The 67,882-nt window shown below is 39.8% G+C and overlaps 1 protein-coding gene across 7 annotated transcripts; it reads left to right on the forward strand.

The window, feature by feature from the left end:
- Window positions 1-5,073: 5,073 nt before the first annotated feature.
- HYCC1 (hyccin PI4KA lipid kinase complex subunit 1) lies at window positions 5,074-57,382 on the forward strand. 7 transcript variants are annotated; one of them, XM_040063211.2, is made up of 12 exons: window positions 13,581-13,666; window positions 33,830-33,909; window positions 34,735-34,836; window positions 38,505-38,684; window positions 41,434-41,514; window positions 41,920-42,035; window positions 42,351-42,446; window positions 44,166-44,282; window positions 45,056-45,143; window positions 45,639-45,798; window positions 51,991-52,205; window positions 53,146-57,382. In XM_040063211.2, the coding sequence occupies exons 2-12, from the start codon at window positions 33,859-33,861 to the stop codon at window positions 53,158-53,160; spliced, it is 1,221 nt and encodes a 406-aa protein (XP_039919145.1). In that variant the 5' UTR covers window positions 13,581-13,666; window positions 33,830-33,858; the 3' UTR covers window positions 53,161-57,382. The 7 variants fall into 7 exon arrangements, with proteins under 7 accessions (XP_039919120.1, XP_039919145.1, XP_039919136.1 ...); XM_040063202.2 differs by having other exon boundaries at window positions 51,991-52,285; window positions 53,146-53,284; XM_040063186.2 differs by lacking the exons at window positions 13,581-13,666; window positions 51,991-52,205 and adding an exon at window positions 5,074-5,119.
- Window positions 57,383-67,882: the final 10,500 nt, after the last annotated feature.

A 67,882-nucleotide genomic window follows, 5' to 3' on the forward strand; every position in this document is an offset into this window, starting at 1 on the left:
CTGACGTCAGCAGAGCTGTATCCACTTAGTAAAACAGAGAGTCCAGCTCATGGTGGTTCTTTGGATGAATTTCAGTGGAAAAATTGCATCTATCTATCTAAAATTCTCCTCAGTTTTTCTTTAGATGGATATGTTTTTTCCTGTCCTGTGCAGTGCAGGAGTGTGCTGTCAAGGAGCTGCTTATGTGAGTGATTCTTGCAGCTCTCTATGAAGCAGATTAGAGTCTGGCTGGATGAACATCATGGACAAGCATGAGATTGTAAGAGGAGAAATAAAACTTCTGATCTCAAGGGCCCAATAAACCTAATATCCCAACGCAGGGTCTATGGAGCATAGCAGAGAAATGCAGGTGTTACATGGCCAGCAAGAAGCATGATGTTCTCAAGGCTGCTCAAAACAGTCTTGATTTTACAAGTAGCAGTCACTATGGCTTGATCTTGCCAAGTATCTAAAAACATTAGTCCCATTGAGCTACACAAATCCAGAGTGAAACAGGGAACCAGCACTGCAGAAGTTGGAGCTTCAAAGCAGTCACTGCTGATTGCAAGGACTATTTTTTTTTTTTTTGTTTGTTTTCTTGAGAAGGAAAACTCCACATGGGAATGGAGAAAGTGCTGGAAGGGCATAATGATCTCTACAGGCTTCAGCACCAACTTCCAGACCAACACTGCTGTGTCAGAATCACAGTGGAGCAAGTGGTTTGACCTTTGGTACAAGAAATTACTTCTGATAGGCTGTGTCTACACTAGATTAGATTGTGCTGGTCCCGTTCCCTAATCAGGGCAGCTGCATGGGAGTTGCACTTCAGTTCTTCCCGCTGAAGCTGCATCTTCCTCAGGAGTTTGTATTCTCAGTGTTGAAATGACAGATGAGCAAACAAGACTTTTCAAAGGAAAGGAAAATATGGCTGCTTTTAATTTAGTCCAAATGAGTTTCTGTATACATCAGTATAAGAAACTCTGGCAGTGCAAGAATGCTCACAGTTCCAACCTTCATTTGAGTTACACAGTGAAGAGTTTACAGATTACTGAGGCAGGCTCTCAGCAGCTGACACGTGCATAATGCAACATCAGCAACGAGGGTCTATTGACGATGGTCTTTGTGCAGAGTCACATTTAGCCTGACCTTTGATCTAAACGGTGGCAGCAGTTTAGGATGCTTACAATGGGTTACTGAAAAAAATGAGGGTATGTAATAAAATTATAAGCGCTGAGATGCAACATGTGGTGAAAGATCCAGATCTGAATGACTGAGGGAAAACACTTCATGTACAGGACGGATTCTGAGTGTCCCTTCTTCATCTTACTTAGCCTGAGGCTGTGGGAAGAGCAAACAAAGAACGTGCAATTGTTCCCACACAAGAACAGACAAGCCTACACTGAAAAGATAATGAATGAAACTAGCAGGATTCAGGGACATGGCACGCAATCTCCAAGGAGAAACAAACTTTAGTCTGAGACCTTGAATATCAAAAGGAGCTGAAAGACTTATAAACCCTTTGAGAAGACACAGGAGGGGAAGATAACCTTTCAAGAGTTCCCTGTGGAGACAAACTGAAGGAGAGAGATTGCAAAGAGAATTTAAATATGTCCAGCTGTTGAGAGATGTTAGTTGTTTAGATTAAATAAGTAAGTTTTAAATAGAATGAGTCAATTTGAGTTATAATTTGAATGATTTAGTATGCTATTTGCTTAGTTTTACTTTCTTAGCATGAGTAACTGGATTTGCTCAAGCCTTAGGCCCCAGGCTGTGAACTTTCACTGACATCTATGCTTTTGGTTGGAATAAATTAATTTTCTTACTAATTTTCCTAGTAGTTTGTACAGTGTTGTGTTTTGGATTCAGTACGAGAATAATATTGAAAACACACTGATGATTTCGTTGTTGCTTATTAATTTTTTTCCTAGGCCTAGGACTTTTTAAGTTTCCCATGCTCTCTTGGTGAGCAGGTGCACAAGAAGCACAAACCAGAAGAGAAAGAGGGTACAATTGGCAGCAGAAGATGAAACTGGAGGAAATAAGAATGGTTAATGCCTGTGTGGAGATGAAGAAAGACTCTTATATAGTGTTAGAACACCCCAGACCACAAATCCCCATTGAACTAAAAAGTCCTGTGCAGAGCCCATGAGGCATGGGTGCATAAATCATAAGGGCGTAACTGCCCAGGGATGTCTTTGTTTGCAGACCCTCTCTGGAGACACCCAGCTCGAGCTGACTCTGCTGCTGTATCAATCTATTAAATTATTTATTCTTAAAAAATCCAAAGCCTGAGACTCCGCTGCAGGAGACCTAGGGCTGAGACCGAAGGAGAAGGAAACACATCCGAGAATGAATGTGTGTGTGAACAAGGAGTCAAAATGGATCATCTATTGGCTCACTGGAGCTGCCCTCCGTAAAGGACTCCAGTGCACAGTTAGTGTGTGCAACTCCTTGAATGGTGTGAGAATGCTCAAGCATTCTTCCTTAACACAGCCTCCCTGGCCCAGGAGAATGGCAAGCCTGCCAGCTGTACAAGGGCACAGTTTCACAGTTTTAGAGATATTTTTATCTGTCATATGTGACTAATAGTCCTGGATTTAAGCTGCCCGTTCATTACCTCTGCCATTGACACTGGAGAACACAGAAGCACAGCCATAGGATAGTTGTAACTAATGGTCTGGAAATGCAGACAGGACCCTAGCAGGATCCTAGCATCACTGTGATATCTCATTGATATTTCATCACACACACAAAAAAAAGTGATAACTAAAGGCTTGGGACGTGGGAAGAAACCTGCTCAGACTGGGGTCAGAGGTATTTCAGGTACAGCAATGCTAATAAACAACATTTCCCCAATTAAAAAAAAAAAAAAAAAAAAAAAAAGGACTGTATTCTTCCCTTCATGTCTTTTTCCTGCTTCATATCTGTGATTTTACCTTTTGCTGTCTTCTCCTTTTTGATGCATATAATCCTCCTAAGGGTAGCATTTATGAATGAGCCTGTTAGATAGCTGCATGTACTAGTAGTTCTTGTAACTAGTCCTCCAGTTATGTGGGTGATATCCTTCAAAGAAAATGCACTAGCGTTTCCTAGAAGTATGATTCAACATCATTGGTCGTTAAGTGGAGTAGCTTGAAAAAGTCTTTTGTAAAATCCTTTCGAAGTACCTTCTTGTCCTTTTGACAGTGATATTGTATTTACTGGGTTTTTTTCAGCTTGTGACTGGTTCCTAAGCTGCCAGGCACTGACAGCAGATTCCCAGCCTGCCAACCCCAATACCTTTGGCAGTAGTTGGCTGCTTTTGGCAGCAGTCATCTGCTGCCAAATTACTTTGCCAATGTGCCTCTGATTTCTAGGCAAGTGGAAGCCCAGGACAGGCGTGCTCAGGAAGTCTGATAAAGGGCACATCAGGATTCCTTACCCATTTGCAGACCAAGCAACTGCTCAGCACATGTCCTACATGGTGCTCTCCCCTGCTGGCCTGCTGGCTGCAGACACTGCTTCATCCCAGTTTATCCTGCATTATCTCACACTGCTGTCAGTACCAAGATCTAATTTTGCCATTCGAAGCCTTCAGTGTCTCTTTAACTATTGCCAAATTTAAGATCCAGGGCCTTGCTGTCAAAGACCGTTGTGATACTCACTCTAGCCTCATTTTTCCTCTTCTTCCTTCCACAAAAATGATGCCTTCATGTTATTCTTTTGTCCTCACCTCTCACCTTTATTACAGGGAATTTTCTTCAGGTGAAAAAAATTTCATATTTCTGAAGAATTCAGACTACCCCTTCATCTGCAGGCACCTGTTACTGTTTCTCTTCTTGCAAAAGAAAGCAACAGGAGCTCCAGGAAGCAAGCTCTTTTGTTAATTAAAGCCCTCTTTTACAGTGAACCTGTGTTTGTGCAGACGTATTTGCAAGTTTACTTAATCAGGAGGATTTGGGTTATTTATTTGCAAATTTATTTGATCAGGAATATAGATATAATTTTTTTTTTTCTTTGGTTTCATAGCAAAATCTGGCCTGTTGTGTGCACTTCATTCCTGGGAAATTCCTCCACAGACTTACTCAGAAGCGAGAGCCAGAATCCACACACCCTCTCCATGCCAGACACCGATGGAGCCTGCAGACACCATGTGCTGTCACACAGCATTTGCCCCACATCATTATTCTCTGCTCCTGTCCATCGAAAAGGAACAGAACAGAGTGCACAAAAGGACAATAGAATGACTTGGCACAGGCCACCCCTCATGCAGTTGGTGGACCTCTGGAGGCCGGGAGGAGGCAGACACAGAATGGGCTTAAAGGAAAATAAGCGTGCTTCACTGCAAAATCTTATTTTGAGAAAACATCTACAATGGGTAGTGACTTCCGTTTCATTTAAACAAATTGCAGAAATTCATTTTCAACGAAAGAAGTTAGATCTGATGCTTCAGAAAACATATTAATTCTCAATTCTCCTTTTGCAGTTACTGTGAAGATCCATTTGCATCTGCAAATATGAGGGGGAAATGTAGCAAGAATATACACTATTTTTTCAAGCCCACATCTGGTATTTTTATTGTGGAGAAAATGAAAAACCTCACGTGTAAAGCATTGCATATATTTTCTTTTTAATTTGTACTGTTTTGCATAACTGATTTCTAATATCTCTTTTGTTTCAACAGACCTGTGCTTCAGGTTAGCATATCTTTGGAGTGCTGCAATAATACATATTTTTGTACAGTCAATGCATATTTGAATCTTTCAAGAGATATTTAGCAAGTTTCCTTTCATATAATAATTTAAAATTACCTGGATGAGCCAGTTTTATTTACACAGATGAGGTTTGAATTGTTTCTTCTAATCCTTTTTTCTCATGTGTCTCTTGAGGGAGTTGCAATTTAAAATATCTAGAACACTAACGTTGTCATGTTGCTGTTCACACGTTTCAATACTGTAGCAGTTCTCAGTGGGTGACATTACACCAGCCCTGCTGATGCTAGAAGCCTTCACACTTGGACAGCAAAATCCCTGTTCAACCCTATCCCCTCCAGCAGATGTCATCGTGGCAATGGAGAATACTGCTGGGGATAGTGGGAACGAAATCTCCTTTGCCGAAGCAGGAAGAAAGCTTTGCAGTAATAGACTTCTGTCAAAACAAGGTAATTCTCTCAACGCTTTTCATTTATGGAGTGCTTTTCTGTTCTATAAGGTTTTAAAAAACATGTTGACTAGAAAAACACCAGACTGGTCCATGGCAGTGGTGTCTATATGCTCTGAAGATAGTTGTAGGTATAGATATATATGGGAAGAAATGCACGTGCAATACTCAGTTTGTGGCTTCTTTGATTTTTGGGTTTTTTTCCGCAATTTATACAGTTTCTTGTATGTGACACCCCTTGCTCAAAGCCATCATACCCTTTCTGTTCTACTTCCCCCCTCCCTGCCCTAGTCCCCTTTAGAAATAGTTTCTCCAACAGGAAACCCCAATGGTCCCATTTCATTTTTACCACGAGTGAATCTCTCCACACCTGTCAGCACCTGAGCTGCTGGGTGTCCAGTCCCTTCTAAGGTTCGTAGCTGCCTGAGTGGGTCGCTGGGCAGTGAGTAAATCCACAACCCTGTATTATTACTAGGTGTAATTTTAATCTCTCAAACAGAGAACAAATCCCCAGAAAAGCCAAGAGACAAGCCAGTCACTGGCAGTTTTACCTCCACAAGGGCTGCAAGGCTGCAACATACACATCCATGTAATTTGAAAAACATATTGAAAACATATTGAATTATTGAAAGTATGTTTAGCTATTGTTCAATAGCTGATCTCAGTTTCTCACAGACCATGAAGTTCAGGATTAGAAAAAATATCAGATTAAAAAAAAAATCAAAAATTTCTCTACCTTGGAAGTCCCAAAAGGTTTGTTTGAACCTGTGATATGTATTTAGTGAGTGTTGTCCTTTTTAAATTTTAGCCAGTGCTGCATCTGTGTTCTTCACGAGAGACTGACAATATGTAAAATCATCAGATAAAACAGAGCACAAGCTGAGCTGAGTGAAGCAAGCTGCTGAGCTGAAATGTGACTTTCTAAAAATCAACAGGGTGCAGCTATATCAAATAATAAGTACATAATTTGAATGTTCTCTTTTGTCTAGATAGTAGCACTATGAATAATGTTTTTACTTTTTAAAGTGGCAGGCTTTGGGGAAGCAGATAGCAAGAAAGCAGAGCACTAATGGCCTGATTAACTTAAGAGTCTGCTTGTCCTCCTTAGTCCAGTCTTCGAGACTGAAGCAAGTTGCTGTGACTAACATAAATTCTAGGGGAAATGGCCAGATACCTGGAACAAATTTGTGATCTCTCAACACTAAGAGGAAAGCAGTTCTTATTGGCAAGATTTTTGTCATTGTTCACATTCTTAAAAAAATCTTGGCTGGAATTTTGTCCTTGACCAAGTGGAAAGGCTCTCTGCTGGCAGAAGAACAATGTATTTAATAAAAACAAAGCAACTGATGCTTTTGACAGAACAAGAACAGACATCTGTCTGGCTATTCTGAGTAAGCAAAAATAGCAGAAGACCCCCATAAATTTCTATTAAATAAATGGGATAAGGAAAGGGTTGCAAATAATGTACTTGTTTATAATGCACTACCACCTCATCTGGGCACTGTCAAAAAACATGGGGAAAAAAAATACGTCTTTTATCCTCAGGAAATGTAGGATGTTACGTTGTCAAAGTTAACAATGAAAACAAACTGTAAAAAAAATCCCTATAGTAATATTTTAAGAATTGTGAAGATGCAGCTATTAACTATAAAAGCAGGGGACAAAATAGCTATAATCTATCAGAAAAGGTAACAAAGATAACTACCTAGCTCATGTTCACTTTTGATTTTGCTTCAAATATTTGAGATTTTTGTTAGATATATTGTCCTATTTAAAAATCCTTAATGTTCCCATTAACAGTGTTCCCATACTTTTTCTAAAAGCATTTTGTAGCACTGTAATTTAATTTCACTTAAGTTTTGAAATATTCCGTCTGTAACTCATTGCTTTGAGAGGAGAGAATAAGCATCACAGATAAAAGGCCAGAAGCTCAGAAAGGTAGTCATAAGGAGACATCACTCAGTTCTCTGTATCTGTCTTACAGCAGGGTCAAATATGGCCAAACTCCTCTTGAAAACCTGAGCTGATGGTAATTCCATATTTTTCTCCAGGGCCCTGCAGCTGCAGCGCTATCAGTACAGTTAGAGCAGGCATATAGGAAAGATGGAGACAAACTTTACTAAGCTCTGGAGCGACAGGGCAAAGCATAAAGGTTTACAGTAAAAGAGTGTGATTAAGACTAGATACAAGGAAGAAATTTCTTATAATGAGAGTGATTAAGCACTAGAACTGATTGCCCAGAGAGGTGGTGGACATCCCATCCCTGGAAACATTCAGGGTCAGGTGGGACGGGACCCTGAGCAACCCGATGTAGTTGCAGATGACCCTGCTCATTGCAAGGGTGTTGGACAAGATAACCTTTAAAGGCCCCTTCCAATCCAAACTCTTCTATGATTCTATGATTTCCTAATGCCAACCTTCTGTCTCCCTTGCAGCTTAGCTTGCAATTTGTCATCCTATCCGCTTTAAAATAAACATTAATCTCTCTCAGGATTATGAAACTTAGTAATGTAATTGAAACCTCTACTTTTCCTGGGGGAATTGCTTGAAATGCGAGTCTCTAAGCCGGCGCTGGTTCTTGTACCCTGGAAGAGCTACAGCTGAGAGTAGGATGCAGCCGTGGCAGTGGAGTCGGGTTACACCAAGAAGATGCTTCTGTGCAGACACACCGATGCTCTTTTTCAGAGCCGCTTCCACAGTTCTGTGTGGAGCCAACCACTGAGGACTTCCTAACACTGGCTGGGTGTCAGCGTGTCCAGGCTGTTTCTCTGGATTAGCAGAGGACACATGAACTTCGTAGGCTTTAGCACCCTGACTTCGGGGCTAGTGGGTTTACATCAGAAGGGAGAACTTCCTGTATGAAAAAGCGTGCGTGTGTTTCCAGCTCTTGGGATTCAAAGGCAAAGCCGCCAAGCGTGACCCAAGAGCAGGCGGCGAGGCGCCGGCCGGTAGCTCCGAGCCCCACCGCGGCCGCTCCGCGACCCGAGCGCACGCCCGGGGCTGAGGGGCCGAGCACGGCCCGGGCAGCATCGCCCCCGAGGGGGACGCGGCCGGGCTTGCTCACGGGGAAACGTCCCACGGCTCTAAGGTTCTCATGTGCAGCTCCTGGGCTGGCCAGGGTGTCTGACGGCCCTCCTAAACCCAGCTGCTGATTTTCTGTAGTCCGGCAGCGAGACAATAAATAGGCGCGTTCAGAACACACTGCCAACGTGCCCGGGCACACAGGGGTGGGAGGGGAATTTTCTGTAGGAGAAACAATCAGCAAGCATCTGAAGAACCATGAGAACTTAAAAATCCTTGAATTGCTTTGCAACATTTTTCCTCTTGTCTCCCACAGCAGCCTCGCCAGCTCTCCCTGTTCCTCCTTGTGTATACAGCGGGGAGCAGCCCCCAGCCAGGCACTACGAACAGTTGTGCTTAGGGAGAGCAAACCCAGCTCAGCCGTGATAATTAAGATAGTTGTGATACTTTAATTGAGCTGCTAATACCAAGGGAGAGGTGTCGCGTAGAAGGCCCGTGGGTAGCAGCTTTTCTTTCAGTCCTTTGCTGAGCAGGAAGGGCTGTAGTGCTGAGTGCGTGAGGAGAGTGCCACAGGACTCACAGGAGATGCCCTGCTGTGGTGGACCCTTGTCTCTTCCTTCTGACTGCCCCCTCCCAAATGCAGCCTCTCCTGCTGTCAGTTCTGTCATAATGCTGCATGCTTGGCTGTACTTCTTGTAACAGCAATCTCCACGTTGTTCCTCTCTTCTCCCTCCTTAGCTTGAGGGCTCACTTCTAAGATTTTGGACTACGCAGGCTTTGATGCAATGCTTGTGTCTTTCCACTCAAACAATTAGTCTTATGAACTGCTGTGCTTACAAACCTACATACATGCTTTTAACCTCTGCTTTTTAAGTGGGAGGAAGAAAATGGAATGGATATCCTAGCTCTTGTGCAATGAGGATAGTTTATATATTATTTATGTTTATGATGGTTCGGTTGCTGCTTTTAAATATTGCCTTATGTTAGTGGTATAGTAAGAAAAAGGCTTTTTCTGTTAACAAATCCTTATAGCATTTTCCCCTAAAAGTTTAATAAGAATCAGAATCTATTATCTTGGATTTTCAGGTATTGTAAGCATCATCCCTTAGTGCAAAATATTGATGTGGAACATACTGTTTGGATAACTGGCCTTCAACAGCAAGGCAGATACGGTTTTAAATTTGAGTTACATGAATTTAAACTTCTGGAAAGCCTTTGCATAGTACAATAAATTAACTCTTTTGTTTTTAATTCTACTGTCGTGGTTTTGTAATAAATATTTCTTTGCAATATTAGCAAATCAACCCATAGTAGTATTGTGCCTGTGTGTTAAGCTTTGTCATGAAAAGCAAAGTAAGGAGAACTCCAAGTTGTCAGGAGAACTCCCAGCTAGTAAGAAGTGTAAGATAAAAGCCGTCTTTATTTAGAATATATAAAACTTACCTTGAATTGTAAGTAAAGGATACTTCTTTATAGTTCTATCCTAATATATGATTTTTATTTTTAATTTGAAGTTCCAGTAAAAGGACTTTATTAAAAAAATTGACCATCAAAATGTTTATAGAATCTTTCCTTCTTAAACAGTTTCCTTTAAAATATTTTGTGATAATGTGAGAAATCTGAGACTGTGAGAAATACAGTATTTCAGAGTCAAACAGATGTTAGCTAGTGATTTTTCACTTTCACGAAAGATCTGGTAAAGAGCTTTCTGCTAGAGCAATTTTCTGTCAAAACATGGATTTAATGAAATGTAACATTTTGCAGGAAGATATTGATTTATGTTTTCAAAAGAAAGCTATGGAAATATTTTATTTATGGTTGAAATAAGAATATAAAGAAGAAAACCATAAGTCAAAACCGAACATCTGACACTGTCAAAATATCGTAGTCAGTTGTTTCAGAGGTCCTAAAATAAAAATTGCAGAATTTGTGTTTTTTCTACAGAAAGTGCTGTTGTCTTATTTCTATTAGAAAGGAAATTTCGGAATATCTGGTTTTTCTTCCTAGGTCAGCATGATTTTTGTCCTTTCTTTTTCTCCCTGTTTTTTTACATGCTTTGGTTACTGAAACTGTTTTCATGAAGAATCCCAGACCAGGAGTCTCCAGAGCCTTCTGCATTTGATACAAAGCTCTTGGACCTCTGCTGATTAGAAGAATGACTCAATGCCTCCTCGTAGACCAAATTAGAGGAGTTAATCAAAGGCTCTGTAGGAGAGCAATGTGAATTCTGGGCATCTTTGAAAATCCTAGCTGAATTTCTAATCAAGAGTACTGACTGCTCTTAATTCTGCAGCTAGTGTTGCTCCATCCTAATCAAAACAGAAGGGCTGCTCCACAATGGTGCTCCCATCCTTGGAGCAGCACATGCTGTTACTGTGGCCACAGCCAGCCTGGCCTAGGCTCGCAGTGGGACAAAGGACCAAGAAATTGTCCCTTCTGGAATTCTGTCTCTCTGCCTAAACATGCCCTTCTTGGTATCTCATAGGCTACAGATTTGGTCTCAGATCAGATGACTGGAAAAAACTGCTATTTTTTTCCCACAATCCAGATGCATTATCTTTTAAAAATGGTCTCTGTTGAATTGAGCTTTAAGAACGTGGTCATATGACAGAGATTAAGGTTGTTAAGTATTTATTTATCAAGGATTTCTATTTTTAAAGAAGCTTACAACTCCATTATATATCTAAATATAAGAACTTGTAATGAATAGGCAGAGATTGAAAATTATGAAGCAGGCAGAAGCTCCAAATTATATTTCTGAGAAATGAGAATGTTTTACAAAATATGAAAAGATCTTCTTCCTGGAAATACTGTTTGTGAAACAGCAGTGAGCAGTCCTGACTGCTGTGAAAGTGGAACAAAACTTCTGATTCTTCATGGCCCTCCTCTGAGAGGGCAGTTTGAAATGGATTGCTAATGGCAAAAATCCTCTGCCCTAAACATAAGACTAAACTGCAGTAAGTGATGTGTACATCCCTGCACAAAAATCTAAACACATTAAAACCAAAATTTATTTCATACCTTTTTGTGCATCTACAATATTAAAGGCTAATGTGCTAAGAATGCCTGAAACACTAAAATAATTTTGGAGTTAAAAAACCCATAAAATCTGTGGGAATAATATAAGCTGAACTATTTTCTTTTGCTAATGTGACCTGACATTGAAGGACAGTTATCTGCTGCATGAGAATAATTTGCCTGCCTTTTGCTTGCAGATGATTCATTACTTCAACAATCATTAGTTAAAACGTATTAATAACAGTAAAATTAATAACTAATGGTAGCATGATCTCAGTATCTCTGCTTGCAATTGTCAGGGTCACTTAGTGTGTCACAAACCACATCAGTAGGCAGTGTCCCTCCTGATGCTGGGTCTGACCATGCAGGCTAATAAACCCCTCCTGCACTGCTGTATCTTTGCTTCCATTGCTTGTTCTTTGCTCCTCTCAGAACTGCTGCTCTCAGAACTGCAGAACTGAGCAGTAAACCAGCTCAGGGGAGAGAATCGTGTTTAAAAATTCTGGGGCTTTTCCACTTGGTTCTCTTCAGACAGAATTGATTTGGCCTCTTTTGTAGCTGTTGGGTCACAAAGACCAGGGGGGTCTCAGGAATAGCCACAGGCAGCAGGTGGGAAAGACACTGTGATGGAAGCTGTGTATGCCTGCAGAGCTGCTGGCAGAAATAGTGATAAAATTGCAGAAAAAGTCAGTCAGGTAAAGAGCTTTAAAAAACCAAAATCCTCAAACTGTTAGTATTCTGGCTGTGATACAGATGTATATTCTTTCAAAGGTAAAAGTTGATTATCTGCCTTTAAAAGTTCCATTTGGTTGTTCCTACGATTATGGCATTTAACAGTCTCTCTTCATTTTAGTGAAACAATAAAGCTTTTATAAACCTTTCTTGGAATTAATATCTATCATTTCAGGAAAACAGACCTATTTTATCCAGTGTCATAGAAACTGATGACAGAATGAATTTAGACCATAACACAGTGGGAGTATTCTAAAGAAAAATGGCTTAGTAAGACATTTATATTCAAAAAGCAATTTTTATGTATTATGGTTTATATTATAAAAGGGCCTTGAAAATTTTATTTGAAATATTATTACAAATATTTTATTGTCAACAAATTAGTATACTATATACCTATGGAAACGAATGGTACAATAGCACAAGTCTAGAAACGGACAGAATGATACTGATGTCCATACGCAGGGTGGCCAAGAAAAAAGAAGTGCATTGAACCTGGTATTTCCAGAGAAGTAAAAAAACTTGTGTGTGAACACATTAGCTACCTGTACAGAGTAATTGCGGAAATGAATTTGTGCAAGGCATAGAAGACCATGGCTTTTAAATGGGACAGCACTTTGTAACAGTGTTGGTGGTGTTAATTCAGGCTCTGTCATATAATGACATTTGACAGAGACCAAATCACAGCCTCCTTGCCTTGATTTCACCACAGCAATTAGATTACTGATTAACTTAATCTTTGTTAATCCAGAGGATTACCAGAAGTGCATGCTTCTGAGGAATAAAACCTACATCCTGAAAGCATACTTACAAGAGAAACTCTGGTGGTAACAACAACAACAGAAAAGTAAGCATATAAAGTAGCTATTTGTGGGACACGCGTTTTTATTTCAAATCGTTCTTCAGAGCAGTCCAAGGACGTCACTAGGAAAAAAAAAAAAAAAAAAAAAAAAAGTACTTGTTTTTGAAAAGACCTTCAAGTGCTGTGGAATGAGACTTGCCCCAATTGCTTCACTTGGGGAAGCTTGATAAGAATCCAGTATCTAAACAATGATTAAGACACGCCTGATGAAAATTAGGAGGCATTCAATTCCGTGTCATTCCCATTAGGGTGCCTGTAAGCATCTCCCGCGGAGCTTTCAGGCTTTGTTGGGCTGGGGCACTGTCAGACCTGGGCGCCTCCCCCTGCTCCTGCCTCCAGCTCTGTTTTTATTTCCAAGTGACAGGCCGGGGGGAATGTGTGACTTGGGACAGCGGTAGAACACGCGCGGCTCTGGCGTTGCTCTCCCGAACCCATCCCAAGCGCTGCCGCCCGTTTTGATCCGAGTGCCCGCTGCCATCCGCGCTCGCAGGGCAGTTTCGGAAGCGGGCGCTGCCCCGGAGGGCTAATCTCCCCGCGGGGCACGACCCTGCCCCGCGCTCCGCACTGCCCTGAGCTCGTCCCAGGACCGCGCTCCCGGCACAGCCGCGGCGGGGAGCCCATGACCGGTCCGGCTCCCGCGCCCGCCCCCGGCGCGCCCTCACGGCGCTCCCGCCGCTCCCGCCCGGCCCCTCCGCCGCCCGCCCTCGGAGCGGGCCGGCCCCGCCCACCGGGGAGAGGGCCGCGCGCACGGCCCGCTCTGCCGCGCTATTGGCTGGCGTGACCGCGCTGCGCGCTGCGGTTGGCTGCGGCCGCCGCCAGGCAGCGGCGGGGCCCGGCGGTGTCCGCCCGCCGCTGCCGCTCCCGGCGGGAGGGCGAGTTTGAGTCGCGGCCGCGGCGGAGCCGCCGGGCGGGAGGGTGAGTTCGATTCCCGGCCGCTCCCGCGGGGACAACTTTTTTCCGGCGCGGGGCTGGCGCATCCCGACGGGGCGGCCGCGGCCGTCGGGCAGCTCGCGGCCGAGTGAGCGACCCCCCCCCCGGACCGCGGGTCCCGTGCCCCGCCCTGGGGCAGCCGGCGGCGCGCGGCTGGAGCGGCCGTGACTCGCCGGGGCGGCGGTGGGTGAAGGGCGCGGGGAGGAAGGCCGGGAGGGGGCGGCGGAGTTGCCGGGGGCAGGGCCGGTGCCCGGGGGCGATGGAGGGGCAGGGCGGCTCCCTGCCCCCGGTGCGGCGCTGCGGGGCGGCGCTCCGGGCACCGGCTGCTGTTTCTCCCCTTCACGCGAGTCCTCCCGGGGCCCCGCCGGCATCCCGGCCGCGTCCGGCCGCCCGCTGGCCGCGCACCGCCCGCGCCCGGTCCTGCCGCGGCAGGGCACAGCGGACAAGCGGCGGCGGGGCCGGGGCGCCTGGGGGCCGGCGGGGCAGCGGCGCCTTGTGCCGCCGGGAGGAGGCGGCCGGGGCTGCGGGAGAAACAAAGGAGCTGCTCCCGCCGTGTCCCCGAAGCGGGGCAGGCAGCGCGATGCGTGGCAGCGGTCTTCCCGGCGCCACCGCAAACCTTCCTGGGGCGGCGTGGGGCACGGTCCGGTGTGCTGTGAGACGCCTTCATCCTAAGCTGTCCCGTGGGCATGTTGGTGGTGTCGCTGCCGCGGTGAGTTGGGTGCCCGCCGCGGGGATGCGGGAGGTGGCAGCAACAGTTAGGATGGATCGCGGAGTTGGCGGCTCCGAGCGGGCAGCGCCGCCGGCTGCAGGGCTTGTGCCTCCGCCAGCTTCGTGCTTTAACTTGGCGCACGTTAAATTGAAGTGGCTTTCCGTGTGCTTTGTGTATCAGACCTAACGATGAAAGCAGAGGTAGTGCCCGTGGACTTGTCTTGTCCCGTGTAATCCCGACAGCCATCACGTTTGTTTCCTCTCCGACTGAATTCTAGCTCTCTGCCGAAAAAGCTCCACAGCCTGAGGTTCGCAGGGAGATTTGTGTACTTGAAGATTATGAAGTCCTGCTAGTATCGATGTTTCAGAAGTTTTAACGTACACTGCCAGTGTGCGAGGAGAAGAGCAAAATATGAAAGTTTCTATTACATGGTTGGTGTTAGGGTCGTTAGCTGCAAATTCAGATTTAGTGACTTTTTTTTTTTTTTTAAGGCAAGCAGTGTAAATTGCACTGCAAAAAGCAGTGTTATATGAAGCAAAGCATGGAGTGACGTTGATGACTGCATTTCATCATAATCTAAAAGGCTTTCCTGCAGTTTTTCTCTCCAATAATGGGTTTACATGCTACAGTGGTTTTTCAGAAGTTTGTGCTTTCCACAATATTATAGAAAGGTTAGGGTTAGAAGGGACCTTAAAGGTCATGTAGTTTTATGCCCCAATGGTATCTTGCTTTTGTGCTCTCCACCTTTCAACAAGTTCTTTTATGTTACAAAAAGTAAGTACTGTTGTATAATACGGTGAAAATAATTTGCAAGCTATTGTAGTTCCATCAATGAAATAGTTTTGGTAAAAGTTATGTACTTGGAAGTAGAATTTTAGATCATTCTGGCAGTGTTTTTGAATGTATTTTTTCCTCCAGAGTAGGAAAAAATATAAAAACGCTGATTTTGGATTACGAAATCCGTCTGCTTCTCTTCTGTGACAATCTCCTTGTGAGGCAAGTCACTTCTAATAGGCCTTTTATCAGAGGGATGATAATTCTGAGGAAGTTTGGTTCTAGTTGGCATAATTTATTAACTGTAACAATTCACTTCCTTGCAGTGGTGAGCTGTTTTAAAGGGACGTGTTGCATTTAATCAGAAAGCTTCTTCCAAGGAAAAAGGCTGTCAGGGGCAGAGTCACGTTGAAATTCTGCTGCAGTATCCTAGATGGGTGGGTTTGCTTTCACTTGAGAGAGTCCATGGGAGACATGTTCCCAGGCATAGCTAGGTAGTTAAGTCACTTGGATTCTAATTTTACGAGGACTTGTATCACAAGCATGTGCGTGAGATATTGTAAGGCTGGGCACTACGAGTGGTGTGTGTCATCGGTGTTTTACTTAGCACAGTGGGGCCGGCTCTAAGCTGGGAGATGAGCCCATTTGCTGATGCATGTGACTGGGTCAAACCTAGTAGTAAGTCACTGAGTTGATGTCTCATTCACCGTATACATTCCTCTAAAACCCAGTGTGGAACCTTTCCCATGCTCATGTCAGGAAGTTGATTTTCATTAAAGCCTGCCTTAAGGTACATATTAGGTTGCCTTCTTTACTTGTCACTGACTTCAATGCATGCAATGTGAAAATCACCTTGTTCATTCTAGAGGTTTAAATTATTAGTTATGATATGTTGGCTAATACCTGGTTATTTTAATTAGAAAATAAATGGTCTGACGTGACGCTGTGTTTTTCAGGTTGTATGGAGAATGCATAGTTTGCAAAATGATTTCTTAGAGAAAAATCACAGTTCCCAGGCTTCCCTTTGAGACTAAGAGCTTGTGGAGTATTTGAGGCTTTCAGATGGAACCTTCAAGAGGCACAGATGTTTGTGTTGATGAGAATATTAAAATGTAGTAGCTCTTAGGCTTTTAAAAAAGATCACCTTTGCACTCAGCAAACATACAAAGCCTCAGTCGGCAAGAGCTTAGACTTAAATCCGTTAGGTGAATTGCCAGGTCAGGTTTCATCCCCGGCCCTTCCCTTTGACAAATGCGCTCTCTGCATAACCTGGCATGCTTCCTCTCTCCCAAGTGGGACATTGGGTTCAAAGTTTATCTTTAGGTCTCCCACAGGACTGTGTGGGTAGTTTTTTTAGCAGAATTGGAAGCTACACCTGTGAATCACTGCGCTCGCGTGCGTTTTGTCCAGTGTTACCAAGCAGTCAGTCTTCCAAGAGCAATGTGCATGAAATTTAAGCAGGGGATCTGATCTTGCTGTATGGGAAATCAGAAGCCTGACAGTGTGACCTTCCCTGCCTGCATACTCTCTTTTCTTTGGAGGGAAACTAGAGTCCGAATCTCGTACACTTCAGAAAAAATGAAGACTGCCCATCTGTAATTATTTTCTGAGGTTAAATAGTTTGACTGGAGTGACTCTGTCTAATCTCCGAGACTTCCATGGGATTATGGAAATACAGCATGCTTAAAACCTGCAGTTTATATGCAGCGTCTTTCAGTGTGTTGGTTTGTAACTTGGTAGGATGTACTTGTAAGAGTTTGTTGATTTACTGGACTCTTATCGTTTCCCTGCTTGGGAGAATTACACCTTTTGTTTTGTTAATGCTGTCCTGTGTAATTACACAAGCATATATAAAAAAAAGACCACTTAAATTAGAATTTTAAGCATGAAATCTTTTCTTTAAATCTAAGTTTTCTTTCTGTCCCAGGAAGAATAGCTCTTTTGGCATTTGCTATCCTCAGGTGATAGAATTGAAACAGTGATATATGAAATGCACATTTGGAAGTGGAGGATGTGTTGGAATTAAAGCATTTTTTATTAGCATCAGTTATTTAGAAACTTAAATTGTATTAGTTTATTCGAAATGCTTCATGAGATAATCTTGGAAGGCAACAAGGTGTCAGGATAAGGACAGAAATCTGTCCTTAGTGTTGTTGAAGACAAGGAGTACTAAAGTATGAAAATGTGTTTAATGTGCAGCAACTGCATATTGCTACTAGGCTGTGTTTAAAGCTGCTGCTCAATCTCTGCGTGCCATTAAAATGTTTATTCTTGAAATGGCCAGACTCTTTCCTCTGATCGGTAATGTATAAGTGTATGCACACACTTTCTAGATGAAGCACTTCTGCATGAACTTGAGATTTTCTCTATAAACAACTGATACTTGAAATATTTAACGTTATTTGAAAAATTTAAAATTTAAAAAGTTGTGCACAAGGCTGACAGGTGAAATGCTCCTGCATTTGTTTTTTTCTGTAAATCAGGTTTCTGTCAGAATTTGTGTTGGAACTTTGCTAGCATGAAAACTGAAATACTTTTGGATTAGATTAAAAAAAAAAAAACCAAAACAAACAAACAACACCAAAACCAACATCTGAAAGATCTAACAACTGTTATAGTTTTCAGTTTATAGCTTTTCTAAATTAGTGCTGGATATGAAGTGTTTTGTTGTACTTGTGGTGAAACTGTTTTGAAGCCTTTGCCCTAATCAGGACCACGTTCAAGAGGAGCAGAATAAAAATAGCATCTTGGCTGAGTCTGTCAGGGCAGCTGTTATTTATGGCAATTTCTTTAGTCACATCCTGACATGAACTTACATGCTTTGCTAACAACTGGAAAGACAGTAAATGAAAGCAGTATAACTTACAGCCAAGTGAGTCCTGAAATTGTCTGAATGTGACCCTGTTTTGTTTTGTAGAACCAGAAAGAGGAGGATGTTGGTGTAGTTCGTGTGATGAATTAAGGGCTCTGTTTATAAGGCTTCAGTGTAACTTCTAAATGGTGTACGAATGTAAAACAGATGAGTTCAATAAAATTGGTAGCATTATATATTAGAACTGGAATCAATAAAGGACATGGAGTTTGGACAGATATTTAATGATCATCACTCTTGTATATGGACAATGCCATGGAAAGTGAGGGTGTGCATGAAACATTTCTTACTTTATAAATGACCAGCAATGCTGAAGAGTCATCTGATTGTTGAGACGAAGACTTGGAAATGGATTATGTCTTCAAAACAGATGTATGTTTTTGTTTTTCCATCTCTAACCTCTGATGATATGAAATGCTGCGTTAGCAACTAAAACATAGTGAAGAAATTTAGGTGAAAGTAATACTAGTAAAACATGCTTATTGCTGATGCAAAAGCTCCTAAGTATCTGTATTCTGTCCATTCCATGATTGGCACAAGAGCTCTCATTCTAAACTTTGTGACAAAAAAGTATATTTGGGGCACTTTGGATAGGTATTAAAGACACCTTTCTTAGGCTATCTTACCTCTTTCCTTTACCTTGTTACTTTCCTCTATTTGGAAGTTAACCTTTACTTAAAAATAGCATAGCATGCTCTGAAGCTGCACCGGGTACTAATTAACACACTTTGATGCTTAAAGCCATGATGTCTCCTAAGGTTTCCTGCTGTTTGCACTGGATAAATATTTATGCTTCACCAAGGCATTAATTTCAACTGATGAACAGTGCATACAACTTTAATATTTTGATATTTTGCTAATACTAAACACCATGATTCACTACTTTTGCTACATTTTATTGCAGGGTGGTTTTTTTTTTTTTTTTCCCCACAAAGAGGGGAGAATTCCCATTACACGTTAAGTATATGGTGGGGAATTATATCTAATACTCAACCATTAAGCTGTCTAGTAGTCTGAGTATTGTACAGGAGCGAGTGCTGGACAATATAAGGTCTCGCTGAGTGTCTGGTTAATGGACAAGGCTGTACTATGTCATTGTGATTTGTTTTCAAGCATTTGAATCCTGTTCTCATCAGTAAAAACAGTCATTTTCTATTCTTAATTCTTTTCAATCCTTTAATACTGTTTGCTGTATTATAGGAGATAACTGGAATATGTGTAAAAACATTAGGTTGACCTAATAAAACATTAGGTTGACCTAATAAATTTTTAAAAAATTGCATTTGGCAGGTTTTTAACACCAGCCACCTTCTCTGTCAGTTAGGATACTGTGAATATTTTTTCAGTGTACTGTGTAAAACATGTCAGATATGCTACAGTCACATCTCTACCTGAGGAAGTAGACTAAAGCATATTCAAGTATAAAATATATAGTCCTTTGCAGTATTTGCTGCCTGAAGGAAATTTTGTTTCTTCCAGATTTGAAGTAGGTAGACTGCAGCATCATATATTTGGTGTTAGGCTGGTGAAGGGGAGAAAAGAGTGATCAAAGTGGGGGAAGGAGCAGTATTGGGGAGTTCCTTTGCTCTTAGTACTTTGTGCTAAAGCAACAATTTTATGTTCCTTACAGTCAATTTAGACTCGATTTGCTAGTGAAATGCTGAGTATTATCCTATGGTTTGTGGTTAATAGCACATCTGATTAAACCAATTACTATATACTCAGTTAAAAGAATATATTTCATATTGAATTCCTTTAGGCTGTGCCAAAATACCTGCCTGCTTCACATTGCAGACGTGCTACTGTCTTTACTCAGTTACAGCTTTTAGGCTGAATAAGCTGCAGTCTTTCTGCTCACATCTCTTACGTTCCTAATTATATTGACTTCGTTTGTCAGGTGTAGAAAGACTAATAGGCTCCTGCATTTTTTTTTCCCTGCTTTGAGCTAAATTCCCAGTGCAGCAGCCAGAGGAGCAGGTGAGAGGCTTTTGACAGTAATTCTGCGCATCTGCTTACACGCGCATCTGTAGCTTTGTGAGTGCTGGTATAATACTTACAAAATTCTGCCTGTCTTAAGAGAATGTGGTTTATATTTAATTGTAAAGCTGAGGAAAAAAAATTGAGTTTCTTTCCCCCTGCCCCCTGTTTCCTCAGCAGCATTGTGTCAGTACTGTCAATGAGAGGTATTTTCGCAAGAGTTGTGTTGTGATGAGACACTTCAGACAATCAAATTTGTTCTGTTACTCTGTGAAACACAGCAAAGGAAACATCTGTTTTGCTTAGTTTGTAGTGATACAGCTTGAAATAACGGGATTCTGTTGTCTTAGCTGGAATTGTTTGAAGTTTTGTTGAATTTTCAGTAATGTGTGCAAATACAGCGGAACTACTCTTCCTGCAGTTCTGCATCATGCTGGGCATTGGCTGAGTAAATTTGCAGTCTCTGCTACTTTTAATTCTTTTGCTGCCTTACTTTAGTTTGGTGTATGTATTTTCGATACAATTCTCTCTGTTCTTATGCTAAAATTTCAGAATATCTGAAGCATATGCATTTGCATTAGTTACCAAGGGTTTTCACTAGAATGGAGTGGTTATTTGTTCAGTGATATTTTATCCCAGACTGTTACTGGCAAACTGTAGCTGCACAGGGAAAAATTATAATGATTTTCCACCCAAAACAACATAATCAGAGGAGATCTCTAAACCGTGCCGTTCCCTTGCATACATAATACACACATTCATTCGTTCCTTAAGGAAGTAATGGAAATCTTTGGTTCATTCCTGTTTTAGTGGTATTCAAAAGTGGCGTAGAGGTTTTGTCCTGTTTGAGTAAAGAAGTGGATGCTAGTTCGCCTGTGCTCACAAAGCCGCTCCAGTCTGTGAAACAGTGGCAGGGACTGCCTTAAGCATTTACAGCTGCTTCTTGGTGTGGTAGAATAAAAGTCCTGTATAAATTCAGTAGGTGGAGTAGGATGTGGATACATTTGATGCCAAGGGAAGAAGGAGCACCTAGGTGAAGGTCCTGCTTGTACGGTAAATAGAGGAACTGACAAAAGTGAGAATAGGAAGTTAACTGAGTGATGAAACAGGAACCAAGTGATGCCATACTTACCCTTGAAGAAGTTCCTTAAATGTGTCTACTGATGTTAAATGATTGATGTATGATCCTTTTGTTTTGTGCAATTAACCCCTACCCCTCAAATGTCATATTGTTTGAAAAGTGGCCATTCACTTCGATTATATTTGGTTTTTTCTTCCAATGTGATGGAGGTTGCTTTGCTCTTGGTTCATTGCAACACTTCTTTCATATGCTTATGACAGTTTTTACGGGCAGAACATGTTGTGTCCAAGGGTTGTTAGGCTGTATCGATGTCCCTGGCTCTGGTTCATCCAGTCCACTGCCCCCAAATACATGTGCAATCAATGAGCAATTTCCATGTATTGTCACAACTGTGTCTGCCATTCAAGTGATTTCTCAGTTGCTGTTTTGTAAGCACAGTGCACCAAATCAAGTTCCCAAGTTCACAGACTTGAGATTATTATAGAAATAAATTTAACCACTTTGTAGTTTAGGCTACAGAAATATTTGCCTAGCTCTAAATCATCAAATCTGTGCTGTAAGCCAGGCCTCTGAATTGATGACTGATTATAGAAGCACCGCTTTTTTCTTCTAGAACTACTAGGTATGTAGGATATGTAAGAATGCTCTTAAAAAACAGGCTTGTCTTGAGCAGAAGACTTTGTGTGATTTAGTGAGAATGCAAAAAAAACAGAAAAAGAAAATTAATGTACACTCTGTTATTTTTAATCTTAAACTGTTTTCTGCAGTGATAACTCTAGTGATAACAATATAAATTCCTTAGAAACTTTCTGTTGTTGTGACTTTGGAATAATGGCAGATTACTTGGTAATACCATTACCCTGGAAATCTGAACTCAAATAAAGAGTCCTTCCAGAACCTGTATAATTTGAGTTTTATTAGCTTTCTATTTCATGGAGTAATTAATATTCTGACCCATAGATGCTTTCATGAAATGGGAACTTTTAATATAAAAAGCTTTTTCATCTAATATGAATTCAATCTAAATTAATACGTCTCTTAACATCAGACAATTATAATCCTTTTCTGCTTTGACACTATCATGCTTTTGGGATTTGACTTTTTTTTAAAAAATTACAATGCAGAGCCAGACATACATGGTAGCAAATTCTCTTGAGGCTTCGAATTGCATATATTTTGTCTGTACTACAGTGTTTACATGTGACAATAGAGTGTTTAATGTATTGGATGTATCTTCTGAATGAGAAAGAAGCGTGGGTCCTGCTCTTAAAAATTTTAGTTGAGAAGTCATGCTTTTCTGTAGCTTGTAAAGTATGTAAAAACCCACAAAATTGTTCTTAGTTGCTCTGAAATGTTTTTCAGATGACTGTGTCTAATCTTGTGAGTATATGTGGATGGGCTGTTGTGTGGGTGGGGGAAAGTGGAGGGATGAGGAAGAATAAGAGAACTGCCATGAAGAGATAAAGCATGTTTCTCCTGAAACTGTTCAACACAACTAAATACATGCATTGCATGCATATATTGATGGATAATTTTAATTCTGTAATTTAACAGGGAGCAGGGATTGACCACTAAAACTAGGTCTTAGGGTTATTTGCAGTATTGATGCACTCCTCTTCTGGAAAACGCACCTTTGTATAGTGGGGGTTTTTTAATGTTTGTTTGTTGGTTGTTTTTTTTTTTTTTTTCCTCCCTGTGAAATTGAGCTACTAAAGCACCTGCCAATAGACCATCATAAACCTGTTTTTGCCATAAAATCTGAGGTGTATTCCTGATAGCAAGGATCCTGCTTTTCTTTCATGATCTTTGAGGAGATGGTAGAACGGTGTACTAGAGGTAATGTTTTGCGGATAGAAAGGTATCAGGAATGCTGATGCTGCTGCATTGGTAGGGTTAGGGTGATGGGATGTATTATAGCACTTAATTCAAATAAAATTTCTCGAGTCAAAATCAAACCTTTCCATTGAAGTTGTATTTGATCATGTCTGATATTATGCTATATTGTAGATCTTCCCTGAGTAGTGTGGTGATACAATCTTTCTGGAGAAGCCAATGGGAGCCCCAGGGAGAGTTCCCTTTTCTTTGTGAAGGGCTGGGTGCCCTGGAATGGGTTTGGCCTGAAAGAGGGGCCTGTGCTTTACCAGATAAGGCTGTCCTGGCATAGGAATGGTATTCCCCAATTTAATGTTCCCACTAGAACCTTCCAAACCGCAACTCCTCTCTGTGTCCCTTTCCCCCTCCGCTTCGTAGGGATGGAGAGGAGACCTAAGGGCACAAAAAGTAAAGATTACAGGTTGAGATAAGAACAATTTACTGGAAACAGAAGTGGAATAAGAAAGTAAACAGTAACAGCTACACTGTCAGTAACAAAGTGTACAAAATAGGCAAATGATTCACACATGATTGCTCGCCCTGCAGAACTGGCTACCCCCAAGTGCTTCCCCTGGCAGTGATGATGATATCGAATAGCATCTGGATCCTGGCTATGCCCTTCCTAGCTACTGCAAAAATTAGCCCTGTCCTGGCTTGAATCTGACATAGGTCACTTTTTAAGCACCTGTGACTTTTTCAGCCCAGTTCTCAGTTTGTGGAGCTCTTCAGATTTTATGAAAGCAGAAGGAAGATTCAGTTCAAGTGAATCCTGTGAGCTGCTACAAAATTTCTTCCTTGTATGGTATCTTCTAAAGTTAGTGTCTGGCTTGCAGGTAGACATCTCTGCTTCCCAAATTGAATGAGGTGCAGATACCTAGAGCAGGTTTGGAAATAGGCAGTCTCCTAAAATCTCATTCTCAGCCAGCAGAGTTGGAAAGTTTTGGTCAAAAGTCTTGCATTCTTAATGTTGGTGCTAAAAAAATAGGTGAAGAGTCTCTCCAACTCCTGTCCTGCTTTGTGAACTGCGTCATTTTCCTTCTAATAGGTCACTGCTAAACTACTTGCCAGATGAATGCTTCTGGACTTGTACTAGCTGAAACTACATGCTGTAATGGTAGAAGGTGTTAAAATTGTGTCTTTTACAGTCAATGCTCAGAGATGAAGTTCAGCTTCTGCTCAGTTCTCCACATGTTTTTTATTCTTACTCAAGCTATTGTGCAGCGTCTGCCTCTGCCTGCTTTAGGCTGAGAGTCTCTCAGTGGCTGAATTACCCAGCACCTTTCTTTTCATATGACTGAATGTTCTGAACAAACTCTAACATGAGACCACTTGCAATTTTCACTTAGAAAACAAAACTTGGTCTTTAAAATCAGCTTGCAGCAAATAGACTTCACAAACAGATTAAGTGAATAATAACCGCCTGTAAAGGTAATACTGTGGTAGCATTGAAGGTTGAGGAGGCAAGGAACCCATGTCCCAGCTTTGCTACCAAAATAATGCTCCATGCTTTTGAAAAGACCATTGCTTGGTTCAAGACTTATGTGAAATAGTGAAATTAAAGCTGCAACACAGTTATTCTCTCTGTGCTTTTTTGTACTTCACTGTTTTAAATTTGCCTTTGGGTTTTGAGAAAGCTTCCTGACTTCATAGGGGTGTAGTGTAGTTTGGGCTTAGGGAGCTAAGGTATAAAATAAAAATAAGTTAGTTTGGGGTTCTGTACAGAATATTTCTTGTAAGTGGTGAACTTGTGCAGCACTGCTTTCCCTTACAGAAGTGATAAAAGCACTGTCATGTACTGTGGAACTGCCAGTTTACTGATGTTCTCAACACGAGTTACAGAAGTCTTCTTACATAGAAAATAGACAAGATTTCTAAAACTTTCTAGTTAATTCATTTGGTTAAGCTTGCGCTTGTACTCATTTTAATGTTGCTTAATTTAAATTCTATTTCTGTATGATGCATATAGTTATCTTGATTTTTCTTTGTATGTGTTGAACAGTTAACTATATTAGTCCAGAAAACATAAGGACTTCGATTAAGACAAGATTTTTCAATTACGTGTTTCATTCTGTCTAAGATTAAGCTGTTTATATGTCTGTTCTTTCTTAAAGAGTCACTAAGGTGTAAACAGTAATGTTTGCATGAAATAAAAAGAAGCAAGTATATTTTAGCTGCTAAAAAAACTGCTTTGAAAGTAATAATTCTTACTTTATTTCCCTATAATGAAACTATGATGAATTACAGATGATAGAAAAGTTAACATTTGAGGATATACTCCAGATGAAATAGCTTGAAAGAATAGGGATTCTGCATGCCAGAGGTTGGGGTGTAACTGGAATAAGTTGACTTAGAGGTAGTCAGTTTTGACTGACTATGGTTATCAATATGGCAGATGTACTTAGAGTGTGCATTTGTGCAGTAGGCAACAGGGAAGAAATAGTAAAGCAGGATTAAAAAAGGTAGCAAGGAAGAAGTAGTAGAGGATGATTTAAAAATAAAATTCCAGCTGTGGAAGTTATTTCCTCTTACTTCATTTTGGCACTGTACTGTTAGGGCTGCTTTTGTCCTGCTTAAACAATATAGATCTGATTTACTGTGGCTTGTATAAAATCAAGTGAATATATCAGTGATTGTAGTCTCGTATCTCTTCCTGGTGACTTGCTTGACTGGCATGAGTCATTTGGTTGTCTTGGGAGACATTTCCTCTTGGTAATAAAAGTAAAGGGTGATTACAAGGTTAGTTGAGTACAAATGTGGTTTGTAATTGATTGCTAATCTGAAACTGAGCAAATAAATTTGCCCGGAGTCAAAGATCAGGATTCAAATCCTCAAAAGCCTATGCTATTAGGAGTCTTACCTTCTGCTTGAGACGTTTTAGAAAGCATTCCTCATGAATGTTTGGGTCATGTGTGCCCATGTGACTATTTAGCAGCAATGTAAATAGCCTTGTGGTTTCATGATCTCAACCGTAGGTGGTTTGGGTTTTTTATTTCCCCCCCCTCCCCCTTGACAGAATTGAAAATTTCTAGAAGAATGAGTTATAGTTTGATACATCAAGTATTTGATGCTTTACAGCCCAGAAATTTCCACACAGTATTCTGTGGTGCTGGATACTCTGCACAGGAAACAATTGCATTTAAGACAGTTTCTGTATGATCTAGTTGATGTATGGTTGCTTTCTGTAGACTATTTTTTCCTTAATTGCTGACATCAGAACTGAATTGAGGTCCGTCATCTGTGGCTGAATATTAATAGATCTATTGTTTTGTTGTGTTGTTTTTTTTTTAACTGTAATGGATATAATTCAGGAGACTTTTCCATTTGGTGGGTAAATGTCTATCACTTTGTTATGTCTCAGTGTAAATTGTTCAAGAAGCATATGTGCACAGGATCTGTAAATGTTATTTAAATCCATATAATGGAAGAGTCCATTGACTCCTGAGTCTTTAAGGCTGATGTTCCACATTGTGGTATGAAGTGTAAGCTCTAGATAAGAGCTTCTATCAAAGGTTGCTTCTGTCACTGACAGAGGGGAGGGGAAAATGGGAAGCAAAACTGAATAATGCCCTTGGCAAGATGAAATTAACATTGACTGCAGTTTCACTTCCTAAGGTTCAGTAATCTTTACAAACCAGTGGAAACAAATGTTCAGAACAGTTTTCTTTGTGTGTTCACTGCTGTATTGTGCAGAAGACTGCAGAATGACCATGGTGAACCAGAGGAGAATTTTTGAAACCTTACTGTCCAGCAGTGGCTGTTAATAGAGAAAAGGAACTGAGAGAAAACTGGAAGACTGTGCTGAGGGAGCAACCTTTGACTTCAGCTTTCTGAATTAGAAGTGCTTATATATTTAGTGGCTCTGGGTAGATTTTTCGGTGCCCAGGTGGGTTTTTTTTCCTGTGCATTTATGTAAAGTTCATGTACCTGGTGTGCATACTCCCTTCTTACATTGTTTTTGGTAATTCCTCTTTATTTTGAGCCTGTCACCTCTAGTGTCACCTAGAACTTGTTATTTCTCCTGTTAGAAGATGCTAACCATCTCTTATAGGAATTTGCTTGAGCCTAAGTCAGTGATGCTTGGTGCACTACAGCTGTCCTGTTTTAAGCTGAAGATAGCAATTATCAGAGAATATTTGATACCGAGTCTTTGAGCACTGTTTGCAGTTGTATATTTGAGTAGAGCATGTGACTGTTTCAGGCTTAGCACAATGGGGTGTTTGTTTCTTTGTGGAAGTTTGAAAAATATCAAGAAGTCAGACCTGACCTTTGTGGTTTCTGAAACCTGTCAGAGTGGCTTTTGGTGTCCACAGTAGCATCTGTTTCTTTCCTCAAGAGACTCAAGTGTTTTGCTGCCCATTATTGCTCCTACAAGTATCTGAACAGAACAGCTTGACCATATTTAAAATTGTATAGAAAATGAACAGATAACTGTATCGCTAAAACGAGTTGTGCATTAACATCAGGAAAATACATTCTCTTCTTTGGCAATTGAATCAAGAATGCACTTGCCTGAGTGCTCATTCCTGTTTGGCTCTGAGATGAGGGGAAAAAAGGGTTCAGCAATGTGAATTTTAAGTGTAGGCTGTAATCCTTTCAAATGAACTTGGTGAATCAAGTAGAGCTGACTAAAAGGTTTTTAATATTACTTGTTCCACCTAAAAAGGGAAGAAATGTTGAGTCCTAATTGGCCCATCCCTACTTCTGTGTGCAAATTACTATAGAACAGAAGATGAACATTTACTAGGGGCTTGATCTTTTACGGGTCTGATGTATCCTAATGGAATGCTCACAGCTTTACTTTGTTCCTATTCTGGGGTGAGTTGACAGATTTGGCTAATGGTTCATAAAGAGCTGAACTTTCTGCTCCATGTTTCTGTTCAGCTATTTTTTTTTTTTTAAGTACATAATACAGACTTCCAAGCAGATACTTTACAGATTAGGTAAAGATGCAGTATATGCTTACTCTCCTCTTCCAGCAATTCCCAGAGGATGAGATTTGAGCAGTTTTTGGTCCTGGTTTTGTTTTTTCCAGCTCTGTGACTTTCCCTAGCAAATATCTAATACTGTGGTTTCAGAAGGTCAATTCTGCAGAACTCAAGCATTCATTCTTTATCCAAGTCCAGCCTCCTTGTACTTAATCCAGATTTCATGTACACACATGCATTCTGTGGATGAATTCTGTGAATGCCGGGTAGCTGTGAAGAGCAAGAAAGCCACCTATTGTAATAATTTCTTTTTAAAGAGAAACCTGTGCATGTGTTGTCTGTGATTTCATCCAAAGACATAATTTGACATTATTATATCAAAGTCTTGTGTGACAGCTATGAAAATCCAAAGCCATTTAAGTAGGTGGATGCCTTAGTAAGTTTGCCAGAGAATGTCTTAATTTGTCTTGGCTGGCCCTCTCCCAATTCAGTGCCTAGTAACTTTTTCTCCCTCCTCTATTACAAACAGGAAATTCAGTAAGTTCCTGATGTATTTGTGCTGTAAAGGGGATGACGGGGGGAATTACCTTTTTAGGGCCTTTGTAGAAGTCTCTTCTAAATGAGACTTGTCAGATAAATATCCTTGATATCTTATTCAAGTTGTGCTACTCACCTTGAAACAAAACAGAAGTTGGTATCTCCAAAGGAGGGAGACTTATATTGTATTAGAATAGAGCAAGGTCAATTAACAGCTGTCAGAGGCTGCTTAGGACTCGGGGAACTTGTTAATTATTTTTTATTATAAATCCTATGTTTTAGTGCGAATCCAAGTTGAGAGTCTTGTGGAAAATACTCCAAAGTGCTTTTAACTCACAAGGCACAAGAATACAGGTTATATTAGCCATATAATTATAGACAATTAGCCATATGGTAGCTAGAGTGCATAAGCTATGCCTGCTTTCATGTGGCAAATATGAAGATAAGACTTGCAAAGGAAGAGTATCACCTAAAGTGGCTTTACTTCGTGTGTGAGATAAACTAAGAATATATATGTGTCTAATAAAAAAATCAACAGTGCTGAACCACCTGGCTGTTACTGAGCTGCATCACGAGTAGTTTTGTGGTATTTAAATAATTGAGACTTCTCTTTCCTGTAAAAATGTTCATCAGGACATCCAAATGAACAAGGAGCATTGGGACATTTGAAGCTGCTCTTCACATTTAATCCAAGTATTGTTTGATTTGTGGTGACAAAAGTTGTTTTTAAAGAATTTCTCAAGCTCCACTCATTTGAAATCTTTGCAGGGACTTTGTAGGAAGAGACCAAGAAAAAATATTTGTTTAAAGAGAATTATGTGCTGATGTACCTTAAACCAAGATTTTTTTGGGAAAAATGATGTGTGGTGTTTTCTCTGTTATTTGAATTTTCATTACAGTTTTGGTATTTATAAAGTACATTCTCAATGCATTTTTACATATTTTTTCTCTTTTTTAAATCCTCAAAGTAGCAGGTATTTATTTTATCCACTTTATGTTGCTTTAATTCTGTAGTGACTGGGACAGCTGATGCTTGTAGTGGCCTGTATCTTGCAGTTATAGCCGCTGAAACAAAGCTGTAATTAAGGCATGCTTTTTTAATCCTCTGGGTATTTTTTTTTTTTTCCTTCGTAAAAGCTTAACAGATGCTATAAATTAACCCTTATTTTGGTGCATTTAGTGTTAAAAATCCCATTGCAGAGTTACTTTTTCAAACTTCTTGTGGGCTTCAGCAAAAAATTGTGTTTCTAACTGAAACTTGTTAATTCTATTTTTGTAACAGTCTCGGGTTTTCCAACTGTTCAAATTGTCGTGTCAGTCCAGCTTGGTCTGTTATTTAACTAGGACGAAATGAGGCCATCCTCAGTATAGCAGTAGGTTGCCTGCCTGTTTAGATAGACCACACACAGCTGATATGTGGAATTAAAGCTTTTTTTTCCTTCTGGGGGACATCAATTGAACACAAAATCCTTATCTTGTGGAAAACAATTGTAAACTCTAGAGTTTTATTTGTGATACTCAAGTGTATATTGCTGTGGTTTAAAAAGATGTATATGGATCTTTTTAAAGCATCAAGGTAATATAAGGACAGTCTATCTCCTTGTTTCTACTGCCTTAACTCTCAGTGGAATTCATCTGGTACTTTAAAAATAAATACAAAAGATCTGATCAGCAAAAACTTTGCCTTATTTCTTTTTTATAGATGTCATTTCAAAAGTTCATTCTTTAGCAAAAAAAAAAAAAAAAAAAAAGAGTCATCTTTAAATACTTAGTCATAGAATTAGTCATAAAAACTTGAAGAGTTGTTCCAATGGATAATGCCAGCCAAGGATGCTCTTACTGTTTTTACTGATCAAATGAAACCACTGTTCTCTGGGAACCTTTAATCTGAAAATAATGCATGATGGATCACTAGAGAGGGTGAGAAAAAAATAATCTCTTGGATAAATGTGGTATCAGCTACGGACTTGGTGTATCCAGGACTCCTCTTGACTCTTCTACATAATGGCATTTTTGCTTTGAGCAGTCAATATTAGAACAGGTATTTGTGCTATTTAATGGGGCTCACTAGGGAATGGTTACTATTGTCAGCTGTGCTGAAGCGTAAGATGCTGCAAAAACTTTTGTCTACCTTCATAGGAATGAAAGTAGAGCTAGTAGGTTGTGGGATTCTGTAAGAACTGGCGAGGTGGCTGCTTCAATAATTGTAGTAGGACTAGTCTTTGTGTTTGTTAGCACATGGTATTATCCTTAAAAGCCTCACTTCACAGCAGGGTCTCGCACACATGCTGAGCATTCAGAGGCTGCTCCTCTGTATTTTCATTGTTACACCTTCAGAGATTGTCAGTGCTGATCAGAAAGACTTGGTATTTAGCTAAATTAATATTCTTCATGGCAGTCCTTCCCATTTCTTTGTAGATACAGGATGACAGAATTGATAAGGTTTAAATGGATCTTTGGTGATCATGAAGTCCAACCTCCTTTGCTCAAAGCAGTGAAAATTGAAACAGATTTCTAGCTGCTCAAGATCTTATCAAACTGGGTTTTCAGTGTCTCCACGGCTGGAGACTCCTCAGCCGCTCTGGCACTTGAGGCAGTTTTCTGTGCTCTGAGGTCCAGGGTTCCCAGGGGCTGTTCTTGCTGCTAATAAGAGAAGCAAAGGTGACAAGTGAGTACCTTGGCCTTTTCTGTATCTTCTCTCAGCAGATCCCCTGCTAATTCAGTCATGGAGCCCTAGTTTTCCTGTTGCTGCTGCTGCTATTTTTTGCAGAAGACCGTGAACCATTCTAGAACATTCTTGATCCTCCTTCTTGCTTTGATCCTTCATGCTGGGATCCTGTGATCTACTTTGTCATGGTCGTTTCAACTGTGTCTGTCCTGACCTTGATGTCACTAGCCAGATTTCCATGTTTGTAGTTAGGATGTTTAGCCTTTGACTCCTCAGTCCCCTGCTTCAGGAAGTGATAATCGATGCGCTTGGTCCCCCTTCTGTTTCCCCTCCAAGAGACCAGAGGGTAGTTCGTGCTCCGTGTGAGGACCAGGTGCCTGTAGTGCGAGGCTTCTTCTCTGTATGGAGAGGGCTTCTTGTGTTTTGTCTTGCTCAGGTGATGAGCAGTACTCATGTTGTTCTGCCCTCTCATCTGTGACCCATAAGCTGCCAGCTGTCTCATTGTCCACAGCGAGGCCGAGCTCCGCGTGTCCCTGCTCTCCCAAATGAAGGACAGCTTTCCTCCCCCACAATCCTTGAAGAGTCCATATCCAGCCAAGGCAGTGGTCTGGTCTCCAAAAATTAAATACTTAAGCTTCCTTAGCCCTTCCCTGTTGTCTTTTCATCCTCCAAAGGCAGTGTTAGCTTTGTGCAGACTTGCATATCTTTCTAGGGTTGTGAGAGGACATTGCCACAGCTGGCTCCCCATGATTTCACCTGTCCCAGTCTCTTATTTAATGATCATGCAAGTGAGGAGAGAGGGGCACAGAAGTCTGCTTGCCTTATGTTGTTATTGTATATTAAGATGATTCTGAAAATAAAATTGCTGGACAGCCTGATCAGTTTTATTCCTTTTGCCATTCACATCTGAATAGTAATTTCCTCACAACCTTGTCTGTGCATTGAAATACCTTGGTCACTATGGAGGGCCTTACTTAAGTTTGGGCTTTCCCCACTCCCCTTGCTTTGGAGGGTTATAGTGAGCTTTTGCTATTATCATATCTGGTTCTTCTCCCTTTAGGCTTCTTAAAATATACTGTATATAGTTGTTGGAGTCCAGGGCATTCCTTTGGTTGCCCTGGAGGGTCAGGGACCTGGGCAGGGGGGTCTGGGACCCCAGCCCAGAGCTCAGAGAGACACTGGCTTTGATTTCAGTCCATGGGAGAGGCTTCTTACACTGCAGGAAGCATTGCAGGCCACAAGAGTGTGAAAAATAGTAGTTTAGTACATCACAGGGTGAAAAAAGAGTGGGTTTGGGATTCTTGGCATTGAAGTGAATGGGGCAAGATGGAGAATTTAGGGCGTTGTCTCCTTCTTCTTCCTTCTTGTTCCCTCACTCCATTTCTGCAGTGACGTTGGCACAAAGTAGTTAGTGAGGATTGGGTCAGAGTAAAGATGACCTTTTTAGTAATAGTGATAGACATTGGTAAGAAATAGTAAATAAAGAATACGTAGCAATTAGTATAAAAGATAAGGACAGCCCAGAGACAGGGAGTCACCAGATGTCTGAGCCGCGGCAAACATCTTTTGGACACTGAGAAAATTGGAAGATAAGAACTAATAAATGAAGCATGTAACCTTGAAGACTCCGTCTTTTCCTGCGTTTGGCACAGAGCTTTGCAGAGGGCCAGAACTCTAAAACCACCTGAATGCCGGGGAATTTAAGCTCCTGAAAAGGAGCCCCCGACATATAGTCTGTATATGCTCCACTACAGTCTGCATTTCAGAACAAAATATTTGTATTTGTGTTATAAAAGACAATTCTTACCTCCCACCTTTTCCTTGTCATTCATGGACAGCCCCATACTTGGATGTCAGTACTTCAAAACTAACTTTAAACTGGCAAAGTTAAAGTTGATGGGATATCTCCTGTGACTGAACATTTCACCAAGTGTTAATTTTTTCCGCAGATGAGTAGTTAATTTTGTCACCGGTTGAAACCTTTGGGCACAATTTGGATAAGCTGATAGCATGCTCTTTTAGCTTTTAGTAGTTTTGCATTTTAATGATACGTTGGATTTTTTTGGTCAGAATAAACTGCTCCAAGGGACAGTTGTTTTTAAGTGGTTTCTCAAAATAGAAGTCAGAAATGAATTTCAGAAGCCACTCTGCATCTCTTGTGTTCAAGTCCTTCTGCTGATGGCCTCTCTGTGTCTGAGACTGGGCAGAGTGTTGGGCTGGGGAGTTTGTCTTAGGCTCCAGGCTGAGGCTGCAGCTTCATTGTCTTGCAGTTGCCATGGTGGGGGAGGACTGAAAGGCTTTCCATTCGCCTTTATTTCAGTGACCTTTGCCAAGCTGGGAATAGCAGTCGACTTGGAAAAACCTAAACAGTAGTTTCTCTTCAGTGAGTTCATACAGTTTCCTCTTGAGTTTTGTAAGCTGAAAAATAAATTGAATTGAGGAGGTAATATTTTCTGTTTCCAGAATGCCATTTCTGCAAATCTTTGACTGACTTCCCACGCATTACTTAGTTGGAATTTATTAAACTGCTGTATGTGGAGACTCCTGTGTTTAATGCTTCCAGCAGCATGCATAAGTGAGGTACAATAAAAGTTCAAAGTAATGTCAGCATGCAAAATGTTAACAAGTAAAAGCATGATAAGATACTTTAAATATTCACAGAGACTTAATTTTCATCATCTGCTTAATGCAGTGACTGGAGTATTCACAGACTGTGTTTGCTTATTCTTTCAGGCTGAAGGTTTTGAAGCAGATGTTGGAAGATGTTAGCTGTGGATACTGGGGTTGTGGAGGAGTGGTTATCAGAGTTCAAGGTAAGGCACTCTCTGATATTTAGCCACAAGTGTTTGAATCACTGTTGGTGAAGTGTGCACAGGAGCTTGCATCCTGTTGAAAATGAAAGATAGTAACCTTGGGTTTTGCTGAGATCATGTGATAAATACAAATGTCTGCTTGAAAGGATTTTTTTTTCCTTGCCTCTTTGAGGTGACATACTTCCTGACAGAGAGCAGTGAAAATGTGTATCATAGGTGAATGATTTTATTGGTTTGAGTACCATACATGACTCTAGATCTTGCTCCTGGCCTGCTTAGATACACTGGAAATATGTTTTCCTGTCTGTAGAGTGGAGTCCTTTGAGGGACTGAAGGTAAGAATTACTGTGAGACTTACATTTAAATGTATATCTTCTAAAGGGTTGTTAGAAAGATTAGATTTTTACCTTCTTTAGTACTGTCAGAAAATACATTTAGTGTTAGGGAAGAGCTGGAATTTGTGTTTTTCCGGAGTAATACTGTATGTGGTAATAACATTCACTTCTTCTTGAAGTATGGATCTGAAAACTGTAACAGTTTTACCGGACTGGGATCTCACAGTGAAATTTCAGTAGTGGTTATGTTTTTGTAACTTGTTTTTTATCAATTTCCCATCCACTGTTGTTATATTCTGTATGAAATTGCAAAATGATAGAGTGCAGTGTGTCTTCTGGCAGTGGTCTGAAAATGTGAGGATTTCTTTGTGGAACAAAGTTCAGTTTAAACTCTGATAAATAGTTACTTGTAATGGAAAATTGTTGTTGAAATAGCTGTTATATTTTAATATTTTAATGATGGAAATTGCTTATAATATTTTTATTTCAGACACTGCCAGAAGCATCCATATCCAGCTATGCTACCTGCTTGAAACACAAGACTGCTTTGATTTCATCTCTTTACAAGGTCATTCAGGAGCCACAGAGTGAAGTGAGTATTTTGCATCCCTCACGCAGAATGTCTGACATAACACTGGCAGAATGAAACCAAGAACTTGCATGCTAGTTCATTGATGAAGAGGCCCCTTCAAAAAGTTTGTTCTTAGCAATGACTCGAGAAAAAAAAAAATTAAGTTTTGTAACCTACAAATCATAGCTGACCTACTGATCATAGCTGAGCTTGTAGTTCACATTCATGGGCTTCAGGACTTGGATGTAGAATTGAGAAATGTGTTAAGGAATTGAAAAGATGTTTGTGTCTGACAGAATTCTTTCTGTAGTTATCACTTGAGTGTGGATCTCTTCATGTCGGAAGCTTGTCCATTACAATGCAAGAGAATGAAGTTAGGTTAGACTTTTAAAATTGTTGCTTTGGTTTTAGTTTTTTTGTTGTTTGAAGTGCATATGATATAAAGGCGTGGATTTCTACAGTGGATGTACCCTTACTGAAATGAGGGCAAAATATGAAAAAAATTGTGGGGAAGGGGGGCAGGTTTTCTCAGTACCTGTACTAGGAAGGTTTCAAAACTCATGACTGCCCTTGTTTTAAAATGACCAGGTATGTTCAGAACATCCTGATCTGGGTTTGTGTGTTGTTAGCTGCTTTCTACCATTGAGAAGTCCTTTTGTGCATTATTTTAAAATTGCGTCAAATCCTTAATTCTTCTGAAAAGACCCAGAAATAAGGCATCTTCCCGAAGTTTGAGATTATGCCAGTACTAAAGATCAGAGGATAAAATGCTTTCAGTATATATGTTTTTAGAGAGAATGCTGATAGTGAAACTCCCAGGCTGTCCAGCAAAGAACAAATGTAATTTAATTTGCTGCTCAGAACGGCATTCTGACTCATTCCAGCTACTGAGTCAAGCCTGTCTGGTCTTCAGAATTTGTATGAAAATGTAAATTAATCTGATGAGCCTCCCTGTTGATCGCTTAATTAATACTTTCATATGTTTTTTGATTTCTTACTACTTCTGACTATCAGTAGGTTTCTCAGGGGTCTTAGTAGCAGGGTGCTGCTGCACCTTCTGCATGAAAAGGTTGTTGGGATAATTCCAGGGGCAAGGTATTGAAGATTTCCCCATTAGTGAGACTTTGAATTGAAATGAAGAGCTAGTGCTGACACTGAGTGTTGTGCTGCCTGGAGAAAAAGTCCTAAAATCTTTTTTGGACTGTTCTCCAAGTAGCTGTTGCTCTTTGGAAGAGGCTGCTTGGAGCTTTCCGCATTGTGAAAATACTTACTAACCAGCAGTTAAAAAGAAAAGTAATATCTTTTAAGTGCTATTTGAGATCTGTTAGCTGCATTGTGGAATGCCATCTTGCAGTACTGTGGAGGGTATGTGCTGTCCTCTCTTATCTCACGGGTGTAATGCAAAGGGGAAGGATTAATGCATGAACGCTGCAAATACGGCTGAGTTTAAAAATGGACAAACACCCCCATCTGTACGCCTTTGAATATATGTACAGTATGTGAATAATTATGAGTACTGTAAAATTGTGATTAATCTTGTTTTGCGGGATGGATGTGGGGTTTTTTTAAGCATTTGCAAAGTAATCGTGGGTATTTGCATCTGCAGCTGCATTTTCTTGCTGGTTCATGCTTGCTTTTCATATGGGTTGTTTTGGTTTGCTTTCCCAAAAACTTAATTAGCCATTTGTAAGATAAATGAACTACTTATTTAACACTCATAGTAGCTGTGTTAGTAAAGACTTTGAAGGCTACTTTTGAGGTTCCTGGGCCAGTGCTAGGTGAAAAATGTATTTCAGTGAAAGGAGAGTCCAGAAGATTTAAAGGACTTATAATTCACTGAAGACTTCCAATGGTAAAAAATAATTTAATAAATATGTGATGGGTAGTTTTTTCTTTTTTCAAAGATTGACGATTTTTTGCTTTTTGCTTAAAACACTCCTCCTGTCTTTTTAGATATCAGCCAAGCAGGCATTTGCATTAGGAAATAACAAGTGTTTGGAATGTCTAACACACTTGGGTGCAGCTTGAAAGGAAGAGAGATGAAATTGCCTGGATATTCTTATGTTCCAGCATTAAAAAATGTCTCAGTGTAGTTCTTTCAGAACTGTTGGTTCAAAATGATATCTTGAAACAGAAACAGTGATTAGTGCATTTTGATATTAGGTTGCAGCGTGTGGTGTCATTTTGAGGAAGAAAATCTGTTTTTGTACTGATTATGCATTTAAATATGCTGATACAAAGGTGTCTCAAGTGAGATAACGATGTAAACATAGTTACCTGTCACAGCTACTTACGTCTTTTAAAGCTCAAGCACATTATTCAGAACTGATATTTCATTATGGGAAGGAAGCAAATTGTGTGAAAAATGTAAGCTGAAAATGTAACACAATTCTGCTGGTTAAGTTTTCTAGAAGGATCTTTGCTGTACTGCTCTTAAAACTGGTGGCTAGTTTAGCTTGGCGTGGCTTTTTTGCCTTTACTGTAGATTTTTCAGAGATGATTTTTCCAAAGTGAAGATTTATCTCTCAGAAGCTAAAGGTTCCTGTTTTTTAGAATGGATCAGATTGTCCTAGATTACTTCTTAAAAAAGAACTCAAATCCGCTAAGATTTTTCAGTTTCAAAATTAACTTTGGGAGGTAAAAAACGTTGACTTGACTTTTTTTTCATGTTCAGGAGGAGAAGCTTAGGAAAGCAAGCAGGTATTTTTCTAGCATGGTCTCCCTGGTGATTCTGCCTCCTTTGCTTCAATAAAGGGATGAATATAGAATTGGCTTTCTTATTTTTCTGAAACTTACTCTATTAAAGCTAAAGTTGTGATCTAGACAAATAGCAGAACTGAATTTAGTAGTTCAGCTGGCTTTGAAAGTGCCTGCTGTTTTTGACAGTATTTTCTAATTGGAGAAAATTAGGAAATCTCATTTCCATGCATTGACACATGGTGGTTAACACAGTGTTTCATCCTTGTATCAGAGGTAAGTGGTAGCACAAGAAGGCACATTAAACCAGGAACACAGTGCAGGCTGATAGCTTTGTTTTAAAATCTTTTTTTAACTTGATCTAGCTCAGTGTATTACTTCCAGTTCAGTGTTTTACATCGATTTGTATCAGCTTAACAAATTTGATTCTAAAATTACTCTTGAGGGTTCCCATTTCTGTCTCAAATGTATAAATACATTGAAGCTCATAGAAGATTTTAATGACAGTGGGAAAATAAACTAATTCTATTGCGTCCTAAGGTTTTGTAATACTTGGAATTGAAGTGTTACACAGCTCTTCTCACTAGGTGGGTAAAGCTTCCAGCTTCATTTTGTGTATGCTGTTGGAGTTCTCGAATAACAAGACCTTTTGTTCAGGTACTTTGCATGTTAGTGATATTGAGAGGTATGAGGTATGTGATAACTGTCCTCTCTTCTTTGCCTTTGAGGCTGGAGGAAGTGAATCAAAAATGGGGCAAAGCCATTGGAATTTTTTTATTCATATAGGATGAATGGCTCTACTTTTATCATCCAAAATTATGTTGTAGGCTTCAAAGTGTGTAAGGTGACTTGAGCAGTTATTGTATCAGTCATGTCCTGATACCTAAAATGTCATTTTTATCAGTTCACAGTTTTGGCTAAAAGGTTGATCCAGACCAATTTGCTGATTTTTGTAATGTTTTATTCATTCATGATTGTAACTTGTATTTCAGCTTCTGGAGCCAGTTTGCCATCAGCTCTTTGAGTTCTATCGCAGTGGTGAGGAACAACTGCTACGGTTTACGCTGCAGTTTCTGCCAGAATTGATGTGGTGCTATCTTGCTGTCTCAGCCAGCAGAGATTTGCAGAGCAGTGGATGCATAGAGGCTCTTCTCCTAGGAGTTTATAACTTGGTTTGTATTTCAGCATTTTGTTTTAGAATTGAAATGAAGTGATTACTTCAGTCTCAGCTCTTCAAATCTATGTCTGTCAGAAGTGTACAACATGAACTTTCATTCTTTGGTCAATATTTTCTCTGCTCTTTCTGCGGTTCTTGAATTTTTTGCTACTTATTTCTTGTTACAGTGATTAAATTCACATTCTGCTTGAGAGCTTTTTGAGGCACTGCTTTTGAAATTGTTGCCTGTATTTTCTGGGGTATTTTGACTATCTGGATTAAAACCACAAAAAAAAAAAAAAAAAAAAAAAAAAAAAAAAAAAAAAAAAAAAAAAAAAAATCCTTCAACAAGTACTTGACTGCCGAACAGCTTGCATAGCTTTGAGAAATTAAAGGTGTCCATTTTGAAATAACCTTGACATTTTTTAAAATACTTTTATGCAAATATCCTGTTTGTTGCTGAATCTGTGCTTTGAAGAACAGAATTAATAAGGAAACCTTAAAAGCACCATATTTTAGTCTTTTTATGGCTATTTTAAAATAATGTCTGTTGGGATTCTTGTCTGTGTAGTTTGTTCTGCTTGTTTTAGGAAGACTTTTTGTGGAGTGAAATAGTGATGAACTTCAAGTCTCTTCATTCTGAAAATCTGGAGAAGCCAGCTGCTATCTGTCCCCTAGAAATAATCACAGGTGTCTTCACTAAGCAACTGAAAATGTCTTTTTCACCCAGGAGTCTATTTAAAAGACCTGAGACCTTATGTTCCACTCCTCTTGAGGCAGAGTACAGGCTTCCTGCCTTTTCTGTATGCTCAGTTATATCTGACAAGAAGAACATTGCTGAAAAGCATTTGGTCTTATCTTACACCTTAAGGCAATTCACTCCTTTATATACATGATGAAGTAATTTAAAATGGTTCATGAATGTGGCTGTAATCACTTGTTTTTCTCCCAGAGGAGATTACATTTACAGTTAAGCTTGAAACCAGTCTGGTAACATCCTCTCTTAGCTGTGAACAGTTTCTTTCTCAATTACTAACTTGTCTTTCCATCTCCAGCTGCCTGGGGTCATAAAAATTTCACAGCAAGCTTCTCTAGGAAGCTGTAGATCAGCATGACTTTTGGGAGCTTTTTTCCCCCATTTTGCTTTAAGATATAAGGAATGCTTATGGTAAAACAGTGCTATGGTACTCACACTGATTTCTTCTCTGCTGCTGGTGTTGCATAAAATTCATAACTGAAACAATCAAGATGTTATTGTTCATTAGTATACAGGTTGAAAAGGTAGTAGGTGACCTATTTAAATACTTATTTTCTCTTTAACCAATTTGTTTTCAAAACCAAGAGGAAATACAAAGCCTAATATAAATAGTAATTCCTATGTAAGTATGTACAGTGGACTCTTGGAAACGTAATATGGTCAGTAGGAGTCCTGCAGTTTCTTACTGAAGGAAAATGAAAAATACTGCTCAGAATAATTTTAAATTGGCTACATTGTGAGGGGTGTGGAATTATTGTGGCTGAACCTTGAGATCATGAACTGGTTTGTTCTCCCTTCAGCTTAGGGACCTACAGTGGTAGCACATGCAGTTGAAATTTTTTGCTTTCCTAGCTGTAGTTATATGGGGTTTTCTTAATACACTTCATCTTGAAATGTACTCCTGAAACTTAATTACAAATCTGATTATAATGAAGAATACAAATATTAGTATTTTTAGAATTTAGAAGTTTGGATGTAGCCATTTTCTTTCCCTTTCTCCTATATATGGAGGAACATGTTTTCCATATTGATGCAGGAGCAGTATTAAAAATTGAAGTGTCAGTGGTTTATGTGGAGAGTGGAGGAGCTGCACAGCTTTTCAGAAGGAGCAGCTCTATGTGCCCTTTTGATCCTTTTCAGTCTTCCTTTACTGCTTCATATTTTATTTTAAGACAGGAGTTTTAATAATTACTGTGTGAAGTTAGACCTTCAACCTTCCAATGCATGGGTGTTAGGAGACACGGGAGCTTCTCTCTAATTATTACTCCTGGATGTATGAAATCAGCTGCTGAAATTTAGAGAAGAGGAAAGTAAAATCTAGTTGTGTTTGTTTTGGTTGAGTCTGCTTTGGATCTTTAAATGTTTTTTACTTGAAATACTCCAATGCTCTTCTGTGGTACAAACCTACATCTTGTTTTGCCTTACCCATTAGTCTTCTGTTAACTTACAGGAGCAAGAAGTCTGCCAGCTACTGCTCTGGTGGTATCTTTCAGGAAAGTAGCTTCTCCAAAGCTTTGCATCCATGCTTCTTTTAATTCCATAGAGAGAGTTATCTGACTTGGGCTTCTGCAAATGCTGTGGTCTGCTGCTGTCAAACCATGTGACGCTGCAGTCATTCCAGAGCTGTAATATTTCCAGAACAAATTACTTGTAGAGTGATTACTTGATGGTTAAGTTTTCAGAACAGAATTATTGATTATTAACCTTCACAATTAGCAAATAGTGTATAATTATAGAAAAGGTAATGCTGTTTTAAACATGATGTTTCCTGTTAGTGTTTTTCAGGTGGATTATGTATGCAAATAGATGGGCCCTTGGCTAAGTTACTGGAAGAGTTTTCATAAACAAACAAAATGTCCTGTGATAGAAAGAAAATAGATAACTTCTAGCTTGCAGCTTGGATTGTTATAGTATCCCTATCACTCCCTATAATAAATAGTATTTAACAAATTAGGTTGTCTGCTTTCTGTAGTACAGTGTAACCATTGATATCTTCTGTCTTTTTCAGGAGATAGTTGACAAAGAGGGACATAGCAAAGTGCTGAGTTTCACAATTCCATCTTTGTCCAAACCTTCGGTCTATCATGAAGTAAGTGACACCTACAAAGTGAAATTCCCAGTTGAGAAGTGCATTATGCTTTGGGGGCCTGTTTGTTAAGAACAAAAGTGAAAAGTAGTTTTAACATGTTGTGCGATGACATAGGAACAGACTTCCGAGATTTCTGCATGCTGCTAACTGGTCTGTGAAGCCTTTTCAAGGTGAAATAGTCATAATTGCATAATACCCATGCAGCAACTATGTATTTTCTTCTTTTCTGAAGCCATATACCTTAACCGGTGTAAAATGAACAGATAACATCTAAACAGTCAGATAACATTAAGCTTGTTGAAAATTCATATATAAATATGGCAGTGCTTATTGTTGTCTATTTTTCACTTGCTTTATAGCAAGATTTGAGGTGGACATGCTCTGAATGACCCTTTTTTCCTTTAGCCTTCCAGCATTGGCTCCATGGCTCTGACTGAAGGGGCTCTGTCGCAGCACGGTCTGTCCAGGGTTGTGTACAGTGGACCTCATCCTCAGAGGGAGATGCTGACAGCCCAGAACAGGTGAAATCGTATCATGGGATTTTGCTTGAGAGTCCATAATGGATCTGAGCTTCTCATTTGCAGTATAGTTGCAGACTGAAGGAGGATAGGTGTATGTTGTGTTTTGTCACGTGCTTTTATGTTTCTAAGCGTGTATAAGTGTAGATGCAGAAAGATCAGCAGGGTGTGTTACTACATGTAGAGGAAAAGCCTACTCAGTTATATTGAAATACAGTGCCAGATCTCTTCAAATCGCTCTTGAAAACGTGCCTTTAAAATTGTTTTCTTTTTAAGAAAAGTTGGTTATGGAATTCCAATGTTTCTTTCAAATCCTAGGTTTGAAGTGCTGACTTTCCTTCTGCTCTGTTACAATGCTGCCTTAAGCTACATGCCTGCAATGTCTCTTCAGTCATTGTGTCAAATTTGTTCAAGGTAAGTTCTGTAGATTGTTTACTCTTAAAATGGCATTTCCAGCTTGAAATGCAGTCAGTTTGTACTTTGTTTATAAAAACAAGCTTTGAGTTCCCAAAGGCCATTTTTAAACTTGACTTATTCTCATACACATTTACAGCTGCATTATTTGCTTCTAAAGTATTGCTTACATAACTTTGGGTTGAGATCTCAAAATGGGGAACAATACCTGGCTTACATGCAGGTTAAGCTTCTCCTCTAAGAGGAGAAGTCAAAGGGAACTGTTTGTTTTTAATAATAGTAGTTCTAGTTGTGTTAACTAAAGAAAACCCGAAGTGTCTTTTAGAAATGTGGTGTATTTTGCATTGCAGGTTTGCTAAATAAATTCAGATGCTGTGCTGGTTGAACTTTCTTTTAATTATAGTAGGTGCTGAAACTAGAAATACATCCATTTTTATGGATACATTGAACATTTCCAAAATCAGCTGTTGCTTAAAAAACCCCAAAATAACAGTGCCAACACACCCCTCCTGGCCTCAAAAAAAAAAAAAAACCCAAAAGCCTACCTCAGCTTTAATTACATTGTCTATTTTTTTGATCAGTATCTTTTTTCAAAGACGAGAAATGGGTAGTAGACATCTTTGTCTCTGGATTTTCCAAAGTGGATTGTATGTTAAGGGAATAATTAGTATGCTCTCCATAACCCTGGAAACTCAAGAGACCAAGAAGTCAACTGCAGCGACTTTTTTCTAGTCTTCTCTCCCAGCTAAAGCATGATAGTGGATTCCTGTAAGATTTCCTTCTCTTCAAAGGAGGCAAGAGACTTTGGAGTTTGGACCACTTGGCAATATTTACAAAAGTAATTACAAGATCTTTGTTAGATAAATGATACTGATGATATTCTAAAATGTGAGGTAAAAAGTACTTAGAAGCTAAGGAATGTGGAAAGGAGACTGATGTTGCTTATTCTGCTTGATTAGGTTTTGATTGTATCTGGAATAAATAACTTTTAAAGCATCCAAAAAAAAAACCCCAAGCAAGTCAACAGTAGATGCAAGAAAGTCTTTCTGCTTAAAAACGTTGTCTGTTTGGATACTGAATTATTTAATGCTTATTAATTTAATTTAATTGCTTACTGAATTATTTAATTATTTAATATGATTTAACTTCTTTCATTGTACTTCATTCCTGACTGGTTTTGTCATTGATGTTTCTCTGCTTACTGGAAAATACTACCCTTACAACATTTTAGAATAGACAGCATGTGAGAATATGGGGAATATGTGTCAGAAGCCCTGGCTATCTTTCAGTATTCTGTTTGGATGTGGTGGAATCTATATTTGGCTATTAGGATTTATAGAATAGCTCCTTTAATTGGTTTGAGCAATGAATGGAATTTAAAGAGTTTTCTTTAAGATTTACAATGAATGTGTTTTCCTCTAGTAAGTCTAATTCAATTTTTATCACTTCCTTAAATTACAGATATGCATTGTAAATGTGAAAATTACAGCACAAAATATTTCATGCTGATCTCAAGTTGTAAATCCAGATTTTTTTTGCATCTGAGCAAACACTAAGTTTCTCTTCATGAGAATCTTACTTGGATGCCATTCTTGCAGTTTTGGAAGAAGTAACTCAGGGCTTCTAAAAACTGATCAGTACTGGTGAAGTATTGAAAGTATATAAATCACAAATATGGTTCCACATTATTTACTAATGATGAATGTATGATTTCTTTAGAATTTGTGTCTGTGGATACCCTCGCCAACAAGTGAGAAAGTACAAGGGAGTCAACAGTAGGATTCCAGTTTCATCTGAATTCATGGTGCAGATGCTAACAGGGATCTATTACGCCTTGTAAGTTTTTGGGTGGTTTTTTTGTTGTTGTTTTTTTTGTTTTTCTAAAATGCAATCAAAATAGAGAAATGCTAGCCTAATTTGTGTACTTGTTCAGACATGCCACCTTGGAGGCTTTTTTTTTTTTCTAGTGGGCAGATGTTGTGTCTAGCAATGAAGTCCTTGGGAAGAGACAGTTCTCCAGGAAGTTGGATAAATTTACCTGTGTCATACTGGGGAAAGATGGCTGGAGCAACACTTTATAGGAATAACTGCTGATGGGAAGAAATTGCTGTAAAAAGCCTTTTCTGGCCATTGTCTGCTGTCCACGTTTTTGCATGGCTAGTTTTGACATCAGTCTAGTTAAGGAAAAGAGGTTGTATTTTTTTCTCTGAAGTTCTGATGTCATCTACCTTTTGATAGTCATGTTAATGTGTGAAGCTTACCCAGCAACTGAAATAATTGTAGACTAGTAATACAGGAATACTCAAAATATTACTCAAAAGTAATATTAAAGCATCCTGTTTGTATTCAGAGTATTTCGTGACTAGCCAATCAACAGCTAATGATATAATTTTTAAACTGCTTGGGGTGGCCAATGAAAATAAAACTTTGTCTCCATAGATGCTACTTCATAGTTCTGCAATTAGCAGGCTTACTGCTAACAAACACAAGTAGTACCAATCCTCTCAACTGAACTCTCAAGGAACACCAGAGCTGAGAATGTTATGTGACCAAGAGGGTTCATCTGTTGACATAGATGCTTATTATTACATATAATTTTACCTTTGCAGTTATAATGGAGAATGGGATCTGGCTCGTAAAGCTATGGACGACGTTTTGTATAGAGCACAGCTTGAACTGTATCCAGAACCTCTGCTGGTAGGTATTTTATTTCAGCAATTTGTTGAGTAGAATTTTTAGCCTGAGAAATCGTTGCTGTGAGCATGCATGATACAAGATGATACCAGGAGCCTAAATCTGTGTGTGTGCTTGTGCAAACAGCTCCATCTGTAAGTGCACACACTACACAGGGCTTTTCCCTGTACTTAGTCGTGGTGTCCTGTTTCCTTGTGACCAAAGTGTTTTCAGTAGAACACTTTGAAGTCTTCAGAACTAAGATAATAGTGCCGCAGAACGCTGAAGGAATAGCCACACCTTGAAACTGAAAACTTAGTTTTGAGGAAGTGGCAAGTATAAGTTCTGAGAGCTAATTGCAGCCAGCATTTTTTACAGACCACGCAAAAGGGTGGTGTGATTTTTGACCATAAATTGGAATTGCACACAGTATTCTTGAAATAGTAAGAACCCCCATCAGAATTCTTCTAAAATTTGGATCCTTGTGATAAGAACTTAAGTGCATCTCTTTTGTTCTAGGTTGCTAATGCAATAAAAGCTTCACTGCCTCAGGGTGCCATGAAATCTAGTAAAGAAGGTACAAGATGCATTCAGGTTGAAATTACACCTACTTCATCCAGAATATCAAGAAATGCTGTGACTAGCATGTCTATAAGAGGGCATAGATGGAAAAGGCATGGTAAGAAACACATTTTGCGATGAATTCTTAACTTTTTCCATGTTTTTAAAATAATATCGAGAATTTTATTACTTCACATATTCATTGCTTACAGGCAAGCAGCAATTTGAAGGTTTTTATTTTCTTGACTGGTGAAGGGGAGTCTCAACACAATTCAGATGAAATATATTCTTTATTTCCTTAACCATGTTTTAAAAAAAACACAGCACACGCAAACCCTTTTTGTTAAAGGGAAGTGTATGCAATTACTACTCCCTTAGAAAATTATGTTCCTGCTTTCTTCTGAAAACTAGTTTCTAGTACCTGAAGCAAAATAAATATTTAACAGCTTTACCACAGAACCTCATCTGTCTAAAGTACTCAAATAAAAATTGCATTTAAAGATAGAGGGATAAACTACTATGTTTTGGTGTTGTGGTTTAAGCCTACACAATCAGTAAGGTCCATACAGCTGCTTACGCACTCCCCACAGTGGGATGGGGAGAAAACTAGAAGAGTAAAAGTGAGAAATCTTGTTGAAATAAAGCTAGTTAATGAGATAAAGCAAAAGGTGTGCACACAAGCAGAGCAAAACGGAATTCATTCACTGCTTCCCATGGGCAGGCAGGAGTTCAGCCATGCCCAGGAAAGCAGAGCTCCATCACACCTAACAGTTACTTGGGAGAACAAACACCAAATATCCCCGCTCTTCCTTCTTCTTCCCCCAGCTTTGTATAGTGAGTATGATGTTACATGGTCTGGGATATGCCTTGGGTCAGCTGGGGGCAGCTGTCCCAGCTGTGTCCCCTCCCAGCTTTTTCTGCACCCCCAGCCTACTCGCTTGGTGGGACGGGGTGAGGAGCAGAAAAGGCCTTGGATCTGTGCAAGCACTGCTTGGCAGTGACAAAAATGCCCCTGTACCAAAAAAAATCAACAGCATTTCCACCCCAAATCCAAAACACAGCCTCATACCACCTACTGTGAAGAAATTGTCACTCTTCCAGCCAAAGCCTGTATATTTGTGCAAGTATAAGGGCTTCTACAAAGCAGAACGCAAGTCTGGGCTGGAAGGCAGGAAAACATGGTCCCAAATGTACTGCCAAAGTAGCAGTACCAGCAAGAGATTCTGTGAGTCTAAATGTTATATTTCTCCACCTCTGCCATCTTCAGATGAGGGAAGAGCCCCTGAACCAGCAATTAGAATTGGCAATTGTTCTGTTGGGATTGTAATCCTAGTAACAGGCTAAGAGTATGAGTGTAGATCAGAGTGCTTTTCTAACAGGTTCACTGAAGATTTTGTCGTGCCATTAAAATTTCTGTATGATGCGTACTAGGTGAGTTTTTGTAGTATACGGACAGTTCAGTTAGAAAAATTTTGCTAGGTTACGTGTCATAAATTGGCCTAGAGGTAATTCAGCTTAAGTGTAGAGAAACACTTACTGGTAGAACACATCTGTGGTAGTAGTACCAATAGTAAGCTGCCAGAGAGGGGTAAAGGACAGAGAAGAAAGGTAAAATAACCAAATTTCATTTCTATTGATTAAAAACTACTTAAAACTGTCAGACGAACCTGAGGAGCAAAACATTAGCGTCTTTAGTGAGATGGGGTAGCAAGTCATTTCTGAGATCTCAAGGCTGCTAAGGACCATTTTATTTTTCTTTCTTCAGCCTTAAGGTTATTAAGCATGGATTATTGACCAGATGCAAGAAAACAGTTTATCTTAACTTTTAAATGGATGCCCTCTGAGGCTTGGAAATTTTGTTAGCTATTATTTTTGTGTGGTTTTGATGCTTGTTCAAATGAGGTGGTGGAGAACAACACAGATCAAGGATACTGAGTGCTAGGTCATCCAGAGAAGTTGAAAGTGTATTAAAATAAACATTCCGTTCATGTTTACAGGAGAAGATAAGGCAACTAAAATGGTACAAAATGAGTATTGGATGCATCTTTATAAGAATGCAAAATTTTCAGCAAATACAGAAATAGAGGATTTTTTGCAGTTACTGCCTCCTCGCAGGGAATGTGGCTGGGTGAAGTTCAAGGAAAAGGGGTGTGGGACAAGTGTGCCCTGCAGCAGATAACAGTAAGGGGAAAGGGAAATGAGAACACCAATTGAATTTAGAGGTGGACTGCAATGCTGTGTTTTATGAGAGTCTTATAAAGTGGGACAAGTTGAGAGAAGCAGCAATAATCTTGTTAGTGCGATCTAAACAAGGAGAGAGTAGTCAACATTCAGGGATGAAGATTGAAAGATTAAGGACTTTTTCCTTTTTTCCCAAACATTTTGTTTGGGTTTCTGTGATAATGTTGGATTTGTCTCAACAGTACAGGATTTAATGAAGAAAATCACTTGGTGTAAGGTGGGTTGAAGTGGAATGTGTGGCAGGTTGTGGGAGTAATTGTAAATTTGAAATCTATGCAAACATTAGGCTAATTCGGAGTCCAAAGCTGAATCTAGCTAAGTGACTGTCAATTGTATTGTTTCAAATGGTAAATAGTCCAGGCATAAATCACTTTGGCTAATCTCTTCAAAATTCTCATTATAAAATCCTAACAAAACTTTTCTTTGTGACTTGGACAGCCTTTTTAAAGTCAGAGTGGGTGGTCTCCCATTTTCAAAATTCCTACTAACCTAATTGAGTGCCACACAATTCCTGAGGAAACAAAGATATGAAATGCATCTTCAGAATTGGCATGCAGAAGGAATAACAAAGCTTGTGCTTACACATGCTTGTTCGTATTAAAATGAATACTGGAATTGGTAGAAATTAGATGACAAACCTCGTACCTTTTGACCATTATTCTCTCTCTCTCACACAGTGTAAGAGGAAAAATGTATTTGTTGGATTATTTTTGTTTTCATTATAATAAAAGTTAGTATAAATGGATTTGGAGGTCAGAGGAGACAGCTGAGCAGTATTTGATGTTATACATTATGTGGACTAGGAGAGCTGATGAGGCAAATTATCTCTTGGGGAAGCAAGGGCAGCAATTTGCAATCACTAATTATGTGTATAAAATAAAATAAAATAGAAGGACCCCAGTGAATCACAATTCCAGCTGAGAAGCATGGGCTTTATTTTCTTTATGTTTTAAAAAATTCAATTTACTATAAAAGCTTTTAAACATTAGATCTTTCTAGCCTTTGCTAGAACTCTAGATTGAAGTCAGTTTTGAATAAAGGTTGACTTAACATTGAATCTTCTTGTGATACTTAACCCTGTAATTTGTTCATTAGGAGCAGTAACATAGAAGGACTTTTAAAATTTAATTAGTAATGTGAATTTGGACTTCACAGATGGTACTGTAGAGGTACTAAAGGTGAGGGTGATTTGCAAAATGGATCCATCTATTCATAAATGGGCAGTGTTTATGTGGTGAGCTGATACTAGCCACTACTTAGCAACAAATTATTTAGTGCTATTGGATTGGATTGCCTATAAATTATCACACCTGAAGGGGAGCATTAGCTCTTATGTGTAAGAGAAATACTCTGATGTAACAGACTGAGAAGAGCTGACCAGATGTTGATAAGATACTAGTGAAGGACAAGAAGTTACTTTTTTCTTCACTGCAGAAATTGACACAAGGTTTAGAAATACTAGTCTTTGAATTCTCTCTGTGGAGAGAATTTTCATACTTTTTTTTTTTTTTTTTTAACAGTATTAATTCCTGAAATAATTGTAACTTGCAAGTACCTGAAGTTAATGCTTATCTTGGGGTATAGGCCTGGTGCTTTTATGACTAATTGAATATGCTAACACAGTTGTGTAGGACATTCAGCTTGAGCTTGTCGGGGTTAAAATTGAGTTACAATCTGAATGGGCAGTTTGCCTGTGCAGTCTGAGGTAAATTATTTGGGCAGTAATAATGGGCTGTAATGAGGTAGTCTATAATTTTGAATTAAGTTTTAGCAGTTAGTTAGTCAACATGAAATACATTTATCAACGTTGGTTGTACTACTCAAAGCATTCAGAAACGTGACACCAAATACATTTTCCTTCAACTGCTGTGGGTATATATACATTAACAATCAAACTGACATAATTATTCATTTTTATCTCTCCACTGTTCAGCAGTGTCTTTGGTTTTCTCTTTTGTTACATTACCTTGTGCACTGGGTACTAATAGCTCTCCCTCAAAGGCTAGACTCCCAGAGCTGTCCAGCTTGAAAGCAGTACTATCTTCACCACCAAGCGCTGTGAAGCTGAAGGTTTGGTTTGGGTGTCCTTAAAAGTTGTAAAATAAGGAGGGTATGCTGCTATGAAGGGCATGGATTGTGTTGTCCTGTCCCTGCCCCAAGACTGTAGATGCTATGGTAGACTGTTAATGGGAGTTGAGATATCCGGTGTCCCATTTTTTCCATTAGTTTCCTCCTGTAGTCAGCTAAGTTCAGAGAAAGGTATATTTCCTTTAGACATAATTATAAATAAAACTCTTAACTTTTTGGGCTTTTTTTTTTTCCTCAGTTCATTGTAGTAATGGTTATTCAGCTGTGGGAATGCAGCAATATTGGGTAAAGTGCTGATATCACAGCTGAATGTTACATTTAGAAATGCACACCACCAAATAACAATAACTGAGTATTGCTTTTATACAAAATCTTTCACAAAAAAAAAAAATCTTCCTTTGTTTTTCTGATTTCTGCTGTGTACTTTGAGTCTTCTTTCTTTGGACTTGGATAATTAGTGCTTTTTGGGCTGTTAAGCTCTGTTCTGTCCTTTTCTCTCTGGAGCACCAGGAGGGAGTTTCAAAGAGTGCCATTGGAGAGGCACAAGTTCCTCACTCCAGTGAAATTAGAACACTGAGACCAATCAGAGCACTGGTCACCTCACTAACCTCTGCTCCTGTGTTTTTAGGAAAAAAAAAAAGGCTATATTTGATGGTGGTATCATTATCACAGTTGCTTATTGTTATTACTATTGCAGTTCATGGTGCTCTTTGTCACCTTTGCTACTGAAAACAGAAGACTTTTGCAGAAAGTGCAGTTACAAGTCAGTGATTGTTTTGAGTTTCCTCCCTAATAAAAAGGAATTTAATGAGGAATAGCATCAGTTATTAATGGCTTTTCCTTTGGATGGTGCAGCTTGTTAAGTAGATACTTTCATTGGTCATTAGTTAGACAGACTTATGATGATGAGAATTTTCAGGTAAAATAAGGGATAGCTCTAACACCAGGGGACACTGATGTCCATCCCTCCCAGAATAATCTTCTGGCTCAGCTGTGGTCAGTGCAGACAGCACAACGGGTAGTGAAAAGCCCAGTGCTGGAGCCACCTGGCCTAGAGGTACGCTGTGCCTGCACAAGAGTCTGCAGTGAGGGGACAGGAGGAGGAGGGGATCCCCTTGAATTAAAAAGCATTAGAGCTGCCACTGTGAAAAACCCTCTCATTGTAAATTCCTCTGGTTTTGGACTTCATACTGTCAGTTCAACTTGCTGCCAGCTTCTGTCCTGTGCAGTAGCAGACTGGCGCAGTGTAGTCTGCGTGGTCCTTACTTCATCCTCTGGTCGGAAAGAGCTGCAGTATGAATAAAACAGGGCTTTATTCAGTATGAATAAAACTTGAGCTTTATTCTGAGCTGTGCTTTTAGTGCATTTTTAGTCTTGTCAAGTTTCCGTGCCACAGCACTCTTCTTCACTAGTTTTTCTGGGGTATCCAGAAATATCTTTCTGGTTGAAAATAGTTTCTTGAAATGAAGGAAGAAAATGAAAATCAAAGTGTGCTTGAGTTGGCTTTATTTTTTCACTGTTAGTTTTCAAGCTGACCAAGGTGCAGCATCATGACATTGTATGTGTAGAATTTCTAGTCTTGAATGATAATATATGAAGTTGTAAAATTTCATTGTAAAAGTAAGTTTTGCTCTAGCATGGTGATACAGAAAATATAGTAACAAAAGGGAATTAAGAACTGTTATTTGGTTTCTGATAATCTGTTTCATGATCCTCGGAAATTTCAGTTCCGAAAGATCAAGTATGGGCCTTTCCAGTATGTGGTGCAGGCCAATAACTGGAAGACTGAAGATTGCCATTTTAGAAATAAAGCAAAAATCCATACTTGCTAATGTTGCTAATTAACAAGAGGTTAATATGTGTCCATCTGCTTTAATTTACAAAGCTTAAGTCATCTGTATCTGTTGGCTTTTGTTTCATGTTTTGCTTCAGACATCTTTTGTTCTTGTTTTTGTTTTTTTTTATCCATCTTTAATTCTAGAACAACCAGAGAATGGTAATGATGCTCCTGAATTGGGCAACTTTATCATACCTGAGATTAGTGTCACGAGTGTGGCTGGAGAGAGGACCGGGAATGGGGAAAAGAGCAGAGCTCTAGCAGACAATGATGTTCAGCATTTACAGGGAGTACAGGAAACAGCTACAGATCCTAGAACTGACAGCAAAGGCATGCCAGAAATCAGGAGGCAAAAATCTGTAAGAAAAATGATGGAGGATGGAATAAACTCATCTGGCAGAGTACAGTTTTAGCAGAGCACTTGTAGCTGCACTCTAAGGTACTGCTGTTGATTGAAAGGGTCACTGCTGCATGTTTCAAGAATTAAAGTATGCAGTTAATATATTTGCATGTGTAATAACAGTTGCATGTATTGCACACAGCTTTGTCTGTGCCACAGACAGTGGTGACATACATACAAGTAGATGTATTTAATCTTGAGAAAATACACTGGGACTCAACATACCTTTGAGTTTATTAAGCATATTTATGTGAGTTTACAAAATCCAGTGATCAGTGGTGCAAAAAATCCATCAAAGTGGATGTTAAAAGTAACTTGCTATGTAACTCAGCTTTCCCAAATCCTACCTTTCACCGGTCTACTAGAGATCTCATGTTGTGCTTGAGTTTCCAACTCTTACCATCAGACCTGTGATGCAGAAAGTGACCTTTCAGTCCTAAAGCATTCTTGGGTTGCTAAACATGCAGGTGCCATATTGGGTGTCCTGGGGCATTGGTCACATACCTCTGTAATTAACAAGCTTTGCCAAATTCTGTAGTGGATCACTTGCTCAAAATAAGATTTACACTTTTGTTTGTTCTGTATGGTATTTTCTAATGTCTAAGTTTCTGATTTCCTGCATGAATTAACAAGACTGTATTTTTTTTTCTTCAAAATCACAACAAAATGAGATTGGGGGCATGCTTTTTGACATAGTAATGCGACATTACTTGCTGTAGCTCTATATCCTAATGAACCTTAATTCCAAAATGTCATGGAATAGGTAAGCTTTGTCTTCTGTTCTCTGTTCTACTGCTTTATGGCTTCATGCTTACAAATATCAAAATTGAACAATATGTAAAATCAATGGATGTGAGACAGTCAAATGCTAATTTTTTATTTCTGTTTCTACCATGCAGATAATTCTGATTTAGCAATTGAAGAAGAACTGATAGAAGTATCTGAAACGGATGAAGGGTTTTACTCTAGGGCTACTTCTGGTACAAGTCAGTCTGCCCTATCTAACAGCAGCACTCCGAGCAGCAAGAACCTCTTAGGGAAGAGCCAACGAAGGTCTGGAGGAAGCAAATCTGGAGGAAAAGAAAAAGAAGGGGAAACCTGCAGAGAGCATTTATCACGGAAACAAACTCAGAGAGCCATGAGTGAGAATCTAGAGCTTGTCTCTTTGAAGAGACTGACACTGACAACCAGTCAGTCCCTGCCTAAGCCTGGCAGCCATAGCCTGGCCAGAACGACCACTACTGTATTTAGTAAATCCTTTGAACAGGTCAGTGGTGTCCCAATTCCAAATAATCGTGGTGGTGTCTCTGGTACAGAGGCAAACAGGTTTTCAGCTTGTAGTCTTCAGGAGGAAAAATTGATATATGGAACAGAAAGAACAGATCTGCCTATTTTAAGCAAACAACCTAATCAACAGCGACCTCCTAGTATTAGCATAACTTTGTCAACAGATTGATATTAAATTGGCCAGTATAAAAAATAGATTACTGAGACTTTATCCTGATATTGGTACATTAAGCTCTTAATATGCCATACCTTACTTCCTTAAGTCTCAAACCCGTAAATTCTTACTTGGCTCATGTTTGACAGTAATAGTGAATAGACAGCAGTTACAATTATTTTGAGTCAACTTCTGATAGCTTTATAGCTTCATGAAAAGTTTGTCTTCACTAGCTGAATGAGCATTAATTGGTTGGTTGTCACTGACCAAGGTGTGTGGCTTCTTACAGATGCACAATGCAGGAACAAATAATGTCTCTCCCAGATTATACTTCTTGTTTTCCACTTGGCATAGGCAAAACCGCAAGTACTTAGGGTTTTTGGGGAGGAGTCTTGCAGTATTGTCATGCAATTTTGGAAGAGCGTTGTAAGAACATTTTAAGCTGTGCTTACATGTAAGGTTAAACTAGAGGCATCACTTCAGTGTTTGATGTTCTGGTGGCTTTTGTATTGATAGTTAGTACATGTAGCAATGTTCATACTTCTTTATGCCTGTATAAGTCAAATTTTAGATGCTTTTTGGTTTGTCTATATCTTCAAAACTGGGCCTAAATTAATACAGCAGCAGTGCTTGTAGCTGGGAGTTACTATCAATTGCTGTAATAGTCACTCTTTAGGCTTAAAAATCATGTGACATGCTCTTTCTTTAGGAGTCTTGAATATCAGTTCCAAAACTACTCAGTGAAAAGTTGGTCTTTTTTTGTGCTTGAGATTAAGAGAATACTACCAAAGGATGTGTACTTTCAGTAACTTGCAAGCACAAAGGGAAACTATAATGTAAATATACCTAGCACTGTAATTCCTAGGGTTTTTTGTATCTATTATTTTTCTAGTTTGAAATTCTAAACCAGCAACCTGTTCAAGGTTTTACCTAACCTTTGGTGAGTTTGACAACAACTTTTATAATGTTTTTAATTAAAAATAGACATTAAAACTTCTTATGCAGAAATCTGAAGAAGCAGTTGCTGACAAAACCACTCCAGTAGCAGTTATTAGCTGATGAACAGACAACTAAATATAGTGGAGAAGTAGGATGAAGATCTAAGGCATAGTTTCTCCCAACTATCCAGATTTCTGCAGCTGTTAATCCATTTTTGTCAAGACATTGTAAAAAAACCCAAACACTAAAATTCTGGTAGACTTTCTAATTTGTGTGGAGATAAATTTAGATACTTTTGACTTAAACTGAAGCACAAGTAAACAGCTAGTGTTATTTAGGCTTATAGCAGTTAATAAGCTGGGTAATTAATGAAAAGAGTAAGTTGTCTAAGTGTACTGATAAGACCACAGACTGGATGTGTACATTCCTGAGAATTCACCAAAGTATGCTGAATAACCCCATCAGTCTGTAGGTGTTTATATTTACTAGAGATCCTGAGTTTAAAGGAGAATGCCACAATTTCTCATTCTTCATTTTGTTCTGTGACACTGTTCTATTCTAGTAATGCAGTACTTCACCTTTTTACAGTGAAGTATTTTCCTAATTTTACATGAAAACTTATATTCCTAATGGATAAACTACAAATTTGCCCTGTTTTTAATAGTTTGGCCAGTGAGGAAAAACTGGTTCTTTGAGGTTGTTTTTGTAAATACTTTCTACAGCAGAAAATTTAGCCTCTTTTTTTACAGGTTTTTCTGCAATACATATTAGACAGACATTTGTTTCACATTGACTAATACATCTGGGTGCTGGACATGCATAACCACTAGCAACAGCAGGGTGTTAGGCAGCTGATAGTAGGCATTGGCAGTCTCTACACACACTGAATGCAGAGCTCTTCCTTCCCTTGAAATATGATCTAAATGTTGCAAAGAAATAACCTGCAGAGCTTACACAACAGTTTCCTAGTCTACTTTTGCAGTATAGGATCTAAAGAACATGTTAGAAAAAAATTGCAGTAATTTAAACTGACATAAAGCTAGAATAGATAAGTAAAATTACAGCAGACAAGTATTTGCTGTTACGGTATTAGTTGCGAGGTAGTGTAGAGGGGCTAGAATTTTTGATAAATCTGCTGGTTTTGCTTTGTTTCATTTAATTCATAATTGTTTGTTTCCTCCATGGTAAACACTCTTTCAAGCTGGGTGTGGTATAAACTATATTTATTACACTGGGAAGATTTAGCTCTAAATAATTAGGATTTCAAATTAGGATCTAAAATGCCATAAAGTGTAGATATGTAACATAATGTTTCCAGTAGTCTTGGCTTCAAGCCAAATGGTGTTGAAAGGAAGTTAGTTTATAGTTTTATTTTATCCAGCTGGTCTGGCCTGAAACCAAGACATAGGCTCATATTGGTACAACTGAAATAACATAATTCTTCATGCATTTTTTTAGAAAATGATAAAAGGAAAGGTTCTTGGTACTAAGGACTGTTCTGTCCCTACATATGTGGCTTCATATAAAACCATTTGTATTGGTCTCTGGAGTAACTTACCCAGTGATGAGTGTGTTTTTGTGAGCTGACATCACACCTTCAGACTGATCGAGTCTAAAGAATTTCTTTCCTGAGTACCAAAACTTTGAGTTGTGCTTCTTTATGTTCTTAAAAATTGAAAAGTTTTTTTTTTAAGAAAAGGCACAACAGGGGAGAGTGAGGGCAGAATTATTTGTTGTCCAAATATCCATGGTTCATGATTAGGAGAGGGGTGGGAAGAGCAGTGGGGGAAGTAGGGCAGGAAGCAGGTATTTCTAAAATTGTCAAACTCTGGGGGTTTGAGCATTATTCAATCATTTCAGACTGTCAAATGGAAAATCTTTGTTAAAGAAGTAGATATCTTCTAACAGTGTAAAGGAAACCTGTTAAGGCACCACATATTAGTCTGCCTGGGAGTGGGTAGTTCTGATGAATACCTTCCAAACATACACAGCTGCACCATTCTGCAGGGAAAATGTTATGTAGGAGTGAATCATCTCGCACTGTAATAAGAGAAGTTGTTTCAATGCTGACTTTTATGACTGACCTTACTGTTCCAAATCAGAGGGCACTGTTTCCAAGGATGGCTTTGAACAGCAGCACTTGCAAAACTCATTGAGGCTAAGAAGAATTATTTTTTGTTCTGAGAATATGTAACATTTGTGCAAAAAGTGTATGCCCTCTAACCACTTGCTGTAGAGCTGCAATGACTTTTCTGAATGGATCTAAATGTCTTGAATTGCCTTGATTACCTAGCAAATTTGAAAGGTACATAAATAGAGCTATTTTAGCCACACTTCTCTCTAAGGAGGTTTCCTGTGAGAAATTCTAGAAATTTCTAATGTAATTGTCCAGTACCTTTTGTTGGTGTTTTGAGGCTTACAGTGCTGTATATAGATGTATAATATATTGCCTTTTGTATTTGTATAAATCTACTTCTAAGATTAGATGTGCACATTTGATACTCCCTGAAGTCTGTGGAATATCTGTATCAGTCTATAGATGTCTGTCTTCACATGAGAACCTGAATTTAAGCAACTGCCCCACTTTCATTCTTCAGCTCATTATGTGATACTGTTTTAGAAACACAGTTTTCCACCATTTTTGCAGTGAAGTGTTCTCTTGATTGTACATGAAAACTTACATTCCTAATGTATAGGCTACAAGATTGTCTTTTTAGTGTTAAATAATTTTGGCAGTAAAATAAATTTGGGTTTTTTTTGAAGTTGTATGCTTTTGTAAATACTTTGTACAGCAGAAAATTTTGCCTCTTTACAGGCTTTGTTGAAATACACATTACATAGCAACATATTTGTTCAGTTTTCATTCTACACATCCAGAAGTCATAGTAACGTTGACTGCATTACTTAAAATACGCTGAATATCCATTTTATACAACTAGGGTCTGCAGATGCAGTCCTGTCAGGAAGGACACCATGGCTGAGAAACACCGGTGAGTGAAGGGTGAGTTCAAGCAGGTGAGCTGCAGATCGGCAGAAGCAGCTTGGGATGCTGTCAGTAAAGCAGCACTGCTTGGGCAGCTTGGTAGTTTTGGTGGTGTGAATATTAACAGTGGTTTGATATACGGCCATTATCTGCATTGTGTCCAGGGTAGCCCTGGGAGCTGTTCTTGCTGGTAACAGCAGAAGCAAAGGTGGCAGTGAGTACCTTGGCCTTTTCCGTATCCCCTGCCAGCAGCTCCTCTCTGCCCCACTGTCCTAGGGTGACTTTATGATGCTTATATCCCCAGTCATCTGTTCTGTTTGTGCTGTATATTGAGTTCTGTGCCTTTAAGACTGGTTCTAAGAGCAAGGAGAAGCGCAGAGTTTGTTTTGAGAAAACTGCCTGACTCCTCCACATTCTTCTGCGGACGGGGTGTTCGGCGGAGGCTTGGAGAGACTGCAGGACAGAGATTTTTTTATTTTGCTTTTAGTTAGTTTCAGCTAGCTAGGGCAGAGAAGTTCCCTGGACTGTTTTTTTTCCTTTTTCTTGGAACTGTTTAAACCTGCTCCAGACAGAAAACCCAGGGGAGCACTGGGGGCTGGACCTCGGCATTTTCCAGCAGCGCCGGAGGGACTGGGACTGAGGAGAGACTGAGAGAGAGAGCCGAGCTAAACCCACGGCAAGGACTTTCTCAATTTGCCATCTCACTCCAGAACAAGAGGTTTTATTGTTTCATATTATTCATTCTTTATACTTGTATGCACTTCGTTTGTTAAGTAAAATAGGTTTTTTTCCACTTTTCTCCAAAGAAGTTTTTTACCGGACTGGTTGGAAGGAGGGGCCACTTGGGTTTGCTTCCCGGAGGGATCCTGTTCAGGGGTTTTCTCCCAAATTTGTCCCTAAACCAGGACACCCACTCAGCTGTGGTGCCTTGTTTTTCCCTAGTCTTCCTGTTGCTTATGATCTCTGCTAAATCTTTCTTCCATTGCCCTTCACCTTCCTTGCCATATTCCACTTCGTTTGGGCTTTGTCTTTCCTAACCCCACCTGTGCACTTTTGTATGGTGCATCTCCCCAGGTCTCCTGCTCTTGCTTCCACCTCTTGTACACTGCTTTTTCATGTCTAGGCAGGAGCTCCTGGTTCATGCTTCCATGCCTTCTGCCACCTATGCTTGCTTTTCTGTGTGTAGCCATGGACCACTCTTAAACCTGGAAGAGATGGTTCTTGAACATCCTCCAGATCTCCTGGGCCTTTCTCTCTAGGATGGTCTCCCATGGGCACCTGCAGAGAAATTCCTGTGCAAGACAAGCTCTGTTCTTTAGGTCTGGGGTCATGCTCCTGCATTTAGTTCGGGGTTTTGTTCCTTTGCCCTTATAAATGTAGTCTCTGGTGCAATGCTGTAGAGAAACCTGGATGAATGAAAGAGCTGTAGTAGAGGGCAGCAGTGGGAGACCTCACTGCATAGTTTCCTGGTTTTCAGATGTTAGATGTTAACTGTGTCTTTTGAATGGACAAAACTCATTTAAATTCCCTTCATTTAAATGGGTGAGAAAGAAAATCTGATTCCAATCACTGGAATAGGTAAAAGTTTTCCTTTGCAGAAAGTACAAATCAGACTTGACGCTGTGATTGTCCTGTAAGTATGTAGGATTTGCAATTTCAGTTACAGTGTGTGAAAGGCAGCACTTAAAATGGGCTCTTACATAGTTTCAGGGTTAAACAGCTATTGGTTAGTGAAAGACAACATTAATTTCAAGACCTTTTCCCAAAATGTGGTACTCCAAAATACTGCCTGTATTTGAAGGATGTGAGTATAGCTGAGAGCCTGCTGCACAATTCCCAGTGAAAGAGGTGTATGAAGGTATTACAGGCAATTAGTAACAAGTTACAGAAATTACATTTGTTCCTACAGACTTCACAGCTGGTTGCCTGCACTGAGCTTGTAATAGTTGTTTTTCATGTTTTATGTTAATCTGGCTCTGTATTAAAGATGACTTCAGTATGGGGGTTTTCTCCCAGCCCACAGCTGCCAGGTAATAAATACACCTGCTAATTCAAGGTAGTGGGAAGAATGTCACAGTGAAACTCCAGAAGCCATTGTGAAACAAGCCTTCACATCGCACGGTGCTCGCCTTGTTAACTTGATTCCTAAAATAAGCTTGTGTTTAATCATCTGTTACTCTACATGTGCAGGGACAATACAGAAATTTAATGATGCGGAAGGACTTGTGGAAGTCAGTCTGAGTCACACAGTGCTTCTGACAAGTTGTTCTCATCAGTAGTGCTGACTAATACTGGCAGTCCTCCACACAGAGTTGCTTGGTCTGGAGTTTGATGGTAGGTTTTTGTGCTGTGAGAGGGCACATTTCAGAGGTGGTAAGAAATGTCAGCTTCTGCCTCCACAACACACAAGAAGGTGAATGAAGGCGTGTCATGTATGGGCATAAGGAGTTCTTGGTGTGGATAGCATTTCTGCAATACAAATAGTCAACCAGAATAATGAATCTTCAATGCTGTCTCTGGAAAGTTATTTTCATCGTGCATGAAATCACGGAATCACAAAATGGTTTGGCTTGAAAGGGACCTTAAAGGTCATCTGGTTTTAGTTCCCTTGCCGTGGGCAGGGATGCCACCCACTAGACCAGGTTGCTCAGAGCCCCATCTGACCTGGCCTTGAACATTTCCAGGGCTGGGGCGTCCACAGCTTCTCTGGGCAACCTATTCCAGTGCCTCACCACTCTCACAGTAAAGAATTTTTTCCTAGTATCTAATGTAAACTTACTCTCCTTTTAAATCTATTACCCCTTATCGTGTTGCTGCATGCACTTGTACATCATCTTTGATTTCACTGAATAGCACTCATTTAAAAATTACATATAAAATATATATATGTTATGTGTGTATTTTACATATACTGTTTTCCTCTTCAGTTATCAAGGTGTGGAGATTGTAGAACTGCCATGGAGACTGTTTGAGTTGGCAAAAGCTTGAACCAGCACTGGTGTCAATGACCTAGGATGTCATCTAAAGTAGATGTAGCTAGGCACTGAAAGGTTGTATTTTCACTTGTATATTTTCCTCATGGTTTTATCTGCCAGCAGTAAATTGATTTGAGTATAAATTGTAAAGGCTCTTGAAGTAATTCATTAAAGATGTTTTCTTTTTTAAAAAATCACATTACTCCTATTTTTGCTTTTGCTTTTTTAGTTGGTAAAATGCATTGTGTTTTCATTATTGTTAATAACCTGCAGTTCAGATTTCATTAATAATTAGGAGGGAATCAGGATAGTATTATATACGATAGCATTTTGTGAACCAACTGTCATACCAAATGTCATCCTTCAGCAGACTGTTTTGCCCCTAAAATATTGGTGTTTAAGAAATCTGCTATAAAAAAGCAGTAGAACTACGTCCACAAGGTAACAGCATTGATATTTCCTAGGAAATTGTTTACTTGTTAGTTCATTGGGATTTATATTCCTCATTTCAGCCATTAGAAAATTCCAATCCAACTGCTCTTTAGCAAAACTAGTGATTTAATCTCTCCCTGTATTTATTGGAGACTGTATTTACTGTCAAACCAATTCAGGACATCCTGAGCTAGGACAGAGATCCTTTTTGACACCCACAAGGTGTTTATCCCATGTCTTCCTCCCTTCTTACCTTGGACCGTGGGTTTGACATTGCTGCCTTCCTACTGATTCTGACTGAATTGTATCCCTACATTCCCTTTCTTGCTGAATTAAGCCAAAAGAAACTTTAGCACAGCATCAGTGGCTTCAGCAGAGCTCTGAATGTCAGCAGCTGTCCCCTTTCCTAAAGGCCTTACAAGCAAGCAGATGTCTAGGAAGAATAGATCTGGTTTAGTGGTTCTCTGGACAGGCTCTAAAGATCAGCTTGAAATAATGTGGACAGCTGCTGGGATTTAAGATTCATACTGCATCTGTTCAGATTAAATGACTAATCATGAAGTAGTTGCATTTTCAGCCATTTTCAAATGTCTAAATTTGGGAAGGAGGAACAAGAGCACGAATCTCTCTATGTCATTCTCGTTTCTGTTATTATATTCTTGCTTTTGATCCCACTTAAAAGTATGTTATACCTTTACCAGCTTTTGAATTTTAAGGTAGCATAGCAGCAAGGCCATTGAAACTGGTGGATGATATGTGTTCAGCTCTAGCTGACTACTCTGACGAATCTTGATTCTTAACTATTTGGGTTGGGAAAGAACTCCTTGACTCTTACATACTGTATCAAATTCTTATCTTTAAGCTTCCTTGCTTATCCATGAGAACTTGCTTTTTCCTGGTGCCAGCATAGGAAGCCATGCTACAAAAACGTCGAACAATTCTTCCTAGTTTTGGCATCATTGCACAAAATAAAATGTGCTTATGAACAAATAAGAAATTACTGAGCAATGGATTTCTCCAAGATCCACACTGCATGACCCATCTTTTTTGTAAAACCTGGCACATGGGAAACATACTGCAGCATGATACGTGTGCCCCATTCTCCATGCGTGACCGAGTGTTATTGTACCTTAGGAGCCATACTGGATAAAAAATAGTGCTGCTTGGGAGCACAGAGTTTTGACACATTCTGGTAATGGTGAGATGAGTAACTTTTTAAACACACCAACAAAATTAGTTACTAGCTAGGTCTACTTGTAAGGTACTTGATGACGTAATTCAATTTTAGGCAGCCCCTTGGAAGAATCTTGATTTGCTCTTGAGATACTGAACAGTTTTAATATGGCTTGACATTCAGTACCACCTTCATAATCCCTGTAATTATTCCTTCCTACTCCACTAAGAGTAGGCAGTGTACTGCACAATGCTGAGGGATAGTTCTGTTTCATGCTTGAAAGGAGGAACCTGTCATACAGAGCACATTTTGTACTGAGCTGTGGGAAAACAGGTGAATGGGAGGTGAAACCAGAGGCTTCAGGAGCAGTTCAAAATGTTGCTTCCTCTCTGCCTGTCTCTGGGGGCATTTTTGAATGAATGAAGAAACTGCACAAAATGAGACACACATGAAACTGAGAGCTTTTGGAAGAAATCTCTCTTCCCCTGGCTCCCACCTGACTGCAAGGGCAGGCATCTTTCCATCAGGCAGAACGTGTGCTATGGCACTCTGCCCCTTCCCTGCCTCTGCTTCCTTCTTGGAGTGGAAGCAAAGTGCTGGAACAAATACAGGGAATTTAGTCCTGAAACAACCTACCATGGGACTAGAAGAACATTTGTGAGTAGCACTGGTGGCTGCACTCTTCTACATAAGTTTAAGTGCTGATGATTTTCTTGTCATGCTTTGCTGTCAAGAAATGTGTGACTGGTACTTTTAGGAAAGCACAAATGAAGTGCTAAAAGAAGTTTTAGCCAAAAGATAGAGTCTCTGGCATTTGCGCCTTAAGAAGGAGAGGAAAGTTGGCACTGAACATAAAATTGATTTAAAGAATATACTTGAGCACCTGTAAGGAACTGAATGAAGAGGGAGCAGAAGAGAATGTCCAGTCTAGTGGGGTCAGAAAGTCTTTGTGGTCAACCAATGCTAGAAGAAAAATCTGAATTAAACTGTAAAGGAAACTAAAATGTAAGTACAGATTCCTTCACTATAAGAAGGGAACAAGGGAAGAAACACAAAGGGAGAGGAGCAGGAAGCAAGTGTAAGAAAGTATTTTCCAGAAGATTGACATTGCCACCCCACGGCCAGTCAGTACAAGGACAGAGTGACGCACATCCAAAGGCAAAGGTGTTCCTGTGGTCGGTGTCGCTCACCCCTGCTGCTCGGCAATGCCATGGAAGGCAGGGCACCCTGGGCAGTGCACAGCCCGAGCTGTGCCTCATTCCCTGCACAGGCACCACGGTGACCCCACGGCTTCCCTTTCCACGCTTCATTGTGCCGCCAAGAACGCCCGGTGACGCACAAGGTCAGTGCCTGGTCTGCTCTCAGTTGTCACAGCAGATAAAATTTCCTTGAGGTTTAAGCAAATGTAATAGAAGTCTTCATGTGGTTTGTGGGCCTGTGCTATACAAAGTACTCGCATTAACCTTTTTCTTTGTGGCTTTCATTGCCTGAATGGATGACATGAAGCTCAGCAGGGTTACAGTCCTGAAGGCACTTTGTGAGTCCATTTGTCAGAATTGTGATCTGACTTGACCTCTCTTGCTCGAATTTCTCACTATGCTGATTGGGCAGGTTATTAGCTAGCATAAACTCCTCTCTAGTCTTGCCAGTCACTTCTTCTAGCCTCTATGCTATTCTGACAGGCAAATCGAAATGCCAAGTCAAATAAAACATCGAGTCCCTGTTAGGGAATATGAGCAGGCTGCCATATGGAAAATAGGAGAAAGTCAAAAAGGGGGTTCAGGGTGCCTTGGCAGCCTTTTCCCTATGGAGTAATATACAGTCCAAAGGAAAGGAAACAGCATGAGAGAAAATACCAAGCCATTCAACAGCAAATGTGAGACACCTGGATCATTTTTCACACAGGTACACAGATGTACCTCTTTGTAGATGTGCACATGACTGTCATCAACTGAACTCACCTCAATCATATTTTTTGGGAAAATTTTCTGCGGAGTTATCTAAAAGTTTTCTGAATTATCTGAAAAACTACATGAAATTCTATGAGAACTTGTGGTAGAAGAGAAATACTGGTTAGTTAATTAATAAAACAGATAAAACCTAACTTTTTCTAAGCTACTGCATTGTATAGATGGAATGAGAGTTTTGCTGTCATAGTTGATCTCTGCTAATTACAGCAATTATAATACTTGCAGAGAAGGAAATTTGCAGAAAGTATATTAAATGTTCAGCTTGTCAGCTGAAAGGAAGGCAAGTTAATTGAATGTAACAGTCAATCCTCTTTCTGTTGTTAATCAGTCGTTAATTATAATGTGCAGCTACACGGCCATATGTCACTTGCTGTGACATAAGAGTAACGTGTGGCTGTTATTGATCACTGCGCTGGAGGAGCTGAGAGCTGCTATACCCCTGTGCTAAATACCTTACAGAGAAGTGACTGCTTTCAGCGTTGCATAAAATTAATTTTCATTCGAAGTGTAGGAAGTAAAATTAGGCCATATAGCCTATCAGAATCTAACATATGTATAGTACATTGTATTAGTCTGATTTTTGAATAGTAAATAGATGTAAAAAATGAAAGAATCATTGAGGTTGGAAAGAATCTTTCGGATCATCCAATCCAACCACTAACTTAATACTGCCAAGCCCACCACCAAACCACATTCCCAGGTGCCACACCTACATGTCTTCTAAGTACCTCCAGGGATAGTGGCTCCCCCTCTTCCCTGGGCAGCCTGTTCCAATGCTTGACAACCCTTTCAGGGAAGAATTTATTTCTAATATCCAATCCAAACCTCTCCTGACACAACTTGAGGCCATTTCCTCTTATCCTGTCACTTGTCACCTGAGAGAAGAGACTGGCCCATACCTTTACTCTGGAGAGCAATAAGGTCCCCTCTGAGCTTCGTTTTCTCCAGGATAAACACCCTCATCTCCCTCAGCTGCTCCTTGTAAGATTTGTGTTCTAGACCTCTTACCAGCTTCACTGCCCTTCTTTGGACTGAAAGCCAAAATAAAATAGATAAAGTGGCAGAAGGATCTAGGAGCAGGCACAGAATTACTGAGAAGAGAGCTATTGCCAAGTACATTTTTTCTGTAGACTTCTTGAAACTAAGCAGAGCTGCTCAAAACTGATTTAATGTTCCTGGGTATCTTGAAATTGATTATTTTTAATCTATAACAGCTTTGGTTGTCCACTAAAAAAAGGAAGAGATGTCTAAAGGACTGTTTTTCTCAAAAGTTTGTTGTCCGTTTGATAGTTTACTTGTGCCTGCTCTAAAACACTGCTTGGAAACCAAACATGGTTTTCAAATTAGTGTCCCATAGGAATTGATCCTCTCTCTCTCCTGTCCTGATGAATTTTCAGGCTCTAGGACTGGCCTGTGTAGATGCAGATACCACAAATAACTGTGGGAATTAAGACAGAGCCTTAAACTTCAGAGGCTGAATGCTGGGAGCAGTAGCACCCAAACCTGTAACCTGCAGCCCCTGGAACTGGAGATGATGGTGTAATTATCACAATTTTAAAAAGGTAATAAGCAATATGCACTAAAATACGTTGTCAGATATTCCTCTAAGTTTGCCCTGAGTAATCACATTTCATCTGTGAGGATCAAGCAGAATCTCACCATGTGTATGAGGTAAAAAGAGCAATTCTGCATGGTAGAGAAGGGGGCTTAATGCAGCTGGTCAGGCTAACAGTGGAAGGGAGGCACTTTCCCACACAGATCAATTATGTCTTCTATTCTGCTTCAGGTAGCTCAGTGTTGGACATGGGACGCAAAATGTCATGTTTTCTGATGGCAGGAAAACCATTATTAGTCCAGTTTATTAGACTGCGCATTAGCCAGTGTGTTTAATAATTTTTCTTCCCTAATAACTAAAAAAAAAAAAAAGTGGGAAACATGTTGAAAAGGGGAGCTGAGTCTTTAGAACATTCAGTTGTATGAAGGTGAGAAAGTATCCAGTACTCGCCCTCACTTATAGGAGAAAGCATGTTACTTAAACCTTTATTTATTAACCTGTGTCTGGAAAAGAGGGAATTGGGTATCTGCCTGAATATCTGCACTTACTTACATTGAGGACTCCAAAGCACAGATAAAATAAAGGAAGATTAAAGGATAATTATTGCTTTGCCCATCTAGACTAGAGCCTTTGATGTCACTTTCTCCTCATGACAGCTGCAGCCAGAAAGGCTTGCTCCAAAACGAGGGCACAGCATTGATCTGATTTCAGTAGATCAGCTACACTGTTGCTTTCTTCTGCCACTATTCACAGCACTTCATGGGAGGCTCCAGCATCCTTTCAAAATATTTTCACTCGCCTGGAATGAAGGTGGATGTTCTGCATTCCATCAGCAAACATCTTGAGTTCTGAATTCACTTTACTGAATGAAAGTAAATTTGTGTTGATGCCTGTGAAAGAAGAACGTCCTCTTTCATCGTAGACTGTGTTTCTATTGCACCCACCTTAAACTTCCTTTTTTAGGTCCACAGCTCCCTAGAAGAACATCACTTGCATGCAAATTATTACTTGAAAGTCAATGGCTTTCAAACTTATTTTTTCCAGGCCAACACTGAGATACCCCATGGAACCAGACCTTTCAATATCCAAGCTCTGGGTTGCTCTGTTTGGTCCTAGGTCTTTGTTGCTGTGGCCCTGGTTTTGAGCATCTCTGGAGGTCACCTTTCAGTCATACATATGGTGTCTGCTCAAAAGGGGTATCAGTCATGTGTGCCTCTATGGCATAAGAGCCCTCTTTAATTTGACCAAACCTCGGGTTGCTCCCTCTCACCTTGGCCCTCTTAGGAGCGCAGGAGCAGAAAAGCCAGTGGGTATCATTCTGGGTCTCTCTGCTCCAAAAGGCCAAGATGAATGGCATTTCTGAGAGGCACTGTAACTTCTCAAAATGCAGAAAACTATCCAAGAGCTGGTATCTACTCAAACACCAGACTGTTTGGGGCAGCATGCCCAGAAATGCTGGCATTTGAGTTGAAAATGTGTTTATACATCCCACTTCCTGCATTTGCCTGTGTAGTTATGGTATGGATCTGCTTTTTCAAGCAGAAACAAAAATACCATTGCACCTTTTCCCTTTTACTCAGAGAGTGTTTTGCAGTGTAAGAAATAAAAGGAGTCCTTCTGCGTAAGGAACAGCTACCATTTATGATTCTTGTGAAGGCAGAAAATGGAATATCTCTGTCTAAGTGTCAAAAAAGACATGACAACACTGATACCATTGGCAGCCTGCACAGACATCAAAGTGTTACTGCTTGAGGTAAATGGAATTTGTTTGTCCTGGAATATGTTGCATGACAGAGTGCATGTTTCCAGATAAGATGATCTTCTAACAGTGTTTATCAGACTTTTCACCTTTTCCTCTCTGTTAACAGAAACTCAGCTGCCCTGAGGTGAGTAAGAACAAACCAGAGCTTCTGACAGTAGTGCAAACCTGCCTCTGGAGGAAGGGAACCTCTCCCACTATTTAAAGGTATTGTATAGTTTGGGTGTCAAGGCATTTATTCAGTAATTTCAGCTTCTTCTCACTGGGCTGGTCAGGGCAGACAGTGTTGCTTGTTGAACAGCACCAGGATTTTTCTAATGTTTTGTATTTCACTTGCTAGCCCTAATCACGGCCTTGCAGTCAGAGAAACACGTGCTACAGGGCTGGAAGGAGCATGAGATTCTCTTA

Source organism: Hirundo rustica, chromosome 1, assembly GCF_015227805.2.
Source record: "Hirundo rustica isolate bHirRus1 chromosome 1, bHirRus1.pri.v3, whole genome shotgun sequence".
In the NCBI taxonomy this organism is placed as follows: Eukaryota; Metazoa; Chordata; class Aves; order Passeriformes; family Hirundinidae; genus Hirundo; species Hirundo rustica.

Bases quoted from the DNA above. Each gene is read 5' to 3' on its own strand.
- HYCC1 (XM_040063186.2), top strand. From the start codon at position 33,859: ATGTTAGCTGTGGATACTGGGGTTGTGGAGGAGTGGTTATCAGAGTTC. The intron at 38,685-41,433 runs GTTTGTATTTCA...TGTCTTTTTCAG, and splicing joins TCCTAGGAGTTTATAACTTG to GAGATAGTTGACAAAGAGGG. The intron at 44,283-45,055 runs GTAAGTTTTTGG...TTACCTTTGCAG, and splicing joins ACAGGGATCTATTACGCCTT to TTATAATGGAGAATGGGATC.